This window comes from Mesoplodon mirus, assembly GCF_964341445.2.
Source record: "Mesoplodon mirus genome assembly, chromosome: 1".
In the NCBI taxonomy this organism is placed as follows: domain Eukaryota; kingdom Metazoa; phylum Chordata; class Mammalia; order Artiodactyla; family Ziphiidae; genus Mesoplodon; species Mesoplodon mirus.
Genome location: NC_138976.1, coordinates 20,865,651 through 20,935,642, shown reverse-complemented (window position 1 = coordinate 20,935,642; position 69,992 = coordinate 20,865,651). Strand labels below are relative to the sequence as shown.

Sequence of the window (69,992 nt, the reverse complement as noted above, 5' to 3'; positions counted from 1 at the left end):
TCACTTGCTCTAACCTTATTATTTTAAAATAGGGGAGACTTGATGGAGAAATCAAAAGCTTTACACACAAGCAAAAGCTAAGAGAATTCAGCACCACCAAACCAGCTCTACAACAAATGCTAAAGGAACTTCTCTAAGTGGGAAACAAAAGAGAAGAAAAGGACCTACAAAAACAAACTGAAAACAATTAAGAAAATGGTCATAGGAACATACATATCGATAATTACCTTAAACGTAACGGGATTAAATGCTCCAACCAAAAGACAGGATTGCTGAATGGATACAAAAAAAAGACCCACATATATGCTGTCTACAAGAGACCCACTTCAGACCTAGGGACACATACAGACTGAAAGTGAGGGGACAGAAAAAGATATTCCAGCAAATGGAAATCAAAAGAAAGCTGGAGTAGCAATACTCATATCAGATAAAATAAACTTTAAAATAAAGAATGTTACAAGACACAAGGAAGGACACTACATAATGATCAAGGGATCAATCCAAGAAGAAGATATAACAATTATAAATATATATACACCCAACATAGAAGCACCTCAATACATAAGGAAACTGCTAACAGCTCTAAAAGACGAAATCTACTGTAACACAATAATAATTGGGGACTTTAACACCTCACTAACACCAATGGACAGATCATCCAGACATAAAATTAATAAGGAAACACAAGCTTTAAATGACACACTAGAACAGATAGATTTAATTGATATTTATACGACATTCCATCCAAAAGCAGCAGATTACACTTTCTTCTCAAGTGTTCACGGAACATTCTCCAGGATAGATCACATCTTGGGTCACAAATCAAGCCTCAGTAAATTTAAGAAAAGTGAAATCGTATCAAGCATCTCTTCTGACCACAACGCTATGAGATTAGAAATGAATTACAGGGGGAAAAAACGTAAAAACACAAACACATGGAGGCTAAACAATATGTTACTAAATAACCAAGAGTTCACTGAAGAAATCAAAGAGGAAATCAAAAAATACGTAGAGGGCTTCCCTGGTGGCGCAGTGGTTGAGAGTCCGTCCGCCTGCCGATGCAGGGGATGCAGGTTAGTGCCCCGGTCCGGGAAGATCCCGCATGCCGTGGAGCAGCTGGGCCCGTGAGCCATGGCTGCTGAGCCTGCGCATCCGGAGCCTGTGCTCCACAACGGGAGAGGCCACAGCAGTGAGAGGCTCGCGTACCGAAAAAAAAAAAAAAATCTTCCAACAAACAAAAGTCCCGGACCAGATGGCTTCACAGGTGAATTCTATGAAACATTTACAGAAGAGCTAACACTCATCCTTCTAAAACTCTTCCAAAAAATTGCAGAGGAAGGAACACTCCCAAACTCATTCTATGAGGCCACCATCACCCTGATACCAAAACCAGACAAAGATACTACAAAAAAAGAGAATTACAGACCAATATCACTGATGAATATAGATGCAAAAATCCTCAACAAAATACTAGTAAACGGAATCCAACAACACATTAAAAGGATCATACACCATGATCAAGTGGGGTTTATTCCAAGAATGCAAGGATTCTTCAATATACGCAGATCAATGTGATACACCATATTAACAAACTGAAGAATAAAAACCATATAATCATCCCAATAGATGCAGGAAAAGCTTTTGACAAAATTCAACACCTATTTATGATAAAAACTCTCCAGAAAGTGGGCATACAGGGAACCTACCTCAACATAATAAAGGCCATATACGACAAACCCACAGCACACATCATTCTCAATGGTGAAAAACTGAAAGCATTTCCTCTAAGATCAGGAACAAGACAAGGATGTCCACTCTTGCCACTATTATTCAACGAAGTTTTGGAAGTCCTAGCCATGGCAATCAGAGAAGAAAAAGAAATAAAAGGAATCCAAATTGGAAAAGAAGAAGTTAAACTGTCACTGTTTGCTGATGACATACTACACATAAAGAATCCTAAAGATGCCACCAGAAAACTACTAGAGCTAATCAATGAATTTGGTAAAGTTGCAGGATACAAAATTAATGCACAGAAATCTCGTGCATTCCTATACAATAATAATGAAAAATCTGAAAGAGAAATTAAGGGAACACTCCCATTTACCACTGCAACAAAAAGAATAAAATACCTAGGAATAAACCTACCTAGGGAGACAAAAGACCTGTATGCAGAAAACTATAAGACACTGATGAAAGAAATTAAAGATGATACCAACAGATGGAGAGATATACCATGTTCCTGAATTGGAAGAATCAATATTGTGAAAATGACTATACTACCCAAAGCAATCTATAGATTCAATGCAATCCCTATCAAATTACCAATGGCATTTTTTACAGAACTAGAACAAAAAATCTTAAAATTTGTATGAAGACACAAAAGACCCCGAACAGCCAAAGCAGTCTTGAGGGAAAAAAATGGAGCAGGAGGAATCAGACTCCCAGACTTCAGACTGTACTACAAAGCTACAGTAATCAAGACAATATGGTACTGGCACAAAAACAGAAACATAGGTCAATGGAACAGGATAGAAAGCCCAGAGATAAACCCACACACCTATGGTCAACTAATCTATGACAAAGGAGGAAAGGATATACAATAGAGAAAAGACAGTCTCTTCAATAAGTGGTGCTGGGAAAACTGGACAGCTACATGTGAAAGAATGAAATTAGAACCCTCCCTAACACCATACACAAAAATAAACTCAAAATGGATTCAAGACCTAAATGTAAGACCAGACACTGTAAAATTCTTACAGGAAAACATAGGAAGAACACTCTTTGACATAAATCACAGCAAGATCTTTTTTGATCCACCTCCTAGAGTAATAGAAATAAAAACAAAAATAAACAAATGGCACCTAATGAAACTTAAAAAAATAAAATAAAATAAAATAAAAAAATAAAATAGGGCTGCTCCTGCTTTGAGGATTTCCACTGGACCAACACAGTAGCAAAGCAGCACTGAATCAGAAGCAGGTAAATTTCAAAATGACAGCTCTAAAAATACCCACTCTCCTTTTGTTCTCCTCCTATCCCTTTGCTCTGAACACCTCTGCCCTGAGGCTTTGCCTTTACCCTCCTCTGATTATTGCTCCAAAAGGGTTTTCAAGAGCAGGGAGTATTTATGGTTTCATTTGCTCCCAAGTCCTTGGTGGAAAAGGATGCTTGCTTCCTTGTTCTTACTAATTCCACACTCACATCGTTAACACAAAAATCATTTAAAAAAAAATTTCCTCAGCATCATATTTCTTCTGGACCAACACTGAAAGAATATTTTCAAAGAAACAATATCCTCTCTCCTTTGCTCTTCTGAGTTTCACGTTCTTACCTCCAGTCTCATTTTCAACCCTTATTACGGGATGCATCACAAAAATAGAAGAAAGTTCTTTGTGCTTTCCCTGTACCAGCCAATTATGCTAATTTCTTCTATCTCTAAGGAACAGAATGCGAAATCAACACAAAGCCTGATTATGCGACCTCTTCCAAGGGAAAGGTGTGAGAGTTGTCTATTTACTGATGAAGCTCAGTGTGTATTAAGGGTTGACTGAAGCAATCATCAGGAATTTTCATCCCTTAAATTAGTGTTTTCCACCAGATGCACATCTTTCATTTCGGATAATATAACTTTTAAGCTCAGGATACAACTGGACAAAAGAAAAAAAGGTAACCAACACAACATTTGCAGTAATAACACACTAACAGCTATCTATCATCCTTCCCTGAGGAATTCAGCCTACCTTATGGACACAATTTAGTACAAACTCATAAGAAAGCTAACAAAACCCAATACCACTTCACAATAGCGTAGAGAGGTAAAGGTCAAAACTTATTACTGCCAGGCCCAGCAGACCATGGCACCTACCTGAAAGAGCACAGGACAGGAAAACCTGGAAGCCTGTATTCCAGTTTCGGTTATTCCTGTAAGCATTAGTAGGATCTGAGTGAACTCAGCCTGCCCTGCTTTTTCCTTTTATAAAAGCCTACACCACCCTCTCAGTAGAGTGAAATGCCACATCTGAAAAGTTGCAGATCTCTTTAGGAAAGAAACAAAACTCATGCTTTCCAACCAAAATGGAATAATTCAGTCAATGGAGACTTAATAAAAATCTGCCATAAAGCAACTGTTTACTTGAAATCTATCTTTTGTGGTATAATTTATTGGGGTAAGGAGTGTAAGGAAATCATAATTAGAGTTACCAATTATTCCAGAAATCAAGGTCATTGAGTTCAGATTCCAACTTTGACCTTGACCCAGGCTTACAGAGATGTAACATGTCCCAATACCTCATATCCACCATACATGGGAGAAACAAGGGATGCAGACAGATCCTCTTATGTAGTGGTTTTAATACAGGGCCTCAGATTCATTGCCATTCTTCGCATCCAGATGTGGCCATTTTCCCTTGAATTTAGGCAGGCTTTCCATGGCTTCAAACAATAGAGCAGGGGTCAGTAAATTATGGCTGGTGGGCCAAATCTAGCCCTCTACCAGCTTTTATAAATGAAGCTTTATTGGAACACAGCCATGTTCCTTAGTATGTGTATTGTTTCTGTCTGTTTTCACATCACAGCAGCAGAGCTAAGTAGTTGCAAAAGAGACAGTATGGCTTGTAAAGCCTAAAATATTGAGTGTCTGACACTTTATGGAAAACGGTCCCCAATGCCTGCAATAGTATATAATGAAAGTGATGCTTTGTAACATCTAGGACTAGATCATAAAAGGTCATGCAGCTTTTGCATGATTCTCGTGGAATGCTTTAACTCTGGACACTCATTCTTGGGATACTCTATCTATCTTGAATCCTAACTACCATGTTATGAGAAGTCCAAGCCACATGGGCAGCCATCTATAGGCACTCCAGGCAACAGTCCTTGTTGGGCCCAGTCTTCAAGTCATCCCATCTCAAGAGCCAGACATGGGAATTAAAATTATCTAGATGATTCCAGCCCCAGCCATTTGAATCCTCATGAGCTGAGGTTTCAGATATCAGTCATGGAGTAGAGACAAGCCATCTCCTCTGTGTACTCTTTGAACTGCTGACCCCCAGAATCTGAGCACATGTTAAACTTTTTGTTTGTTTCAACACTGTTTGGACTTCTTTATTATGTAGCAACAGACAACTATAGCACTGTGTCTGTACACAAGGAGATCTACATTTCACAGAGCACATACTTTTAGATGTGAATGTTGACTGCTCAATTTCTAAGAAGAACGTACACACACATATAGGTACACAATGTTTATGTATATGTAAATATTAGGCCTATATAAACTAATCTATATTATCCATAAAATGAGGGGCCCTTGATCATGGCTAACATTTATCTTCGGTATTTATTGTGTTCCAAGAACTGATAAATTCTTGCATTGTATGAATTTTCTCTTTTAACCCTCATAGCAACTCGCTGAGAGAAGTAATGTTATCTCTATTTTATAGATGAGAAAACTGAGGCAAAAACAGATAACATGCTCAAGAGAACTCAACAAGTCAATTGTAGAGTCAAGACTTGAACCCAAGTTCTCAAGTTTTAGATCGCTTACTCATAGTCACCAAGCTATACACTGAGGAAGGGGATGAATGCTGAAGCCATTACCTCATGCTCAAGTAGTTAGACAGAAACTTAGCAGGTATGGTTGAAAGAAGACAGGACTTGGAGTCGTAAGTCCAGAGGCTGAGTGATGAAATGACTTCTCCTCTCCTCTAGATATAGGTTTGTTTTTAGAAAATGAAGATGAGCGCTGCATATTTTGGTGTTAATTTCTGTACTTAATGATTACCAAGGAATGGAATTTTACCAGGGAGCTAGTTTGCAATGACATAAATTATTGATTCAAAATCAAACTTTTATTATAAATTATTGATTCCAAATCAAACCTTTATTAAGTCTCCCTTGCATCAGAAATCTTTCCCACTCTTCATTTCTTTTTAAACCCTTTCCTGTCTACTCTTGGCCAAAGCTTGAAGCCTACCTTAACATTTGGAAATAAAATAATGAAATAGTCATAACACAGCAATTCCAATGCCTATTGAAGCGGAAGCTCTAAATAATTTTTCAGATAATTTAGGAAATTAAAAATATTTACATCATAGATGCAAAGACAGAAGTTATTTGTGTAATAAAATAAATGGTGAGACAAAAAGTTTCTGGTCAAGTAGATTTGTTTAAATATGAACACTAATCTGAGTTCTACCCCTGTGCTAAAACCCAGTGACAGGTTGCATACAGCTTCTAAAAGGATAGTTCACTGCATTGGGTCAAATTCATGCCCTAAAATGTGGTATTATTAATAGTACTAGAAGACAGAGTGTGACTGTCTTCTTTGGGACATAGATGAAGACCCCAAGATAGACAATATCAAGGACAAGTTATGTAGAATAAGGTATTATCTCAGTCCTTGGAACATGTCATCCAGGATAGAATAAGAAGTAGATTTATTATCAAGTACATGAAGACAGAGACAGTAAGCAATGAGTGGTAGTTGGTTAAAATAGACAGGTTTTAGAAGTAGAGGCACAGATGTAGAAAACAAACTTAGGGTTACCAGGGGATTGTGGAGGGGAGGCTAAACTGGGAGATTGGGACTGAAATATACACACTACTCTACATAAAATGGATAACTAATAAGAACCTGCTCTTCTTATTAGCACAGGAAACTCCACTCAATACTCTGTAATGGGCTATTTGGAAACGACTCTAAAAAAAAATAAGAGTGGGGCTTCCCTGGTGACGCAGTGGTTGAGAGTCCGCCTGCCGAGGCAGGGGACACGGGTTTGTGCCACAGTCCGGGAAGATTCCACATGCCTCGGGGCGGCTGGGCCCGTGAGCCAAGGCCGCTGAGCCTGCGCGTCCGAAGAGTGTGCTCCACAACAGGAGAGGCCACAACAGTGAGAGGCCCACGTGCCGCAAAAAAAAAAAAAAAAAAAAAGTGGGTATATGTATATGTATAACTGATTCACTTTGCTGTACACCTGAAACTAACAACACTGTAAATCAACTGTACTCCAATAAAATTTTTCTAAAAAATAGGTTTTAAGAACCATAGTCAGGGAGCAGTGTGGATTGGAAAGACCTGGCAAGAAATATTTCTGCATCCTCAGACAGTGCTCCACAAGCTGGCTATTGCAAGGGTGAGCATTTGAGAGATCTTTGACCTAAGGAGGACATGAGATTAACAATCTATCACAATGTGCATGAATTATTCTCCTCAGTGCTATCAGAAAACAGATGGCATCCTAGAGCAAGGGTCAGCAGATCTTTTCTGTAAAGGGTCAGATAGGAAATATTTTGGATTTTGTGTACCATACATCTCCGTTGCAACTGCCCATCTGCTGCTGTAGCACAGAAACAGCCATGCACAATACGTTAATGAATGGGTGCGGCTGTGTTCAAGCAAAACATTAGGTACAAAACCAGGAGTCAAGCGAGATCTGATCTCTGGGCCAGAGTTTGCGGACCCCAGTTCTGGGTCAGTGTTCACAGCTGAATGAGTCATGAGGCCTTAAGTTCCAGTTCTCATTGTACTACTTTCTACCTGGCTGAACTTGGGTTCATCCTTTTATTTATATGGGCCACTATATTAGTCAAGGTTCTCCAGAAAAACAGAACCAATAGCAGGTGTATACAATGTGCCCATATATATTGATAGATATAGATCTAGATATCGATATTGATATCTAGATCCATATCTATATAAAGATAGAGAAAGAGAGAGAGAGATTTTAAACAACTGGTTCACACAATAATAGAGGCTTGGTAAATTCAAAATCTGCACGTTAGGCTGTCTAGAGACTCTAGGAAGAGTTGCAGTTCAATTTCTGTAAGTCTTCTGGCAGAATTCCTTTCTGCAACAGGGAAGTCAGTCTTTGTTTTATTAAGAGCTTTAACTGATTGGATGAGGCCCACCCATATTATGGAGGATAATCTGCTTTACTCAAAGTCCACCACCAATTTAAATATGAATTTCATCCAAAAACACCATCACAGGGACTACCCTGGTAGAACAGTGGTTAAGGATCCACCTGCCAATGCAGGGGACACGGGTTTGAGCCCTGGTCTGGGAAGATCCCACATGCCGTGGACCAACTAAGCCCATGCACCACAGCTACTGAGCCCATGCACCTAGAGCCTATGCCCTGCAACAAGAGAAGGCACTGCAATGAGAAGCCCGTGCACCACAACGAAGAGTAGCCCTCGCTTGCTACAATACAGAAAGCCCACGTGCAGCAACGAAGACCCAACACAGCCAAAAATATAAATAAATAAATAAATAATAAAAAAAATTTTTAAAACACAAAAACGTCATCACAGAAATATCCAGAATAATATTTGACCAAATAACTGGGCATGGTGGTCCAGACAAATTGACATGGAAAATTTACCACCTAAGCCATAGTTTTGTCATCTTTTACTGAGAAATTTGACTTATCTGAACTATTTTCATACCTAGAAGATACTTTCTACAGTATCTGTAGAAACATGATTTGGCTCCAAAAACCATAAGCTAGAGCATTTCATTCCAGGTCCCTCCTCAAATATCCATGATAGGTAGAAATTTGACATCAGTAGTTCTTGAAATCTCCCCAGGTGATTATAATATGCAACCAGGGCCGAGAATCTGGAGATGTAGAGAGAATTTAAATTGAACTTTAGTTAAACAGTAAAACAAGCTCTGACTCTACTGGCTGGAGCTAGACAAGGGATATGCATCTAGTGGGATGAGAAGATAAACAACACTAGGGAGTTAATCAAATGCTTTACACCTGTGCTTAGCTAACTGTTACTCAGATAATTCAGACAATCTTACAGCACCTGAACCCTGAAATTCCTTAGTTCTGTTTAAAAAAATGTAACTCTTCAAGTAACTGAACTCTGAGAATCATGTAAATCATAAAGAAAAAGAAGAAATCTTATTTTCTGAATTAGTTGATTTCATATATACTGTTTCACTTTCATGATATTAACTAGTTATCTTTCTTTCCATTTTACGTTTGAGGAAAGTAAGGCTTTAAAAATCTCAGTAATTTTCTCAAGGTCACTTGTTAAGTGTGTGGTAGGCAGCATAATGGCTCCTAAAAATGCCCTCACCCTAATCCCTGGAACCTATTAATATGTTACCTTACATGGTGAAGAGGACATTGCAGATATGACTGAAGTTATAGACCTTGAGATAGAAAGATTATCCTGGATTAACTCATGGAACAAATCTAATTCCATGAGTCCTTAAAAGCAGAAAACCATTCCCAACTTTAGAAAGTGAAAGAGAGAGATGTCCTAATAGAAGCAGAATCAGAGCGATGCAACATTTTGGGTTTTGTAGGTGGAGAAAGGGGACTCTGAGTCAAGGACTACAAGTGACCGCTGGAAGCAGATAAAGTCCAGGGAACAGAAACACCCCTAAGAGCCTCCAGAAAAGAATGTAGCTCTGCCAACACTTTTTTTTCTTTTTGAACCATCTATATTGCAGTATAATTGCTTTACAATGGTGTGTTAGTTTCTGCTTCATAACAAAGTGAATCAGCTCTACATATACATATATCCCCACATCCTCTCCCTCTTGCATCTCCCTACCACCCTCCCTTCCCCATCCCACCCCTCTAGGTGGACACAAAGCACAGAGCTGATCTCCCTGCGCTTTGTGGCTGCTTCCCACTAGCTATCTATTTTACATTTGGTAGTGTATATATGTCCATGCCACTCTCTCACTTCATCCCAGATTACCCTTCCCCCTCCCTGTGTCCTCAAGTCCACTCTCTATGGCTGCATCTTTATTCCTGCCCTGCCCCTAGGTTCTTCATAACCATTTTTTTATATTCCATATATATGTGTTAGCATATGGTATTTGTTTTTCCCTTTCTGACTTACTTCACTCTGTATGACACTCTCTAGGTCAACCCACCTCACTACAAATAACTCAATTTCTTTTTATGGCTGAGTAATATTCCATTGTATATATGGGCCACATTTTTTTTTTTTTTTTCAGTACGTGGGCTTCTCACTGTTGCGGCCTCTCCCATTGCAGAGCACAGGCTCCGGACACGCCGGCTCAGCAGCCATGGATTATGGGCCCAGCCACTCTGCAGCATGTGGGATCTTTCTGGAGCGGGGCAGGACCCGTGTCCCCTGCATTAGCAGGCAGACTCCCAACCACTGCGCCACCAGGGAATCCCTGTGCCACATCTTTATCCATTCGTCTGTCGATCCTGCCAACACTTTTACTTTACTCAATTGAGACCAATGTCAGACTTGTAAGGTAATAAATTTACCTGTTTTGAGTCACTAAATTTTGGGTAATTTGTATGAAAGCAATAAAAAACAAATACAGAGGTTCTGCAAGAGCCAGGCTATATATTTATACTTAAGTATTTCTGAAATGAATTTAACCTTGTGATTGACAGAAGCAGCAGCAGCTTCCAAGGGATCCCACCACACACCTGAGGCAAAAGCAGCCTAATACAAAGCCGTGACAGCAGCAGGTCACTGCCCCACACTTGGAGTAGAGGGGGACTTGTTCTACTGTAGCAGCAGCATAGCCTGAATGGGAGCTCATCCTCCTGTGGCACTAGCCCCATCAACATTAGTCTAGTCTGCTAGCATCTGCTGAGCCAACAGGCCCCACATACACAAACCCTCCAACTCAGCAGTATTAAGTGAGCCAGGCTCAGGGTTTCCTGAAACTCATATCCAATGGCACTGGAAAGCCCAGATATCACCTACAGTTATGAAAACATAAGAAAACAAAAACAGAACACTGGGAACTTCAGAAAGAAAAGGGGAACAATGGAATGGGTGAAAACAAATGGGGTAAATATAAGAGACTATCATTAGCCTCGTGAGTTTCTTAAATACTATATGATGGTCGAAGCGAAAATTATGACATCATGTGATGTGGTTCTCAATGTAGAGAAAGGAAATACTACAGAAAATCATACTTTAAAACTGGGGACTATTAAGAGACCTAAATGGAAGTAAAATTTTGAAACTTCACTTGAAGTAATAAAACACTGATTGCAGTAGGCTATGATAAGTTACATATGTATACGGTAATGCCAAAAGCAACCACTAAGAAAACTGTACACACAGTATACACACATGATTATAAATACATTAAATTAAAATGGGCTTATTAAAAAATGTTTAAGTAACCCACAAGAAGGCAAAATAAGAGAAACACAAGATTGAGAAACTAAGGTAAAAGACAAAACAAAAAATAAAATGGTAGACCTAATCTTTAACATAGCAATAATTACATTAACTGTAAATGATCTAAATAGCCAAGTCAAAGACAGAGATTGGAAGAGTAGATTAAAAAATCACAAGCATGATCCAACTATATACTGTCTATAAGAAGCTTACTTTAAATGTCATGATAGAGGTAGTTCAGAGTAAAAGGATGAATATGATATATCATGTGAACGTTAATCAGAAAAAGCAGGAATGGCTAAATTAATATCATATAAAGTAGATTTCAGAGCAAAGGAAATTATTAGGGGCAAAGAGGGTCATTACATAAAGATAACAGGAATAATCCACCTAGATGACCTAGTGATACTAAATGTGTGTGCACCAAACAACAGAACTTCAAAATACATGAAGCAAACACTGAAAAAGGTAGTAAGAGGAGAAAATTTTAAATCCACAATTATTATTTGAGACTTCAACACAGCAATTTATAGAACTACCAGACCGAAAAATCAGCAAGGATATGGAAGAACTGAAAACATCATCAATCAACAGGACATAACTGACATTTAAAGAACACACTCAATAAGAGCGGAATACATATCCAAGTGTCCGTGGAACATTCACTCATATACCATATATTGGGCGATAAAAAAACATTAGCAGATTAAAAAGAATTAAAGTCATACAGAGTATGCTTTCTAGCCATAATGGAATCAGACTAGAAATCAATAACAGAAAGACAACAGGAGAATCTTCAATCACATGAAAACTAAACATCACAATTCCAAATAACTCATGGGTAAAAAAGACAGCGTCAAGGAAAAATTTTTTAATGCATAGAATAAAAGAAAATGGAGATATAACAGATCAAAGTTTGCGGAATGAAGTGAAAGCAATGCTGAAAGGGAAGTTTATAGCACTAAATTGGGAAAGAAAATATTTCAAAGCAATAATCTAATTTTCTATATTACAATAGTAAAAAAGGAATAGGAAAAAACACTAAAGAAGCAGAAAGAAGGAAATAATAAAGATGAAACAGAAGTCCATGAAACTGAAAACAGGAAAATGGGGGGGGGCGGAATCCATGAAACAAAAGGCTGGTTCTTGGAAATAAACAATTTAATCAATAAAGATCTAGCAAGACTGATAAAGGTAAAAAGAGAGATGGCACAAATCACAGCTATCAGAAATGCAACCAGGGATACCATGACATATCCTGCAGGTTAATAAGGGACAAGTTATTATGAACAAGTCTACACTATAAATTCAAAAATGTAGATGAAATGGGCCAATGCTTCTACACCCAAAACTACCAAAACTCAGCCAAGATGAAATAGATAATCTCAATTTTCCTGTAACCATTAGAAACACTGATTTTTCATTTAAAAACTCCCAAAAGAAATATTCAGGCTTAGATGTTTCACTTTTACCCAAGACTTACAGAATTAAAACCAATTTTACATGATTTGATAAGAAATAGAAGTAGAGGGAACAGTTCCTAATTAGTTTTATGAAGCCAGTATTACCTTGATACCAAAACCAGACAGGGATAGTATAGAAAGAAGAAAACTACAGACCAATATGTTTTATGAAATTGCCTGTAAAAATCCTCAGCCAGATATTAGCAAATTAAATCCAGAAATATATAAAAAGAATAATATACCATGATAGGTGGTATTTATTCCAGTTATGCAAAGTTGGTTAAATATTTGAAAATCAAACAATGTAATCTACCATATCCAATAGATTAAGGGGGAAAAGTCATGTGATCCTATCCATTAATGCAGAGAAAGCATTTGACAAAATCCAATCCCATTCATGATTTGGCACATATATACAATGAAATATTACTCAGCCATAAAAAGAAATGAAATTGAGCTATTTGTAATGAGGTGGATAGACCTAGAGTCTGTCACACAGAGTGAAGTAAGTCAGAAAGAGAAAGACAAATACCGTATGCTAACACATATATATGGAATTTAAGAAAAAACAAATGTCATGAAGAACCTAGGGGTAAAACAGGAATAAAGACACAGACCTACTTGTGAATGGACTTGAGGATATGGGGAGGGGAAAGGGTAAGCTGTGACAAAGCGAGAGAGAGGCATGGACATATATACACTACCAAACATAAGGTAGATAGCTAGTGGGAAGCAGCCACATAGCACAGGGAGATCAGATCGGTGCTTTGTGACCGCCTGGAGGGATAGGATAGGGAGGGTGGGAGGGAGGGAGACTCAAGAGGGAAGGGATATGGGAACAGATGTATATGTATAAATGATTCACTTTGTTATAAAGCAGAAACTAACACACCATTGTGAAGCAATTATACTCTAATAAAGTTGTAAAAAAAATAATAATAAAATTAAAAAATTTAAAAAAAGAAGAAAAAAAAAAACTCCAAGCAAACTAGGAATAGAAAAGGAACATATTGAAACTCATAAAGAGGATCTACAAACAACCTATACCGACATTATATTTCACTGTGAAAGACTGAATGCTTTCTCTGTAACATCAGAAACAAGGCACCGATACCTGCTCTCACCACTTTTATTAAATATATTAATGGAGGTTCTACTAAGAAAATAAAGCAAAAATAAATAAATACATAAATTTAAAAGTTAAATTTTTAAAACGTTTATTTAAAAGATAAAAGGACTATTCCTACTACGTTGAATAGGAAGGAATATAGCCTACTGAATGTTGAATAGTAATATATCCTATTATATTGCCTAAGGAAAAGTAAAACTGTCTGTATGTGAAGATGAGATGATAATCTAAATGGAGAAAATACCAAGGAATCCACAAAAAGCTTGAGAAATAATATTAGTTTGTAAATGTTTTAGAGTACAAGATCAACACAATTTTATCAAATTATATATTAATAACAAATGTGTAGAAGCTTAAATAAAAATATGTGATGCCATTTACAACTGACCTAAATAAATACTTACATATAAGCCCAATAAGACATTTATAGGTCCTCTATACTGAAAATTACAAAATGCTGATGAAGAAAAATTTAAAAGTCCCAAAAAACGAGGGAGACATACCTTGTTCATGGATTAGAAAACACAACATAATAAAGATGTCAATTCTCCCCAAGTTAAGAGGCTTAACATAATTACTCTTAAAATACCCTCAAGGTTTTTGTGGATATAGACAAGCTTATTCTAAGATTTATATGGTAAGAAGAGGCTGAAGAATAGCTAAAACAATTTGTAAAGGAAGATTAAAATGGGAGGAATTAATCTACCCAATTTCAAGATTTTGCAGTAATGACGGAGGGTAGATACACAGATCAATGGAATGGAATAGAGAACCCAGAAATAGACTGACATAAATACATTTAACTTGTTTTTGACAGCAGTGCGAAAGCTATCAAGGAAGAATAGACTTTTCAAAAAATGGTACTGAAACAGTTGGACATCCCTCGACAAAAACAAACAAAAAATGAACCTTAACCTAAACCTCCACACCTTACACAAAAATTAAATCAAAGTGGATCATAATCTTAAATGTAAAAGCAGGACATTTTTAGAAAAAAAAATAGGAGAAAATCTTTGGCATCTAGAACTCGGTGAATAATTCTTAGACTTGAGCCGAAAGTATGATCAATAAAAGCAAAAACTGATAAATTGGATCTCATCAAAATGAGTTTAAAATGCTTCATAGAAGATCATTTTAAGTGGATGAAAACTCAAATTACACAGTGGGAAAACATATTTGAAAATCCCATACGAGACAAATGACTTGTATCTATAATATACAAAGAACTCTCCAAACAACTTAAAAAAATCCAACTAGAAAATAGGCAGAAGACAGGAACAGACACTTCATGGAAGAGAATATACACATGGCAAAGAAGCACATGAAAAGATGCTCAACATTATTAGCCATTGGGGAAATGCAAATTACAACCATAATGAGATATCAGAGAATAACTAAAATTAAAGTATAGTGACAACATCAAATGCTGGCGAGTACATAGAAAAGTTATATCACATCACTGGTGGGAAAATAAAATGGTTTAGCCACTCTGAGAAACAGCTTGACAGTCTCTTTTAATCCTAAAATTAGATTCACCCTACAACGCAGTAATTGTACTCTTGAGCATTTATCCAAAAGAAACAAAAATTAATTAAGTTCCCACAGAAACTTACACATAAATGTTCATAGCAGTTTTATTTCTAACAGCCCAAAACTGGCAACTACCCAAATGTCTTTCAATGGGTGAATGTTGAAACAAATTGTGATAAAATCTTATGATAGAATACTACCGAGCAACAAAAAGGAACAAATTATTAATATATGCAAAAATTGAAATGAACTTCAAGGGAACGATGCCAAGGGAAAAATTTTTTAAAGCCAATCTCCGAAGATTAAGTAATTCATGATGATGTTTACATATTATTCTTAAAATAACAATACTGTGGAGATGGAGAACAGATTAGAAGTTGCCAAGGGTTAGAGATGGGGGTAGAAGGTACAGCGGGGGAACTTTGTGAGGTTTTTGTGGTCCCAGTACAAATAATACAGCAATCTTAGTTTTAACCCCTAAAGATGTTTAAAAGCAATTCCTAATAAGAGGTGTCCAGATATTTAGCAATGGCAGCAGATTAGAGGTATAGTTACTCAACATGACAACTTCAAAACAGATGGTACTAATTCAATGCATATGTTAATTTTAAAAAGACCAGTCACAATACTTAAATGGTATATATCTTAACGATATTATTCTAAGGATCCAGCTATACCAGATGGACTAGCAGGATTTTCTGTACATTCAATCTTATTTAAGACAGTAAATCTTATAATAAGACAGTTAAAAAAAAGAAAAAGAAAAAAAACAAACCAACTACAGTTGGATATTCTCATAGGAAGATGAGGTGAAAATATGTAGCAGCGGTTCAAAAGCTTAAGCAGTGGCACCTAAATTTGGCCGCACATTAGAATCATCTGAAGCACTTTTTAAAAACCCTCACACCAACATTTGGGCATCCTAAACCAATAAAATCATTTTAAATCTCCTCAGATGATGCCAATGTCTAGCCAGAACTGAGAACCAGCGGACTAAGCAGAAGGGGATGTTTCTACAAAGATTTCTCAACAATAAGTCCTTTCACCCAATCAGATTTACCGCCCCCCCACCCGCAACTGGGTAAAGAAGGCTAGATGTTGTCCATACTTGCTTAGCTTTAATTAGCACTTGTGACTTGCCCAAAACCTAGATCATGTTTCCCCTAAATTTCATGTTATTCCCTAAGTTTTTCAAATCCAGGGCTAAGGGGTTTGCCAGGATGAGATTTTAAGTGCTCACACAGGGGAAGTCCCTGGCAAACCAGGACAGAGGTCACTCTACACTGAAATGTAAAGCACCCTAAATAACCCTGCCACTGCTCCCAGATACTCGTCTGTGCCAACCAGTGGAGAAAAGGCATTCTCCATTACTACCACGGCAAATGCTGCTGTACTCGCCTTGGCTACTCCCTATCTTTTCCAGGCGCCACTCCCCTTCACCTGCTGGTGGACGCTTTGGCCAGCTGACAATGCAGATATTTTCAAACTTTAAGGTGAATAAAAATCATCTGGAGGGCCTGTTATAACAGAGATCACTGAGCCCCACCAGAGCTGCTGATTCCATAGGGCTGGGACAGGGCCCTAAAACTTGAATATATGACACATTATCAGGGGAAGCTGGTAAAGCTGGTCAGGTTGTTACCGAATGCAGGTTCGTGTGTCTAAAGCACAGTGAGGCCAAACAAACCTAAAGGTTGGAGTCTGGAGCAGAGAAAGGTTTATTGCAGGATCGAGCAAGGAGAGGGGTGGCCCGTGTTCCAAAACACCCTGAAATCTCCAAAGGATTTCAGCAAAGCATTTTTAAAGGCCAGGTGAGGGAGGGACGTCCCAGGGAATGTGATCATCTCATGCACAATCCTCTGATTGGTTGATGTTGAGGCCACAGGACAGGTAACATCATCCATCCTTAGGTGCCAGAAGGTGTGGGGGCTACGTGCTCATGATCATCAAGGAGTTCATTTCTTCCATTGGGTGGTAGTTTTTAGCATCTGAAAACTCAAGAAATATGCCTGAGATACTATTATCTGAGTACTTCAGAGAGGAACTACAGCAGAGGCTATGGGGGATGGGTCTGTCCTAGGAAGGCCCCATAGGGTACTGCTTGGTTACAAGGTGACCATACTTTGAGAACCACTGCTCTAGTGGCTTGGAATGTTAAGAAAGTAATGGAAGAATCCCTTCCCAGATCTAGATTCTAGTATCACCAGCTATTTTGGTGGGGGGAAGGGTAAGTTTTGTCCTTGCTTGGACTTCTTGTTCACTTATATCAAAGCCTATTTGAGGCAGTGCGCTCGGCAGTCCTGCAGATCTGTCTTTTGCTTCAACAGTGTTTGGAATGAGCAGACCCAGGGACGCTCCTTGCTCCAGCCCGCGACAACCGTCCAACCTTTCTTCCTGTCGCAACCTTTGGAATCAGCCACTCAGCTATCCTCAGCCTCCAGGACAGGCCAACACCGTTTTCTGAGCTTAGCTCCTTATCACAGATCAACCACGAGTTCCCAGGTTCGTCAGAATTATTCCATCGAGGTGGAGACCGCCGTCCACCTCCTGTTAACATGCATCTGTGGACACTTACCTCTCTCTGAGCTTCTATTTCGACAGCAACAATGGGACTCTGGACAGTGGGGGCCACATTTTTCGCCAACTGGCTGAGGAGAAGTGTGAGGGCGCCCAACGTCTCTTGAAAATGCAAAACCAGTGCTGCGGCCGCGCCCTCTTCCAGGATGCGCGGAAGCCTTCTCAAGGTGAGCGGGGTAAAACCCAGGAGGCTGTGGAAGCTGCCATTCTTAGGGAGAAGAATCTGAACCAGGCACTATCGGATCTGCGCGCCCTGGGTTCTAGCCGCGCAGACTCCCACCTCTGTGACTTCCCGGAGAGCCGCTTCCTGGAGGAGCAGGTGAAACTCATCAAGAAGATGGGCGACCACCTGACCAACCTCCGCAGGCTGGCTGGTCCGCAGGCTGTGCTGGGCGAGTGTCTCTTCAAAAGGCTCACCCTCGAGCCAAACAGGAGTCTCTGAAGTCCAGCGGCCGCTGAGGAGCCCCTCTGGCGTCAAAGCTTCTGCCTGAAGCCCCGCTATGCAGCCACTAGGCAGCTTTGTAACCGCCCTGGAGCCCTCTCCCAAGCCTTGGACCGAATGGAAACAATAACGCTTTTTGCAGAAGAAAAAAAAAAAAAGCCTATTTGAAACACAAACAGAATAAAGAGAAAAAAAGAAATATTATATATATATATATATATTCATGTTCTTTTAACATATGAATTGCCCCACTTTATCTGTGTGAAATAAGTTTGTTCCCGTTATTGGGCTGGTTCTCAAGCTTTGCTGCTCGTATTAATTACCTAAAGAGCTTTTAAGAAAAACATTGGTGTCTGGGTCCCAGCCCCAGAGATTTTGATTCAGTAGGTCTAGGGAGGAGCCTGGGCACATGGAGGTCTCAGAGTTCCCCAGGTGATTCTAATGTGCAGCAAATTTGTGAATCACCTTTTGGCTTCAATCCAGCTAGTGATCAGATATTAAATCTAAGACACATGGGCTAGTGCGTGAGCCCTGTTGCTAGGTGTATTCCATTTTCTTCCTCCTGGAAGATTCGTGCCAGGGAAAATGATTGATAGTTGTGTTACTTCTCTGAAATGGATTGAAATTTCCAATTAGCGTGAACAGGGGAGTGTGAATGGGTGAATGCAATAAGGTGTATCATTTATGTATTTCCCTATATGTATGGCTAGAAGCTTTTGCAAATGAGGTCTGCCCTACTCTTCATGCTAATGGTAATGCTTGTCCTCCTAATGCAGCTGTAAACTTTATAAGCCCATAGGTAGACAGCATCACAAAATATTTACCCCTCCCCACTGGCCCACTCTCAAGCTTCACTCCCCTTCCCCAATACACAAATGTACATCAATGCGCTTGAGACCAATATCAACATATTGACCTTCAATTCTTCTACTTTGCAGCTTCCCTCTCATCAGGAGGTGTCAGCATTTAGTGCAAGGACAAATGTTTGCCTCTTGGTGAGTAATGTAGACAATGCCTCCAAGAGACAAATAGCCCTTAGGGAGGGGGAAAAAGTCTTTCAAAAAGGTTGATGCCCAGAGGAGGCATTTTCAGTCATCTCAGCTTAGAGGTCCGATATCCAAAATAAAAAAGGTTAAAAAGAAGAAGAAGAAAGCAAGGAAGGAAAGAAGGAAACAATTTTCTTATCTCATAGTAATAAGGCAGTTTTCCTTAAAAAAAAAAAAAAGACTTAAGCCTTAAGTTCTCTTTCCTAATCAAAATGTGCTTTTCCGTCTTTAGACTATTCCTCTTATATCCTGTATTATTCATGATGTTTAATTCTTGAAATAGCACATGGCTGAAAACAGAAGCTAACCTCTTATCCACTATGAATTAAATCTTCTTTTCCTAGGACCCGTCTACAGTGTACAATTTGGCGTTTGCCAACATAATGATTTTCTCTGAAATAAGGTACAGCATTTTGCCTTTTCAATATAGAGTTATACAATACGTTGTTAACACAACATAGTTAATATAGTCAATAGAGTCAGTACAGCTATAACACACATGATATGCTGCCACTTTGGTGGTTTTCTTCATCCATGTCATTCTGAAATTTGACAGTATAGTTTTCATATTCTAATGAGCTGAGTATTACCTTTGCAAGGATAGGAAAAGAAAATAAATTCATAATATTCTTGTGGGGGTTGCCCCTGGGGTGGATTACCATAATGGGGGGATATTTGAGCCTTTCCCCAAGTCATTAAAAATCCTCCAGCAGCAGCCCCTTGTCCTCTCCAGGGAGTGGGAGGAAAGGATCTTTAATCATAATAATCCTGGGGGGAGAAATCTCGGAAATAAGACATCTGCTTCTGTGCCTTGTTGTTTTGCAGAATAGCAGTGATTGCTTTAGCAGCTTCTGTTGCCATATGTGTACAATAAGCAAATGAACATAAAATTGAATGAACGCATAAAAGAAGGATAAACCCACCCAGCTTAACAAATCCACTCTCTCACCTGCTGTGCCCTGAAACATGAAAGAAAGAATCACGGGATCATAAGGATTAATAAAATAACAGTCTCTGTTAACAATATTGACAGGAGGTATAAGGATAATTTGTCTGATGTGGGACCAACAGCTTAACTGCTTAATTCTTTTTTTTTAAGGGCAACTCATTCATTTATTGTTTAAAGTTTGCAAGACAACATCTGAGTTTTTTAGCACAATTTAAATGTTCTACTTTTTTGATAAAGCAGAGAATAACAGAAAAAACAATTAGTTTCCAGTAATATCTGTATCTCTATTCAGAATTAAGTCTTCCACAGACATGTTACCTGGAAACAAAAGCCTGTTACAATAAGCAAATCTTCAACGGAGTGGCTACTTTTCAGGCCAGGGAAAGGTTCATCCCTATAGGAGGATGATGTGCTATGTAAAATGGCTGCAAGGTCACAGCCTTGAGGGCGTTGGAAGTTTATTACCCTATTCCACATTAAGTAGTTTGGTGAGCTTCAAACGTCCGTTCATCTGCAACCAAGCTGGCAACCTTTAACTGATATTTCAAGCAGGTAAGAAATAGATGAAAAGAAATCCCTACACTGATGTTCCTTGATTTACACTGTTAAATGGTTCATTAACATGTAATTCTGGCTAAGAATTACATTTGAGACTCCTTGCTCAGATTTTGGTTAACAGTACAAATCTTTCAGAAATTCAAGTTCTTATTCATCAATAATTTGCCAGCTAGGATACATTCAGGCATCAGCTGCAACTACAGAATAGGTGCACTGCCTCAGCGCTTGGGAGAGACATAATCTAGAACACCACTAGCAGACAAAATACCTGTCACTAGACAGCACGTGTGCAGGACAGCAAGACAGAAACGTCTATTCAGATGTTGGCTTGTTTAAGCCTCAAGCCCTCGATCCTCTGTTGAAATTCAAGAATTTCATTCCTATGGTCTTCAATACCAAAAACTCAACCTCCAGGAGGGATATAGTCTAATGTGTACTCCAAACCAAGTAGCAGTGCAGTTCGCTACTACTGAGGCTGAATCCATAAAGGCTTCAAGACCACGTCCGGAAGACAAGTTATTATACATCATACCCTAGAAGGTCTGAATCATAATTATCTTATACATAGCTGGTCCTTCAGAGCTTTTTACCTATAACATGTTTTTTGATGAAAGTTATTTATGTACTGGAGATAACTGTGACTTACTGATCAAATATTTGAATACTTACCTGGGATTTCATTTCTGCTGAAAGAAAAAGGAAGAACAGGACTCACCTAAAAAAACCCCAAACTTTAGAAATGAAAGTAAAAATCTTATCACACACTATCACTTTTGGAAGCAGCACAGAGGGGCAGTCAACGGTAAAACACTGGTGAAATAGGTCAAAACTCTAGGTCAAAAATCCATTATTATTATCATCAGTGACAGTACCACAACTGTGCCCTTCATAATTAATAAGCACTCCTAAGAATCTGCATTTGGCACCAGATGATGTGTTTAAGAGAAACACTCTGGGAGGTTTTGAATCAGACTTGGTTTTTTGTTAGCCAAGTTACAGGAGAATTTTTAAAGTGGGGGGAAGGGAAGAAGGAAACGGACCAGAAAAAGGATTGAAGCCATCATCTACAAACCAACGAAGCACCGAGAGTTCCAAACGTTATGTCAGACACTAAAATGACCGATGTAGGCTCAAGTGGTTTATAAAACCTATAAAAAGACTACACCAGCAACGTCCCCATTTATCTGTAGAGTTCAGAAACTAAAACAAGGAATATTTTAGCTTAACACCTTATCTCAAGAGAATCATATACACTTCACATGAATAAAAATACCTGAAACCAAACATTTTTAAAGGCTCCAATAGGGCTTCCCTGGTGGTGCAGTGGTTGAGAATCCGCCTGCCGATGCAGGGGAAACGGGTTCGTGCCCCGGTCCGGGAAGATCCCACGTGCCGCAGAGCAAGTAGGCACGTGAGGCATGGCAGCTGAGCCTGCACGTCCGGAGCCTGTGCTCCACAACGGGAGAGGCCACGACAGTGAGAGGCCCGCATACCGCAAAAAAGAAAAAAAAAAGAAAAGCTACAATACCCAAAACATAAAGAAAAAAATTTATTTAGAAGACTCAGTCTATGATAATCACAAAATGGCTGGACAATCTCTGTCTCCCTTCCACACTAACCATCCATCCCATGGAACAGCAAGGAAGGTCAGACATTCCAGCATTCTGCAACACCTGGCTGCTGCAAAATTCTATGGAGACTCCTTGTGGAACAGTAGTTTCCCATCTCTTGTGTCTCTCCCTATCATAATCATGCAGGAAGCAAGTCTGGCTGTGCTATTTCTTATCATTGTCTGTCACCCATCTGCAACATAATATTGAAAAAGTAGTTCCCTTTCCCCCAGAAGGTTGAGGCTCAGCTACAGGGGTAATTCTCCTGGGCACACAGTCATGATTTAGGCCGACTCAGTGACTTCAACAGGCTTAATCATGTGATCAGGTTTGTAGCCAGCTGCATAATGCTCCCACATCTGTAGATAGAGCCGCTCTAGCTCCATCGTGTATTGTTTGGTGTTGAACAGAGGGCTAGATGTTCTCTGCTTCCAGACTTTGCCACGAATTTTCTTCAGGTATTCGAGATCAGTTCCCAGTTTCACAGCTATCTCTTCATATTCTTGTCTATTTTTAGCAATCAGCTCAAGACAGCCTAAACAAGTGAGCTGGGAAGCTGCAACTCGGGAAGCAAGAGTCTCTCCTGGCATAGTCACCATGGGGGTCCCTGCCCAAAGGACATCCATCCCTGTGGTGTGTCCATTACAGAGTGGAGTGTCCAAGCAGACATCAGCCAGCTGGCCTCTCCGAACATGTTCCTCTTTAGGAGCAACAGGTGAGAAAATGATACGGTTCGGGGGAAGGCCCATATTTTGTGCGTACTGTTGAATATTAGCTTCTCCTGCTGCTGGAAAACGCAACAGCCACAGTACACTATTGGGAACACACTTCAGAATATTTGCCCACATCTGCAAAGTAGATGGGTCAATTTTGTATAACTGATTAAAGTTACAGTACACAATGGCATCTTCCGGTAACCCGTACTGAGAACGTGTGGTTACAATAATGGTACGGGGCACCTCCTCTCCAGTGGCAGCCTTATTGTTGATCAGGGTAGTTGCTAGTCCATTGCTAATACTGAATCCATTTATTGTTATCTGAATTTGTCCTCTGTTAATCATTTCAATAACTGCTTCTGAAACAGTATTCATAGGAATGACAGGCATATTAAGAGCTGTATTACTGCTGTCTGCGTTGTCTTCTCCATCAGGACATTTCATCTTGACTATTTGCACATCTGATAGACTATCAAGAAATGCTTGGAGGTCGATGCCATTCAGCACAATCCGATTGTCATAAATGTGCCCATTGGACTTAAAATCGATGATGGCTTTTTTCTTCAGGTGAGGGAACATATTAGCATGATCACCAATAAAGAAAGTATGGGGCATATAAGCCAGCTTCTCAGAATACTGCTCAGCAACTTCAGCAGGTGAAGTTTCCTGATCAGTGATGATATAATCCATGAAAAGTGCGCCACTAGTCCCAGGGTACCCCAGCCACATTGCCTGAATAGGAGCTGGCCTGAGAGCAAAGAGTTCATTTCGAGCACCCTTGGTATAACCATTCATATTTACAAGGATGTGTATACCATCTTGATGGATGCGATCAGCTGCTTTCCCATTGCATGGAATCTGAGAAAGATCAATGAAATGATTGGCTTCTGCCATCACCTTCACTCGGAAGTTTGTGCCATCATGTGGGCTCAGGGCATAACAGAATACCTCAAGTTTATCAGGATTGTGCATGCCTGGAATAGACTGCATAAGATGAGAAGTAGGATGATTCCCAAAGTCAGAACTCACGTATCCTACACGCAGTCGACCATCACTGAGCTTCAAGTCTTTTGGATGTTCATACGGTGGTTTATGAAGGACACTTATATTGTCCAAGCAGAGGTTCCCATGCCTCTCAGCAATAGCCTTCCTGAAGCCATGAGAAAGAGGATAGAGCATACTATGATGAGGCTGCACAGAAGGCAACCTCTCCTTCTCCAACTGGTCAGCCACAATGCTGACCAACTTCTTCATTCGCTCATCATAGTCTGTCCAATCACAGACAACCTGTAGGCAATAAGCCAAATTACAATAAGCGTCAGGAAAATCAGGTTGAAGCTTCAGAGCAGTGCGATAAGAAGCAATTGCTTCTGGAATATTCCCTGAATCCTTGTGAATGGAAGCCAGACTGTTGTGGGCACCCGCAAATGCAGGGTTGATCTGAATGGCACGAGTATAACACTGCAAGGCTCCCTGAACATCCTGCATCTCCGTTAGAGCGTTTCCCATATTACAGTAGGCCTCAGCAAAGGTAGGACTGATTCGAATAGCCTCCTTACAATGCATCAGAGTTTCCTGCAGTTTTCCCTGCTGCTGCAATACACTTGCTAAATTTGAATGGGCAATAGCAAACTCTGGGAAGATTTCTAATGCTTTACGATACAAGCTAACTGCCTCTTCAATGTTTCCCTGTTCTCCTTTGATATTGGCTAGGTTATTCAGAGAGTGTGCATGTGTGGGACACAGCCGGAGAGCTGTATTATAACAATCTTCTGCTTCGGCAACACTGCCCTTCTCTTTGAGAGCATTGGCTAGGTTGCAGTAAGCATCAGGGAAATGTGGTTGCAATTCAATAGCTCGCCTGTAGGTGTCTATTGCCAGATCCATCAGGCCTTGCTCAAAGTATACACAAGCCAGGTTGCCATGTACCACTGCGTGATTTGGACTCAAGCTTAGGGCACGAAGGTAAGCTGCCACAGCTCTGTCAAAAATCCGTGCCTCTTTGAAGACATTTCCTAAATTGATATAAGCATCCAGAAAATTGGGGTCAAGGGTGACAGCCTTTTCCAAGTGATGAATTGCAAGCCAAATCTCCCCCTGTACATTGAAAACACAGCCAAGATTACTCCAAGCTACTGCAAAGTTCGGTTGCATCTCAATTGCTTTCAAATAACATGCCTTGGCTTCTTCCAAGCCACCCAGGGAATTGAGCACGTTCCCCAGGTCACTGCAAACACAGTACAAATCAGGATTGTACTGAAGAGCAGAGACGTAAGCTTGTACTGCTCCTTCCATGTCGCCTGCTGCTACCAAAGTGGCTGCCAGGTTAACATAACCATTGATGAAATCTGGTTTGAGACTCAGTGCATGCCGGTAATGCTCAACTGCTTCCTGCAACTGCCCTCTTTCCTTGTACACATTCCCCAAATTCGAATAGGCTTCTGCCAGGAGAGGGTTCTGTTTAATTGCCAGAGTACTAAAGTGGGCAGATCTGTCCAGCCTTCGACACTGGAAGTGTATAGATGAAAGTAATAAAAGTACACTAGTATTGTCTGGCTCTTGTCTCCAGAGCTGCGTGCAGTGTCTCTCAGCTGCCTCAAAATCTCCTGCCTGATATTCTCGATGTGCCAACTCAGCTAAACCTTGGAAGGAAATCATACGTTTCGTTGGTTCTGTGCTGTCGGCCACGTTGCCCACGGAAGACGCCATCTGGAGCTTCTGGAGAGAGTGAAAAAAGGGGGTAATTGAGTCCCGCTGCCACCACTACTGGTAAGAATGTTTCTAGAGGTAGCAAATACGAGGGCAGCCGCTGTACCACTGCTTCGGCAGGCTTAAGCAGCGGCAACAGTTACAGGCACCGAACCTTAGGAACTATGGTTGGCCATCTACCTCTCACGCTCTTGAAATCTTAATTCTTAGCCCTGCCCTCTTCCACCATTTTTCTCCTAATCAGGGAATAAAAATTACCTATCCATTTGCCTTAGAAGAAATCAAATGTCAGTAGTCCAAACACTTTTTTAAATTTTGTTTTCTGTCCAGTTGGAAATGAAATACATGATTGACTTTCCTTCATCATTCATACAGTCAATGTGGAAAACATTAGGGCCGTGAATTTCAATACAGTAAGATGAGAAAATTTTAAATTGGCCTTCCCAAACCACTAATAAGTAACCGATGTTGTATATAATGCTAAAATCTTAGAGACTGAGTTTGATATTTTAAAAGTTCTGAAAACATTAGCTACTTTCTCCTCATCATATTTCTCATGCCTCAAACCTGAGTATTACTTTTTAAAAATAAATTTATTTATTTTTAGTTTGGCTGTGTTGGGTCTTCAATGCTGCCTGCAGGCTTTCTCTGAGGAGAGCGGAGGCTACTCTTTGTTGCGGTGCCCGGGCTTCTCATCATAGTAGCTTCTATTGTTTTTCCACAACCCTATGGGTTCCTTTTTAGGTCCTACAAAGAACCCTAGAAATTATTTCATGTAATTATAGGTTTTTGCAAAATTGTGAAAATTGAGATATTTTAACTTCCATCAGGTAAGACCAGCGTCTCTTTCTTTGCCAGTTTTCCTTCTACCATATTCCGCTACGTTGGATCATATTGGAATGGCCACAGGCGTTTTTGAAATCTGGCTAAGGAGATTTTTTCTTTTTCTTTTTTTTTTTGCGGTACGCGGGCCTCTCACTGTTGTGACCTCTCTCGTTGTGGAGCACAGGCTCTGGACGTGCAGGCTCAGCTGCCATGGATCACGGGCCTAGCCGCTCCACGGCATGTGGGAACTTCCCGGACCGGGGCATGAACCCGTGTCCCCTGCATCGGCAGGCGGACTCTCAACCACTGTGCCACCAGGGAAGCCCTAAGGAGATGTTTGAAGTGAGGCTATTATGTGATTTCCAGACACCACATGTAATTGACTATGTACTATCCCATTACAGGAATAACTTCCAGTACTCTTACTGACTACTCTACTGACTTAACTAGCACTAGACACAGAAGCGAAAGGACAAAAACCACCTTACAGTATAGCCATGTCTTGCACTTCACAGCTCTCAAAGCATGTGTGTTTGAAGAAGAAAAAAAACTGAAAAGTATAAAACCAGAAGGTATTCTGTGGAAAATTATTTTAATCATCAGGAATGTGAAAGATAAGTCAAAGATTCAGTTCTCATCAATGCCTAGTTAAAACGGAAATTTTCTTCTGTCAAGAATATACTCCAGGGGCTTTCCTGATGGCACAGTGGTTAAGAAGCCACCTGCCAATGCAGGGGACACGGGTTCAAGCCATGGCCTGGGAAGATCCCACATGCCTCGGAGCAACTAAGCCCATGTGCCACAACTACGGAGCCTGCGCTCTAGAGCCCGTGAGCCACATCTACTGAGCCTGCGAACCACAACTACTGAAGCCTGCGTGCCTAGAGCCTGTGCTCTGCAACAAGAGAAGCCACCGCAATGAGAAGCCTGCGCACTGCAACAAAGAGTAGCCCCCACTCGCTGCAACTACAGAAAGCCTGCGCACAGCAACGAAGACCCAGCACAGCCAAAAATAAATAAATAAATAAATAAATAAATAAATAAATAAAAGAATATACTCCATCAATAATGTGTGTAATGGAATTGTGTGAATGAGTATTTTATCAGAATTCCTGTAATGCACAAACCTTTAGCAGTACTGAAATCAGTAATGCATTTATAATAGTAAATATTTATGAGGAAGTAATCCATAGAGGTTTTCTCAAAGTTAACAAGGAAAATAAATGTTACATTATCAATAATAAATTGTGACGCTGAAGTAAACTTTTCTAAACTATTAATAACTAAAAGCAAACTCTAATCAACCATGTTAAAAGAAATCTATGTCTATAAACTACAAAGTTTATTTCTTAAAATTTTATTTCTAAAACACATAAACTGTCATATGAGGAGGCAGTGAAAGAATATACAGCTGCAAGAGTGGGGAAAAAGTTTTATAGAGACACATCTGGCAGTAGTTAATTTTCAAATGTCATTTTTCTAGATTTTGTGACACCTATAGTATTGATATTTGAAAGCATTTAAAAAATTGTAATTTGAAGATTTGCCACTTCCAGGTAGAATAAAATATTTTGAGGCAAAACAACGTTTCCACTGAGAAAGACAAAAAAAGCTAAATAAAATAGCCAGCATTCAGTAAACAGTTCTAGACATACTAAGAGATAGAATCATATGATTAAATTCTAAGAAAAGAACAGACAATACAAAAATATTTATATAAGATCTTGTGTATCTTTATCAGGAAAAGTCTTTATCAAGAAAAGACTTTAAAATCATCAGAATTAATATTATATTTTATTTATTTGTATATTTTATTTATATATAGATATTTATATATTTATGTAAAGAACTTAAAGATAAAGCCCTAGTTAAGGCAGTGACAATAGCAGTAGCAGTGGGAGTGAAAAGAAATGGCTATATTCAAGCATATTTAGTCAGTAAAAGTCCAAGATCAAATGTCTGACTGCATACATGGGATGGATATGCGGAGTGGGAAAAATCAAAGTTAACTATAGAGGTTCTAGTGAAGATGGGGTTGCCATCACCCAACCCAAGGGGTTGCGATCATCCCCAAGGTCTAGGGGACTCAAAGGGAAGGTCATGGTTGAGGAACAGTTAATTGCTGGGAAAATAAGACTCCCAGTCTCTCCATCTCCTTATACTAGTTTTTTTTTTAAACATCTTTATTGGAGTATAATTGCTTTACAGTGGTGTGTTAGTTTCTGCTTTATAACAAAGTAAATCAGTTATCCATATACATATGTCCCCATATCTCTTCCCTCTTGCATCCCCCTCCCTCCCACCCTCCCTATCTCACCCCTCTAGGTGGTCACAAAGCACAGAGCTGATCTCCCTGTGCTATGCGGCTGCTTCCCACTAGCTATCTATTCCTTATACCAGTTTTGTTCTTCTGCTCATATACGTAGCAGCATTTCATTCAAGGGGAAAGTCATTGATCTGACTGGTCAAAGTAAACACCATAGTTCAAGGCACATTTACAGTGGTTAGTTCCTCCACAATTTAGAAAGTAACGTTCACAATTTCCCTCTTCCTACACCGCGGAACACATTGGCAATTCCTCCAAAGTTTCCGCTCCATAGAGTGGACCAGAGATGACGTTAGCCCAGAACTGAGAGCTTGGCCTAGAGCTCTGGCATAAGTTATGACCCAACCCAGCTCTACAGAGAGCTCTGCATGGAATCTTGTCTCAGCCATAATAATGTGATTCTGTTTTTCATTTGGTTTTCTTCTTTGCTTAACTTTCCCTGGCCACTCTGACAAACAAAATTTCAGGCATTCCTGGGCCACTCACTAACTTTATTCCATCTAATGTTATCCAGAGTCCCAAGAAAATTACTAACAATAAAGGGGGAAATTTGGAACATGGTGAGTTTTAGGTGCCTGAAATATATAGGTAACTGAATCCAGTTAAGTAGCAAATTATCTGGATCTCAAATATGCCAGGAGAAGAGCAGACTAAGCTCAATTTAATGTACTCTTACTGGAGACACATGTAAATTCTGGGTCAATTTTGAAAAAGTTAAAAGCACATAGCTGAGATTAAAAGAAAGAAAGGAACACCTGCATGTTTCAGAAAGTAACAGAGAAATTAAATCCAGAGAAATAAGAGCAGACTGATGTGTATGGGTTCCGTTCCTTAGTATAGGCCTTATGTAAATAGGGGCTGGAGCTAGAAATCTAACATTACCTTGAGGCCAGGAATTTAGACTCAGGATGGAACAATATTGAGAAGTTAGTACAGATATCCTACAGAAATTTCATGAGGAACTGCTTAGTCCATTAAGAGGGCCAAGGGAGGTGGTGAGGAAGATTGATATCTCTTGAAAACCTTCAGGTACAGAAAACATCAACACCTCTGAAAAGTAGGCCTGTCCTTCCCAGAGTTGTGATGGCCAGGTTGTCACTAACCTGTAAGGCCTTGTAGGAATCAGAAACTGCAAGGAGAGTAATTCAAAGAAAAACAGATGCAGGATGGGTGTGGCAATAAATCCTAGGACCCTATCAGAAACAAAATTAAAACCACTCTAGAGGGAAATTTTAACAAACCAGGGCAGAGAGTATCCTAACCAGAATAGAATAATAATTCTGAGGCAGTTACTTTACTTATTTAAGTAATATTCAACGCATTTCCATGGCCAGGCCCTTTTGAAGAATTCTAAAACATATACAAACAATTCATTTACATCTTATATATCCCACCATCCAGAGCAAAATTCACTTAAGAACTGCACTGGTGGAAATTGGGCAGCACTATGGAGAAAATAAAAGGTGTTTACCATCAAAAAACATGAAGGTAAGAAAGAGAATGTCTAATTTTTTAATTATCCTGTGGTTTCTTGAAATCTCTTGGAAACCCACAATAGAGAAACCTAGGAGGAAATGAAGATTTAAATATTTAGAGATTTATCAACTCATCTATAAAAGCTTTATTAATCTCTTCTTTTAATAACATTCCTGAGAGGTATAAATGTGTCCAGTGATACTGTTGAATAAGCCTGAGAGAATTTCAATTGTTTACTATTCTTGGTCAGCTCCTAAGACCTTTCAGGAGCGTCTTGATTTTCATGGCCTCATCCAACAAAAAGCAGGATATTTTACAGAAAGTCCTGGTCCACTTTTTGGCTTGCTTTTGTGTTTATGTTTTTGGTTTTTTCACATTGGGCGGTACATTATGCTACCTATTGCATACTCCCTCATTCATGCATGCATTCATTCAAACAATATTTACTGAGTTGAGACATTTAATTAACACTCAATAAATGATGTTTAGATGAATGAATGCGCTTTTTATCAAAGTAGGTGTAAGTACTGAGAAAAATTACAGAATGTATGATCCCAGCCCCACAATAGCTTATAACTGTGTTGAGGATATAACATACGCTGATGAAATAACTAATATATCATATTGGACAGTTTCTAAGTTCAAAAATGAGTTTTTATAAATAATCAGAGCCTAAGGCGGACAAAGAAGGAACAGTTCATTATAGGTTGAATCTATCAATAAATGTACATTTCAGATGAGATTTGAGATTGACCTCAAAGAAGAGGACTTAGATATATGAACAGAGAACAAAAAAGGCATGGTGATAGCATGTGCATAGATAGTGTGGCCAGTATTTATGTTCTTCATTAAAGATAGTCAGAGATAACCCAAATGTAACTGTTTCCATGGGTCCATTCTCAGTATCCAAACAAAACGGCAAATCCTATCTTAGTAAAACTAATGAAAAACACAGTCTGTAACAAAGAGATTGTGAAGGAAAGGGGGAGAGAAAGGCTTGCATCCCACACCACACAACAAAACTTATTGAATTATTTGTTTAATTTTCTCCCTCTGAAAATTTCCTCTCCCGCTCTCTGTACGTCTCTCTTCTCCCACATCTGGCCACACTCTACCAGCCATCTTTCCAGATCTTTCCAGAACTCTCCATCCTAGTTTCTTTAGGCCACAATTTAAACATCTCACAGGTCTCCAGGATGCATCCCCATCACTTATTCCACAAAGACAAACAAAGGACACTTCTCAGGATCACGTTTCTTTGAAGGAAGAGGTCATGAGGAGTGATTACAAATAATATAAGGTGGAGAGCAGTGACTTAAAATACCATTTTTCAGCTTAGAATGTGAATACAGGGAACTTTGGGAAACTAGAAAATCTAGAAAGGATTCATTGATAATTATTTATTTTCAATGAATAAAATAAAATGTAATCATATGGCTAAACTCTGACAGATGCACTTTTTCAAAAGTTGCTTTCACACACCTTCACTATTGGGATGTTTGATAAACACACCTTTCCTTCTTTACTTTCTTCTTTCTTTGCAGATACTGGCACCAAACTTTCAAACAATAAGAACCTTCCCATAAGTCCCTTGCCAGGCAAGATTAAGGTACAACAATCCAAACAAATTTTTGAAGAAGATAACTGGTTGAAAGCACAGGAAAAGAGCTGGGTTTCTCTTATTCAACAGTCACATAATGAGTAATGTGGGAATTGGTTTAAAAAGTCTCTCTGCATCAGGGGCTAAGGTTAAGATTAGAACTTCTGAGGCCAGAAGAGCAAAATGACTACAACAATCCACATATTTTCAAGAGCCGCCCTTTGGATGTGAGGGATTGATTTTTCCCACTATTTTTTCAGCAACCCAACTGGTGTCTTTATTAAACGACATAAGAGAATACAGTGTGGCCAAGAAGGCTTAGATTTCCTTAGCCCCAAGTCAGATATTCTCCAGTGACTGTCCACTCAAATTAAAAAGAGAGATTTACAAGAGGAAACTGGATACAACTGAGTGTACTTTAATTTCAACCCTTTACCTGAATTATTTGTTTTGTTTGCAATTCTCCGCTGAAGTGCCTACATTAATATATTTTTAAGAACATTCCCTTAAGTTGAAGTATTCATTCAGTATATTCATTTCCTATAATTTAGAAAAGCCAAATGATTTAGGCAAATTCATTTCTATATTGCCACAGCAGTGTATTGTGAACTAAATGACACCTGGCAGTTCTTTACTCAGATACTAACTCAATTAGAAGGCAGAACAAGGATACCTACCCATTCAGGGAAGGAAAGGTCACTTAGCCTCTGTAGCTGTCTTAGGTCTCTTATCATCACAGTAACAAACTGAAGACTAAAAACCATATGATCATCTCAGGAGATGCAGAAAAAGCTTTTGAAAAAAATTCAATATCCATTCATGGTAAAAACTCTCCAGAAAGCGGGCATAGAGGGAACATACCTCAACATAATAAAGGCCATATATGACAAGCCCATAGCTAACATACTCAATGGTGAAAAGCTGAAAGCATTTCCCCTAAGGTCAGGAACAAGACAAGGATGCCCACTCTCACCACTTTTATTGAAGGTAGTTTTGCAAGTCCTAGCAACAGCAATCAGACAAGAAAAGTAAATAAATAAAAGGACTCCAAAATAGAAAGGAAAAAGTAAAACTGTCACTGTTTGCAGATGGCATGACACATAGAAAATCTGAAAGACACCATCAAAAAATTATTAGAGCTCAAAAATGAACTTGGTAAATTTGCAGGATACAAAATTTATATAGAGAAATCTACTGTATTTCCATACACTAACAGTGAACTACCAGAAAGAGAAATTAAGGAAACAATCCCATTTACAATCGCGTAAAAAAGAATAAAATACATAAGAATAAATCTGCCTAAGGAGGTAAAAGACCTGTACCCAGGGAACTATACGACCCTGATACAAGAAATTAAAGATGACACAAACAGCTGGAAAGATATACCATGGTCACAGATTGGAAGAATTAATATTGTTAAAATGACCATGATACCCAAGGAAATCTACGGATTCAATGCAGTCTGTATCAACATATCAAGGGCATTTTCCACAGACCTAGAACAAATAATTTTAAAGTTTGTATGGAAACACGAAAGATCCTGAATAGTTAAAACAGTCTTGAGAAAGAAGAACACAACTGGAGGAATCATGCTCCCTGGCTTCAGACTGTGCTACAAACCTACAGTAATCAAAACAGTATGCTACTGGCACAAAAACATTGATCACTGGAACAGAATAGAGAGCCCAGAAAGAAACCCATGCACTTATGGTCAATGAATCTATGACAAAGGAGGCAAGAATATGCAATGGAGAAATGTCTGGGCTTCCTTACGGATGGTTTCATCAATTAATTTGTTTCCTTAAATGGACCATACTTTTCCATGTCTTTGTATACCTTGTGATTTTTTTGGTTGAAAATCTGTCTTTCAAATATTATAATGTGGTATCTATGGAAATCAGATTCTCACACTTTCCCAGGGTTTCCTGGGCTTTTGATTGTTGAAGGCTGTAGTAGTCTGTTTGTTTAGGGACCTTTCCAAACTATTTTTGCAATGACTGTTTTCCTTAGCGTATGTACGCACTGAAGTCTCTGTTCTTTTAGTTCATGTTTAGCTAATGTTTTGACAGAGATTTCCTTGAATTCCTGCACCTAAAACAAACAAAAACAAATATACACAAGCACATCCACATGCACACTCAAAACCACACACCTCTGCCCGTTGTGCAGATTGCTGCATCACTCCTCCAACATTTAGCTGACCTGCATTGAGTTCAGGGCTCAGCCCGTGGTAAAAGCTTAGAGACTCCTCTGGTGTTTTCAGAACATGCATCGTATCTTGAGTATGCATGTGGCTTTCTTAATTTCTCTGGACACGTGTACTTTTTGTAGGTTCTAATTTCCCAAAGAGTCTCCCCCAACTTTGGCTCCTGCATCTTATGTGGTCTATTGTATTTCAATGCACAGTCTTCTGCCCCAGCCATCTGTGCTTTGTTAGTTCACCTTGCACTTTTTTTGAGCAATGACCGCTGCTTTCCCAGACTGTGTTCCAAGTTAGCTAAGACAGAGATAAGCATCTTGTGTCAGTCCTTCAGGTAGCTCCCAGACAGGTTAGAACAGATACATATAATAATCTGAGAGTACGGTCTCTTCTGCTCGCTCCTGAAGCAGGATTGAGGGTCCCATACTAGGAATGGTCTGCTGCTATTTTAAGACTATCACTGCATTAAGACTGCACCACTTAAAGACCATCACTACACTAACAGTGGATGGGGCAACGGCAAGTAAAACTGCCACAAAGCTTTCCTGCCATTTTCAAATTGCCTCTTCCCTGGTTCAGTATGTGTTTGGTTGCTATAAATCTTTGGCTGATTTCAGGACTAAGAGAAACTCAAAGAACCCCACAGCAAAAAAACAGTATAATCAAACTCTCAGAAGCCAAAGGACACAGAAGGAATCTTTTCTCCCAAAGGAGAAAGAAAAAAGAAATTTGTTACAAAGCAGGGATCCTCAAAAAGATTAGAGCTAATTTCCTATATGAAACCACGGAAGCAAGAGGCCAGACATATTTAAAGTGCTGAAAGAAAAAAAACGTCCACCAAGAATTCTATATTTGGCCAAACTGGTTTCAAAACTTAGGGAGAAATTAACGCATTCCCAGATGAACAAAGGCTGAGGGCGTTTATGTTAAAACTTCCTACCACTGCCCTATGAGAAATCCTAACTTGAACCTTCAGGTTGAAATGAAAGGACACTAGACAGCAACTCGAAGCTGTATAAAGAAATAGAAATCTCCAGTAAAGATAAATACATGGGCAAATACTAAAGCCAGTATTGTGTTATTGGCTTGTAACTCTTACTTTTTATTTCTTACATGATTGAAAAAACAAATGCATAAAATAATCATAAATCCATGTTATTGGGCTCACAAAGTATAAAGGTGTAATTTGTGACAACAATAATGTAAAGAGGAGGAATGGAACTGTAGAGGAACAGAGTTTCTGTGTGCTACTGAAGTTGGTTTCAATTGAAATTATATTGTTTTAACTTTAGAATGGTAAATGTAATCTTCTTGATAACCACAAAGGAAATATCAATAGACTATATGCAAAAAGAAATGAAAAGGGAATCAAGAGTTCACCACAAGAAAACCGGCTAAGCACAGAAGTCAGTAATGGAGTAAATGAGGGGCAAAAAATGCATAAGACATACAGAAAACAAGCAGGAAACAGACAGAATTAAGTTCTTCCTCATCAGTAATTTTTGAAAAAGTAAGTGGATTAAGCTCTCCAATAAAAAGATAAACATTGGCAGAATGGACTTTAAAAACAACCACAACCCAAGTATATGCTGTTCGCAAAAACTCACTTGATTTCAAAAGATACAAGTTGCTTGAAAGTTAAAGCATAGAATAAAATATCCCATGCAAGTAGTAACAAAAAAGAAAGAAAGAGAGGAAAAGAAAGGACGGAAGGAAGGAAGGCAGGAAGATAGATCTGGGATGGCTATGTTAATATCACACAAAATATACTTTAAATCAAAAACTATCACAAGAGGAAAAGGAGGCCACTACATGTTGATAACAAGTTCAATCTATCAAGAAGATATAACAACTATAAACATATATGTACCAAACAACCCCCAAATATGTGAAGCAAACATTGACAGAATTGAAGGAAGAAATAGATAGTTCTAAAATAATAGTTGGAGATCAATACCTTGCTTTCAATAATGGAAAACACTTCTAGACAGAAGATCAGTAGAGAGGTAGGGGGACTGAATAACACATTTAACCAACTAAACCTAACAGCCATATATAGATCACTCCACTCAACAACAGCAGAATACACATTTTTCTCAAGTACACATGGAACATTCTCCGGGAAACACCATATGTTAGGCCACAATACAAGTACCAATACATTTTTAAGAAATTGAAATCATACAAAGTATCTTGTTTAGCCACAGTGAAATGTAGAAATCAATAACAGAACCATTGATAGCCATTTCCCATCATGCCTGCCACACATGATATAAAGCAATGAAGGGAAAAACATAATTTACCATTTAGAGAAGTGGGAAAGAGCACATACCATTGACACAGAGTGTGTGCTGTTTCCCGTTGTCAGGGATAGAAATAAATTAGTATCATTTATTCATTAGTGTGTTAATTTCTTGGTCAAGCATGGGGCAGCTAGTGTTTCTGTCTGATGGGAAGATTTCCTATACTCAGTGTTGAGTGGAGCCAACCTTGAAAGGGACATTTTAAAGGATTATACTGTGATGGGCTTCGCAGTACCCTTCCTCCTATGCCAGTATTTAGGCTGGGGTATTTCCATGGCGGGTGTACAATCGTAGGCCCCAGTTCACCAGAATTTAGTTTGACTCGTTTTGTTAATACATTCCCTCAGTACTTTGTCTTTTGTATCCTTTTACATTTTCTTCATTCTTTATTATCACTGCAAAACAACTTTGTTTCCTGTTCAGATGCCAAAAAGTGGATATCAATACCTCCTGAGTTTTACACATCACAGATCAGTTTTGGATATCAGGGACAGAGACAACAGCTATTTCCAATGACTCTGAGACATACTTTGAACATGTGATTAACATGTTGAGTGTTGAAATGTGTGTCGAGCTCATTATACTTGCTCTAAAAGGTTTCAAACTGCAAAGGTTTAAAAATCTTTATCTTTGAATAGTTTTCCTGTGCTGTCCCTTTGTGTCAGACTGTTAATGTGCAGTCTGGCACCTTCAAATAATGTGGCTTTGTAAACATTTACATGTTGTTTTATCCACAATCTTTTTTTAAAAATAAATTTATTTATTATTTATTTTTGGCTGTGTTGGGTCTTTGTTGCTGAACACAGGCTTTCTCTAGTTGGGGCGAGCGGGGGCTACTCTTCGTTGTGGTGTGTGAGCTCCTTATTGCTGTGGCTTCTCTTGTTGCGGAGCACGGGCTCTAGGCACTGGGGCTTCAGTAGTTGTGGCACGTGGGCTTCAGTAGTTGTGGCTCATGGGCCCTAGAGCACAGGCTCAGTAGTTGTGGCACACGGGCTTATTTGCTCTGCGGCATGTAGGATCTTCCCGGACCAGGGCTCGAACCCATGTCCCCTGCACTGGCAGGCGGATTCCCAACCACTGTGCCACCAGGGAAGTCCCCACACAGCGAATCTTAAGGTCAAAACATACAACTCGATTAACTACACTTCCTCCTGTTCACGTTTCCCTCATCTTTTCTTCATCTTCTGTCTATGTATCCTTGGCCCTGTTTATGTTAAGTGCTTTTGCAGTTATATTTGATTGTCTGTATTCCGGTGAGTTACCACAATGCTTTATGAGACACGGTAGGATATAAATGCATTTAAGTAATATATATATATATACATACACATACATACATATATATGTAGTTTTCTTGAGTGCAGTGTTTTTTGTTTTCTGTACTGAATTCATTAGCATGGGTCAGTATAAAATTTAGCATAGGTCGACATGTAATTTGTAAACTAATAAAGTCTTAAAAGTGAGGAAATAAGTGTTTTAAATTTAATTATTTATTGTAAAGAGCAGAATAGCATACATAAACAGGTGCCTAATGAAAACCTGTATTCTAATTTGGAACTCTCATGAACACCTATTTTTTTGTTCTTCTAATGGTATGATAGTAGGCCATTTGATTATTTTTATTTTTATGGCTTTAACTTTAGAACAATGAAATATTCGTAAATTTTAAAAAGTATTTTTCTGTATTTGATGGGAGTGGGATACTGGAGAAATGAAAGGTCAAACACCTATTGAGGAATCCATAATTGTCTATATATTGTGTACTTTTATTTCAATAACTGATTTAAAATTCCTAAAAGGATGCTATAGTAAGTTATTATGCCATTTTACACACTGAATTAAGTGAACTTCAGGGAGGTATGAAACTTGCCTAAGGCTATCCAGCTGCCAAGTGGTAGAAGTGAGAATTAAATCCAGGTATACCTATGGCCAAAGTTTCTGCTCATCTCTTTACATCATCCACTTTTAATAGCCAATGCTTTTCTGCTTACAAATATGACTGAGGTTTCCAGACAGTCAACATTGCTTTTTAATCAGATAGAAAAATTACTGTTGCTTCTCTAAAGACATATTCCTTTTCCATTAAGTGACTTTAGTTGTTCAAATAATACTTCCAGACAGTAGTAATCATACAGTTGGAGACTAAGAACAGAACTCAGGGATGTGTCTAGCAGTCAGTAAAGACCAACTGGGCTCACTGATGATACTTACGGTCATTTCCTGTAGACTAACATAATCTTATTAAGAAGACCCTAATAATTCACAGTACTGCCCTTGCCTGATTGTTTGTTCTTCTCCCTCTATCACTCTCTCTTTCCCCATATTATTATTATTTTTGACAATTTTTGGTGAATTAAATTCAGGGATTAGTATTCAGGAGTGCTAGTCACATAAGCAGAGAATCTTAGCTCACACCAAAGGAAGAAAATAGAGAAAAAGTATAAATTATATGAACACACACATATCACACATGTACCAACTATATGTTGCACTTCTCCAAAATCTATTCGGTATCTGCACATTTATTGTATATTAGCAGTAAGACTAGAAATGAGTGTGATGCTCTGTTTACAAGATACAGAAAACAGACCCAAATATGGAAATTACTAGCAATGAGAATGGGGAAGAAAGACTACAACAAGGAATGTAGATGATATTTTTGTTTCTTAGCTATGATGCCAAATATTGAACTTTCAACTTGAGACAAGGAGGCCATAAAAAGTTGTGTTAGTTTCCTAGAGCTGCCATGACAAAGTACCAGAGACTGAGGAGGTTAAACAACAGAAATTTACTCACTCACGGGTGTAGAGGCTAGAAATCTGAGATAAGGTGTCAACAGGATTGATTTCTTCTGAGGTATCTCTTCTTGGTTTGTAGATGCCATGTTTTCCTTTTATCTTCACATGGTCTTCTCTCTGTTCATGTCTGTGTCCTAATATTTTCTTTTTATAAGGACACCAGTCATATTGAATTAGAGCCCACCCACTGGACCTCATTTGACCTCAGTTACCTATTTAAGGGACTTATCTCCAAATACAGTCGTATTACGAGGTATTGGGGGTTAAGACTTCCACATATTAACTTAAGCAGGACACAGTTCAGGTGATAATAGAAGATAAGAGTAATTTAAGCAAGTAAGTAACTATTGTTTACAGTGAGTTGCTTAAGGATATGAATTTACTCAAGAAAAACAAGAAGAAATTACATAACACTGTGTGTTATACAAAGATATTAAATTAATCATCATAACATCCTGTGAGGTGGGCATTAAATTAGACTAAGCAAGAGTAAGCAACTTATCCAGAATTGTTTAGTTGGTACTTTCCAGAATTTAAGCCAGGTATTTTCCCAGTTCCATTCTACGTTATATATTCATTTCATTATTTGAAATGAATTTTGAGTCTTCATTTTGCTTAGTTTCTGAAGCTATATGGGGATAGAATGGAGTTGGATATTTTCAGTGACATTCACACATGGGGAAGGAAATTGAGTCCAGAAGCTTCAGCAATGTTTCCATGGAGAACGCTAACAACAGAACCAGAAACACCGTTATCCTTTTGGTTCAGTGATCTTTCCTAAAGCACTACAAGAATCAATTTTAAGAAGCCCAATGTTTTCCAAACTTTCAGCAATGGGCTCTGTAGGGTCCTCTAACAATATCTAAGAGACTAACTAGTTTCACATTCCAAGCCACTTAAGACAAGGAGTTCTGATTGTTCTCTGTGAGGAAATCAAGTGACAATCATAGCTGGTAATTTAGGGTAGTTTCTTCAGGGCCCAGGCAAAACCTAATACACAAGTAATAATCATTGTTAAGTGCATCTTTGACAAGGATTCATCAAGTATCAAAGAGGTCTATAAATTGGGAGAAATTATGATCAAAGACAAACATAGACCACAGACATTTAATTAATGCTCAATTATTTATGGGTTTAACTTTGGTTAACCTCATTTTCCTTCTTCTAGACAATTTCCAATTCATCTCCACAAAGAGACCAGAATACTTACCTTCCAAAACAAGATTTATTGTGTTCCTTTAATTCAAAGCATACAGTGACTTCTACATTCACTCCACCAAGTTTTGCTAGGAGAGAAAAGGAGACATTATATTTTGTCTTGAATTACATATGCCACCATACTTGACTTAGCCCATCCTACTGTGGAAGCACTTTGACGCAGATCCTACAGTCTTGTCTTACATCCTCTACGGAATCAAGCCAAGGGAATCACACATAGTTACAGCTGGAAAAACGTTTGTTCTGGGTTGATACTTTTAGCCTTTACCACCAAGACTTTATCACCAAGATCTATCTTTACAGTCTCTAAACAGGAGACCTTCTTGTCTTCCGTTTTCATACTGACAAGGAAGGTAAAGGGAAGAACTGAGAAGTACCCAAAGTCAGCTAGCAGCCAGCACAGATAAATCATCTGTGGAGATATTGCTTCTTTCAAAAGATAGAAACATAAGAGGAAGTCCTAGTGTTTGAAACAATTGTGCATAATAAAATTCCATGAAAACTTAGAAATCCAGATGCACATTCGTAACATATTGGCTAAATAAGCTGTTATGTTCATGCAATGGACAAGTGTACATACATTAAGAAGAACGGGATACTCTTTTCTATGAGATTCTCTTTTCACTGAACTCATCAGTGCTGCAAAAACAATGTTACAAAATACTTTTTCTTTAACATTATATCAGGCATCCTCATCTTGTCCTGCATTTATTGCCAGTGTTTCTAAAGTTTATCATTTACCTCTTTCTCTTTTAGACATACAATTTCTTCTTATTTTGGAAGCATTCATCGATCCTTATTTTACTCTTTCTTTTAAATTACAAATGAATATTGAATTTTATAAACTATATTTTGGGGGATATTTCAAGTGATTGTATAGTTTTGCTCTCCTTGGACCTTGTTATATGGTAAATTATATTTTGTTATTTTATATATGCTATTTATTATATATCGTATTATGTTTACTAATTACATTTATTATATTATAATTACATTACAATTAAGGTAGCATTTTGTTTTAGATAGACAAAACAACCAGTGGAATAGGAAGCATCTTAAACAGATGCAAGAGCATAAGGGAATTGAGATTAAAATAAAATTCACATTTTGGATCAGTAGCAAAAATTATTCAACAAAAGTGGGAAAATATGGCTATCATTACTAAATTCTAGATACAGCAACTAGTTAAAAGTTAAAAAATAATGAAACTGTAAAAGTATCAGAAACCTGGGAGACATGAAATAAAGTATTCATGAGGAATACCTTTCTAAGATACAAAGAAAAAAGGATACATTTAATTATATAAGAATTAAAATTTGCCTCATGGCAAAATGCACTACAAGGTCAGAAAACAAGCAAAAGAAATTGGGAAATATATTAAGAAATGGATATGCTTTCTTTACAACTTTTGAGAGAAGCACATGTTTCTTTTTCCTTTAACCTGTTATGTGGGTATTAATGTATAATGTAAGTGCACAGTTCCTTTCCTTTAACCTGTAATGTGAGATTTAATCTATATGGTAAGTGCATGGTTCCTTTCCTTTCATCTGTAATGCGAGTGTCAGCATGCGGCACTGTTTCCAAGCACAGACTTTGGATCTTCCTGTACTGGTCCCATCACTGACCATCCACAAAATCTTACAAATGTTGCTTCACTTTCCTGGGGGTTAGAGTCTTAGCTAAGAAATGGAAGCAAAATAGAACTTTCCCGCAGGGATGATAGAAGGTTTAAAGGAGTAAATATGTAAGTGACTTAGCACAGTGCCTAGTACAAGAGAGATCAATAGAAGTACTTACCAATTCTTAAAGAGACAGATGAAAGAAATAAAATGTGGTGATTTCAATCTATTGATATATATTCTTGACTTTAAACTACCTTTTCATTCATTGGATGACCTAACTTGCTCATGCTTTTTCTTACTCTAGTGAACTTGGGTAGCTAATATCATAGTTTAAAATTTTTGCCTTTATATTTACAAGTAAATTTGACCTGTAAATTTCTTTTTCCTTACAGTCCTAATCTATTTTCAGTATTAGGATTATATAGACTTCATAAGATGAATAAAGGAGCATTCTCCCTTCACTACTCTCTAGAAGTTTTTCTTTGTTAATATTGATGTTATCTGTTTAATAGAAGTTCGATAGAATTCACCTCCCAAATGATCTGGCTGGGTCTGGTATTTTCCTGGTGAAAGATTGTAAAGTATTGACTTAATTCCTTTACTGGTGAAAGAACTCCAGCTATAAATTTCCTCTTGTGTCAGTTTTGGTAAACTTTAGGAGCTAGGAAATTGTCCACTTTACAGAAATGTTCAAATTTACTGGCATTTTATACACCCTCTGTTTGTACTCTCTGCTATAACATTGTCCTGATTCTTTCTGTATATTATTTACTTATGTTTTTGTTTTGCTTAATCAAAGTGTGTTTTCTAAATCTTTTCAAAGAATATTCTTTTGACTTACTAAATCACCTCAATTTTATACTTTTTTTCTGTTTTATTAAGTTCTACTCATATCTTTATTATCTATTTTTCTATGTTCTCAGGGTTTATTGTTTTACTCTTCTGATGTCAATTAAAACACTTGGTTATTAATTTTAAGAAATCTTTTTAGTTATAAATAGTTGAACTTTTTGAAGATTCCAGCTTAGTTGTAAGTATCTAAGGGTCAGCTCCTCCACATTGCTGCTGGCCTAAGGCTTAGTTCACCCTATTGCAATGTATATATTGACATTTTTTCCCCTCGACTTTCTGTGTTTTGCTACTTCTCACTTTTCTTTGGAGAGAAGCCCTTTGAAATACCCTTAACTTATTTTACAGCCAATAAGTCTTTAAAATAATGTGTATTTTTTAAAGATAAATCTACTTATATAATTAGGCAGAAAATCTGATCTGCCATATTTTTAAAAACAGCATAAATTCACTCTTCTCCATGATTAATCTGCTGTATTACACGACCTTCGAGTTTTTAGCTTTATCAATGACATGTACTTGAAAAATGTTTTAAAGATCCTACCCAGTCTTTTAAAACATCCTTGTTCCTTGTTTCAGTTCTAGTTTTATGTATATTTTCTGCCTTGCACCTGATTATTCCAACATCTGATGGATGGCCTTGGGAATCTAATTCTGGTATTGATTGTTTTTTGCTGATTCTCTCCACTTCTAGCTGATTTCCTCACTATTGTGTAAATTTAGATCATGAGCTCATGTTTAGCTAAACTTTATCTGTGGGAATGCTATAGGCCTGTGTTGAAGGTCTGCCTCTCCAGAAAGGGTTTAGTTTTGTGTTTGGAATACCACCGATTTGGGAGCATTTTAAGTTAATTTCTTAGCTTCTGTTTGCAAGACCGCACATAAATTTGCAACCCAAACACTGTGAACACAGATCTGGGGTTCAGAATTCTCAAGATTTCCTACCTGTTTCCTACCCAGAGCAGAGGCCAAGAGAATTTGGTCTTAGTTTCCCTTTGCCAGCAGATATTTTTTCTCCTGGCACACCCTTTCATTAAAGGTGAAGCTAGGGAGAGATAGGTTTAGTTCTAACTTCCCATCTAGTAGGGATGGAGTCTTACCTCCTGCCTCCCATGTGGTCAGGGCCATTTAAAAACAAGTCTCTATGTCAGGTGTGTCAGTAAACTAGGGCCTGTATTCCAAATCCAGAGAGCTGCCTATTTTGTATGGCCTATGAGCTATGAATAATTTTCACATTTTAACTGGTAACATTTTAAATGGTTACATAAGTACCTAAATAATATCCTCAATTTTGCCTCTTTGGTCTACAAAGCCTAAAATATTTGCCACTTGGCTCCATAAAAACAGGATTTCCAGCTTCTCTTCTAAGCTATCAAGATCTTCAATCCACTCCTAATATAGCTATAACTCTCACACATGTACCACCCTTCTTTCATGGGTCCTGGAAATTTCTACTGCATACTTCAAAAATCAACCACGCACTTAAAAATAAGTTGTGTACATTTAACCTAGCATACCTAACCCTTTTCCTTTAGGAGAGTTTTTCAAGTAACCTTGCCCACCGTATTCTTTAGAGCTTTATTAATAATGGCAAAAAATTAAAACAACTTAACATTCAACAAATGGGAATTGTTCATAACAATTATAGAAGCACATACAGTAGAAAACTATAAACTGTTATTGAAACAGTGAGACATAACTAGTTTTATTCTTAGAGAACTATGTGTATTTAGGTCCCTTTTGTATAAATAAGTATATTTCTGTGTACGTATGTATATAGTCATGTATTTATATACACATACATTATTTGTATGATATAGTTATATAAACATATGAAATACATACCTATACACATACCTTTGATTTATATTTGTATACATATACAGAAATATAATTATATATATTATATAGTTATATACATTGAACTGAAAACTGGTAGTATACATATATATCGTGTATAAATGTGTGTCTATGTGCATGTGTAGAAAAGCAGGTTGAGAGATATGGAAGCATGAGCTAGACAGGGTTCAAGATTGTAAAAGTAGTTATGTGTAGGTAGTGACGTTAAGGCCCATTTGATTGAAAATATTGCATATTTTTACATCAATTGTTATGATGAACAGATTCCTATGTAAATAAAATTATAAATAGCTATACATACTTGTATGTGTAATGTATAATTAAAATATATATAGTTTTATAGATGTATTATACTTATATTACATAATACAATTGTCTTATACTAATACATTATATGTTGTGTTATATAGAATATATTAACTATAGTGTATTATATCAGATAATAATAATTATATATTTATAATATATATATATAAATATATATATATTATGATATAATTGTTTTATAATCAATATTACAGGATATATCATATTAATATTATGAACATATTAACCATATAAATACATTTCATTACTCATGTATTTAGCATATAATATATGCTAGGCAAAAATATATGTTAATATAATACATAATTGTTATACATTAATATAAATATTAGTATATTACATTTATACATCAATATAATATTTAATATTGGTATATTTATATTATATTTAATATATACATAGTTAATGCTCTTTAAAGCCATCTGCTACAAGTAGAATAAGACCAGGAGTATGGCCAAAGCAAATTCTAAAAATATTAGATTACTTATATTCATTTATATCTCATTTTCCGGGAATCTGCATCTGGCTATTAGAGAGGACACACAGCAAAATCAACAAAAGTGCCCAGGAGGACATAGGATCCTTTATTTATCGGAACCTCAAAGGAAACACAGTGCTATCCAGTCCCCCGTCAAAGAGCCAAGAGCAAACCTTGAAGCATCCAGTAAAAGCCCATTCAAACAAAAAAGCTTTTCCACTTAAACTGGAAAAAGTTAAGTTCCCAAGAGACCCCCTACATCAACCACCGAAGCTCATTTGGCAGTAAAAACAGTAATGTTCACCGAACAACAAGAAACCCAAAACAATAGTTGTTTTAGCACAAACAAAATAAAGCAGCTAATTAGTGTCTCTCCTGTTTGAAAGAAGGGGGTGGGAAGTGGGCAGAAGACCTGATAGGAAAGATAAAAAGAAAAGGAAAAGGAAAATAAAAGTTTCCAGTTTGACACTCGAGCTGTCTTCTGCATCCATTTCGTCAAGACCACCAAGTCAATGTGGAGGCTTTTTCCTCCTTCCCTTTTCTTTTCATGAGACTGATCACAACCAGCACTGCAGAGTCCATCGAATTAAGGAATGCTGTTGCCTACATGTGTGAATGAGCTGTGAGTAAAGTACTAAAGTAGAGGACACCTAAAGTGAAACGTCTTCATGAATGTCCATGTGGCTGAGCAGGAAGTTAACCTTTCACAGATGTGCTAAAGAAGAAGAGTTGGCTTTTATTTTATTTACTTTTCCCTGCACTGTGTTGAATGACTATCATCTACAAGTTCAGGCTACTTTTTGCTGAGGATTAATGCACTGGGAGAGCTGAGAGAAAACTGAACAGTAGAGCTGTCTTTTTCTTGCACTTCACCTTACTTTCCCAAACTCTAAGTCTTTCCCTAATGCTTTCTCCTTTTTGTTGTAGTAAAATGAACAGAACACAAAATTCACCATTTTGATCATTTTACAATTCACTGTACCATTCAGTGGAATTTAGTACGGTCACAGTGTTGTGCAACTATCACCACTGTCCAGCTGCAAAACATTTTCATCACCCCAAGAGGAAACCTACACCCATCTTAAGGACTCATTCCCTATTTCCCTCTGTTCCAAACCCCTGGCAACCACTAATGTATAATATTTGCCGTGGGTATGGATCTGCCACTGCTGGACATTTTGCATAAATGGAACCAAACCATATGTAGCCTTTCGTGCCTGATGATAAGTTGTGCAGTGGTAGGAAAAACTAAAATGCGATGTACTGTAGGATGTATGTTTTACTGAAGTGGCTTGGTCAGATTATAATGATTTATAATAAAATCACGTAAAGCAAGCATCACAATTCTCCAGGAATGTTCTGAAGAATGCTAATGTTAATTATGAATATGTGAATCCCAAATCTTTCATTTGTATTGACATTATCTCACTAATTCCTCTCCCAACACTGCTATAACTAGAGTTGAGTTCTAAAATGTACCTTCCTCTTTTCCCATAGAAATTGTCCCACAATTTCAAAAAGTTCTCAAAGGTGAAAAAGTGCACACGACGTTTATCACGTTTGCAAATGCCAATGGAAATGCTAAGCTAACACTGTCCAAAATGCAATATTCTTCTGTGAGAGCACCCAACTTTAAACAAATACACATATTCTAAATACAGCTTAGATCTGTGACATGTTTTGGCCACTGAAGTATGAGCAGACATGATGGCCTTAAATGAGCAGAAGAGGCCTTAAACGGGCTTGTGCGGTTGGGCTCACCTCTTATGTTTCAGTGAACTTTTAGAGAAGACAGGGCCTGGGAGCTGCGGCCTCACAGTTGGGCTCCAGACGAAGAGGTGTGTGACAGACCTCAAACTGACCCAAAACACGGAGCAAAACTAGCCATCTAGAGGTCTAAAAGAGAGCCACTGCAGCTAGCCCATAGGTCCAAGAGAAATAAATTCTTGTTTATGTAACTGACTTTGGTGTGATTTGTTCCAAAGCATTATCACAGCAAGAGCTGACTAACACAACATCCTCCAAATCATTGTTATGTAAATGGATGCCACCATGCCTACATTTAAGGCAACTGTGTACTCAAATTGTGAGAATTCTTGAGCTCTTGGTGCCTCTCCAACACAATGTACATGGCTTAATTTCCACAAATAAGTTCACTAATATACCACAAAGATCTCTCTCTAAACTTATATTAAATGTAATGCAAAGTTCTTTCTTTTCATTTTCTGCTTCTACATAGTTAAAATGATGTTTATCAATGTAAAACGGTTCTTGCCGTTTGGCTTCTGTCGTTAGAGTCTTTTGAACTCTTTGGCTTTTCAGCTCCTAGGCTGTAACATTTGAATCAGCAAATGCCCCAAGGAGAAAAGCTGCACCAAGTGTCATGCTTGCGTCTGTGTTTCCCTTCTCTCCAGAACTTGGCCCACATGTCTTGGTGTCTCTCTAACATTCAGACGCCAGCGAACTGAAGTTTTCCTACTCTATCCAGCTTTTCTAAAATTTCTTTAGACTTCGCCTGATCTTATGTTATTATTCAACTATCATCTCAGTTACCCCTAGGAAGAAAATTTACAAGTTTTAGAGAAAACGGAGCCCTGGTACACTGTTGGTAGGAATGTAAACTGGTGCAGCCACTGTGGACAACAGTATGGAGGGTTCTCAAAAACTAAAAATAGAACTACCATATGACCTCGCAACTCCACTCCTGGGTATAAATCCAAAAAGAACAAAAACATGTGTTTTCAAAGACATGTATTTGAAAAGATACATGCACCCCAATGTTCGGAGCATCAGTATTTACAATTACCAAGATATGGAAGCAACCTAAATGTCATCAACTGGTGAATGGATAAAGAAGATGCGGTACATATAACCAATGGCATACTGCTCAGCCTTAAAAAAGAAAGAAATTTTGCCATTTGCAGCAGCATAGATGGACTTGGAGGACATTGTGGTAAGTGAAATAAGTCAAACAAAAACAAACACTGTAGGATATCACCTATATATGGAATCTAAAAAATACAGCAATCTACAGAATATAACAAAAAGAAGGGGAGTCACAGATATAGAGAACAAACTAATGGTTGCCAGTGCGGAGGGGGAGGAGGGGGCAATACAGGGGTGGGGAAGTGAGAGATGTAAACTACTGGGTGTACGATAGGCTCAAACATGTACGGTACAACACAGGGAATATAGCCAATATTTTGTAATAACTGTAAATGTGAAGTAACCTTTAAAAAGTATATAAAAAATTTTTTAAACAGAAATCATACTGAAAATTGGAAACAATTTAACTGTCCATCAACAGGAAAATGCACATATAAATTATTGTATTTCCCTACACGGGAATCCTACATAGTGAGGAAAGTACATGAACTAGACAGATCTTTACGTGTCAGCATGGATGAACCTAGCAAAGATAACACTAAAAAGAGCAAGTAAGAAGAGAAAACATAGTAGAATACTCTATGAGGTTTAAGAATACTTAAAAATGTAGCCTAAGTAGAAAGACATCCATGCAGTGATGGAGACCAAGTTCAGAAGAGTGGTCACCCAGGGTCAGCTGGGGAGTGGCTGTGTTTGGGAAAGTGGTCACAGCAGGCTCTTCAACAGGAATGGTAATGGCTCAGTTCACACGCTGGCTGGAGGATGGAGGAGTGCCTGCGATGTTATAATGTGAGCACGCTGCATGTGAAAGCCATTGCTGACCACATCTAGGGGATCTGATACGCGGGAGCTGGTAGTGGGTGGAGGCATCCAGAAGGTGGTGGTAGAAGAGGAACGTCGTATGCATAACGCCTAAGGCCTGACCAGAGGACGACCACTGTTCTAGAAACTGGATACAAATCCAACTTCTACGGGCAATGTTAAAAGACAAACTGAGGCATATTTAAAATAAGACTTTACGTGAGCAAAAATAGATTCAATTCAGGCACCGCCAAAGCGGAAGCGGTGAGGAGCACTCCAGCCACAGGAGCTGCAGAGATGTTTATTTTAAAAGGGCAGAAGCAAAGCAAGGAAATGACTGACTTGCTATCGCTTTAAAGCCTAGTTGGTGGTTTGTGACTGGTTGTCCTCAGCGGTGTGCGTCACCCTGAGGCGCTGACAGGCTTAGATTTTGGTTGGTTTACGTAGGCGGCCGCATCACTAGAGCCACCGCAGGCTAACGGCCTCCTTGCAGGGTTCATTTACTAACCCCAATGGCCTGAGTCCTTACTCTGACTCGGTCACTTCACTCTTCCTACGCCTCAGTTTCTCTCCTGTAAAGTGGGTATTCAGTAGTAAATTCTCTGTGGAGTTGTCAGTACAAAACAAAGTGATTATTAGTAACCACGATCATGTCCTGAATGCATGGAACACGTCACCATTTGCCAACTACCGTGTCAAGTTAGCAGAAACTACAGAAATTAAGAGCTCTCCGCATAAATTCACACACCCGTGCACCAGGTAAGGGACCACAGGCAGACGTTCACTCAGCCTTTCGTGTGTCCCTCACGGAGTGCACGCTCTCTCCTGGGCGGGGGGAGCACAGACACTTACGGGAGTTTACTTTTAAAATGCGTTGATACAACCAGGTCTCACTTTTGTTTGGATGAGTCAGCAAACGCTTTTTGGAAACCCCAAAGTCTCCACACCTCGTACGTTTCGCGCTGCCTTAGTCTCAGAGCTCCAGCCCCTACTCTTCAGGCCGCGTCACCATGGGAGACAGACAGGGCTGCGTGCGGACGCACGGCGAGCGTGCTGACGTCCTCGAGCCCCGCCCCCACGGTCCCGCCCGCTGACGTAAACCGCAGCCCCGCGGCGTGGAGGGCGTAGATGCCCGCGCCAACACCAGGCCATGCGGGGTCTCCGGAGCACGGCATGGGGGGGGGGGTTGGCCTAGCTGGGGCCTGTGGCCCTATGTCTTCTGGCTGCGACGCCGGTCCTGCGCACGCTGTGGGGCCGCAGCCGCCGGGCGGTGGGCGCCCGAGGGGCCGGGAGGCGAGCCGGGTCCCCCAGGCGGGTGTGGGCATCGTGTCCGCATCCAGCGTCCCCGAGGCTGCGCTCGGGCCATGATCACTCGGTGAAGCTGCGCCCGGACAGCGCGGCCGACTTGTTCTCGCGCTCTGAGGACCAGTGCGCGCTGCAGGGCTCGGTGCCTCTGCCCGCCTTGCGCACTTCCCTGCGGGAGGGCCTGCTGGACTTAAGGCCGACCGCCTCCGCGGGGTGCACTGGGCGCCGCTCCTGAGCACCCGCTGCCCCTTCTCTGTATCCAGAGCTTCTTCCAGACACGGCTTGTCGAGACAGGTTTGTACTTCCCGCTTCCAGGGCCCCTCGTGTGGGCGCTGAGAAGCGGGGTTTTAAATGGTGCAAGGTGGAGGGTGGGCACTAGAACCAGTGCCCAGTGCCCGGGTGTGCGTGCACTAGACGAGGCGTGCGGCCTAGAACTCCTGCCAGCTCGGTGACCCCGGCCGAGTGCCTTAAGGCTTCAAGGTCTCAGTGTTCCCATCTGTAGCGTGGGCTTAACAGGACCCAGTCTCTGTGGTGGATACAAGGATGCAGTGTTAATGCTTCTAGACTCTACAAAGTAGAACACTTAGCACAGTTTGGAGCATCGTTAATTGTTGCACAGATGTTACCTGGTCTGTTGAATGACTTTGCCTGGTACACACCAAAGCGATTAGGAAATGGATATATCCCAGCTTCATTTCCTTTCCATTAAAACAGGGCTCAGGAAAAAAAATTTTTTTTTCAATAGTCGTATCATATAGTGCAAAGAGCACCGGTGTGAAGGCAACTTAGGGTTTGAATTCCAGGGCTTATGCTCTCTGCGGCCTGGGCAGGTTTCTTTTGCACTACAATCCCCACACTTGTAAAATGACATTAATAACCACTCTTTCTGTGGGTTCTTAGAACTAATTAAGCAGGTTATGTGTGTAAAGTAGCCTGGCACTTGAATGAGTTGTCAGAACCAAGGGCTGCTGGAGAGGATGCTTCTGCCCTAGGTAATCTCCCCTTCTACTGGGCGGCAGGTAGACACAAGCACAGTAGTCAGTGCTGTGGAAGAAGTGAGTTCTGGTGCTACAGAGCACAGAATCTTTTTTTAAATTTAATTATTATTTTATATTGGAGGTTAGTTGGTGTACAATGTTGTGTTAGTTTCAGGTGTACAGCAAAGTGGTTTAGTTATTCATATATCCATTCTTTTTCAGGTTCTTTTCCCGTACAGTGTGTTCCAGGCTATGGAGTAGAGTTCCCTGTGCTGTGCAGTAGGTCCTTGTTGATGATCTATTTTATATAGAGTCGTGTGTCTATGTTAATGCCAAACTCCTAATGTATCCCCCCCCCCACCTTTCCCCTTTGCAGAGCACAGAATCTTGGAAGGGAAAGTTCAGGGTAGGCTTCTTGGAGGAGGTGCCATCCTTTCTAAGGATATGTAGAAGCTCCTGGGGTGGCAGGAGAGAGCAGTGTGTGTTGAAGTTTGAGAAATATAAGAAAATATGGCAAAACTAATGTACAGGACTGGAACTCAGGGTTTGGGAAAGAAATGAGAGTTGATCCTGGAAACTTAGTGGGGCCCAAGAGATGGGGGCCTTGTTTGTCCTGTCAGAAGTTTGGATGTTTATCCTGAAGGCTGTGGGAAACACCAAAGAACAGTGAGATGGACTTGTGGTTTAGAGGCTCACTCGGACCTCCATGTGGAAGGCAGTTGATTTGGTGCAGGGTGAATTGTAATCTGAGGGTCCCACTTAAGTTATAAAAGGTGGGACTGGGTTTTGCAGATCTGAGAGAGAATGGGTGAGGCCTGGTGACCAGTTAGAAAAGGGAGGGCAGCAAGCGTGGGTGACAGTTTACAGCTGCATCTTTTTGAGAGATACAGAGCACAGTAGAAAGGGATTGGGGGTGGCGAGAGGATCTTACTTCATCTTCAGTGCTTTAGAGGGGCCTGGTAGACGGGCCTGGACCCAAGGTACAGATCTGGGCTTTTTGGGAGGACAGGTGTTTGAAGGCATGGTAGAGACTTAGGTTATCCACAAGAAGATCCAAAGAATCATAGGTCTGAGAGATTTTTAAGTGGGTATATTTGAGGATGTTTATAAGCTGTGAGAAAGTAGCCAGCAGAGGAAGGGTGTAAAGATCTAGGACAGGAAATGATTGTTCATTTGTTTTCGAAAAGCTGATACTTACCTTGTGCCTGGCCCTTTTCTAGGATCTGGGGTTCACACCATCTGTTATCTCTTCTGCAAGGACAGTTCAACTCATCCCCTGGTGAAGAGAAGTCAGATTATTCTTTGCATCCCATTCAGGTATAAGAACTGTTCTGTACCTATGAAGGGACTTTACTTAACCCGAGTAATAAGTTAGAAATCAAAAGAAATTAGAGCTGGAAGGGACCTTAAAGGCCACTGTACTTAATTTTGCCTAATATTTTACATTGAATGTAAGAAAAATTTATTGTAGAGCCCATTCTCTTCAGAGTTCCTTCACTGAACTTTCTTTATGTCTTGCATCCAGTGGGTCTAGCTTGTAAATTTTGGCCTCCTTCTAAATTTGCTTCTTCATCCATATTACATTTTGCCCAGACTATGGCAGAAACTCCTGGGTGGTTTCACGGCCCCTGGGTTCAGTTCCTCTAAGTTCATCTGCCTACTCGGGTTAAGTGATCTTCTAACATAAAAAGATGTGCTTAAAATAATGCTGCTAATGGCTTGCCCACACAGAGTTAGTGCATACTAGCCGCCCAGCGTGTGCTCTGCACGGAGGCGTGTAGTCTGAACTGTGTTCGGCCAGGCCTCATAGGGCTCTTTGCCCTGAGGAAGGGGAGCTTTTTGTGATCACTCCCTTGATCTAGTCGGTCCTTCAGCAGTGGGGAGCCTTTTTCTAATCAGCGGAGGCACCCTTACTCAGCCAGTGGTAGGCCCAGGTCTCACCACCTGTGGGATACAAGCCATGCTCTCTCCCAGGCTTGCTTGGGCCAACATCTCTATTTTCATTTCTGTCTCTTCTCACACTTGGACCCCTGGTCTTTAGTCATCCCCACCTGCAGTATTTACAGTGCCCAGCAGGAGTCAGGCTTGAGTGTCTTTCACAGATGTTCCCTCTGCAGTTAATGCACCTCCTACTCCACAACTCGGCATAGCCTCATCTTTCTAGACTGTACTTCAGGGTTATCATGAAGCCGTCACTTAGATATAACTTTTTGCCTTCATAGGAACCTCTGTGCATAAAGGTTACGTTTATTTATCTCATGTGATTGAAATTTTGAGTTTATACATCTTCCTCCTTAATGAAGGCTTTAAGGGCAGGAGTCGTTTCTAATCCTTAGCACAGAGCAGATGCTTTTGTTTTTATTTAGATGCTTTTTAATGAGGATAAAATGCATGGTTTAAATCACTCATTTTACAATAATTTTCCTTTAGGTTGTGACAGACATAAAGTTTACAGAAGTCGTGTTCCTGCGATAAGAAATAAAGATGTGACCTTCCAGTTGTGTAAAGCTCATAAATGCTGTGTAAGTGTGTCGGGTGCGCTAAGGAACGTGGAGCTAAGTGGGCTAGTTGTGAGAGAGAGACTTAACTATGTTAACAAAGGTAAGCCTTCATTGTGTCCTGCCAACATTTGATAGTTGCATTTGGGGCGAACTAAACCAATAAAAGTTTAAACTGTTCCTCCCCATTAAAGGGATTGAATAATTGGCTTCTTTGGTGCACCTGTGTCTTGTGAATTGTCCAGTTGGGGATGGAGGTTTAGAAAGTGAGTTTCAGTCTTATTTAAGTCTCTTCCCATCAGACTGGTCTCGTGATTTCCTACACACCATGTCTGTCTATATTTTCCTGTCTACCTTTTCTTGGTGTTGTTCAGGCCTGGATTGTCTCCTGTACCTGCTCAAACCTTGGTCCATTCTCATTTGTACCATGGAAGTTTGTCATGCTGGATACTGTCAGAATTAATCTTACTTAAGTTTGTGTTAAGCCACAAACCACATGTTTTGTATATTTTCTGTTTTTTCTGTTTGTTTATATTTTTATGGTTTCTCTTCAAGAAATATTATGGGAAGGGAAATAGCAAGATGTAAGAGCAAAAAAGTCATCATTCTCTTTAAATTGTTAGAACATCTATCTGCAATCATAATTATGACGCACTGTGGTATGTGTTAAAATAGGAAATATATGTAACGTCCCGTAGGAGCAGCAAACTCAGTGGTGTTGGTGAGGGTGTGTCATGGAAGTAATCACAAAGCAGGTGACTCTTGATTAGGGTCCTGAAGGATTGGTGTGCCTTCCCTGTGTCCAGTAGTGGTCTGGAGGGGTCAGGAAGCCTGCCTTTCAATGTGAGGGAACAGAGGGTTTGAGGTCCTCTCTCTTCTATTGCTCTAGTACACTGCATAGCAGCTAATAAAATACTGGGTTTATAGTTGACATTTAAATCGCTCATCAAGATCATCAAGATTGGCATGTATCATTGGAAATGAAAATCGGAGGAGTCTTATGCTTTTTAGGTTTTTCTTTTTTCTTCCTTTGTCTCAAAAGTATGTAGTACTTTACTGAGTGGTTGGGAATAATGTTTGCAGTATTCAGTGTATTCAGTTTTAGTACCTAAATAGAATTAAACTGTTGCTGTAAACTGGAATAACACTTTGTTACTGACAAGTTTTAGGATGCATCAGTTCATCAATTACCTGTTTGGGAAGATTGTAATTAATGATTTTAAGAATGTGGCTATAAACCTCCAATTGACTCAAGAAAAGCAACTAAGTCAAGCTTGACAAATGTATAGGCTCTTCATCTTATTGTGTGTGTGTGTGTGTGTGTGTGTGTGTTTCCTTTTAGTTACTTGTCAAGGTATAAAGAACTCTATCACTGTGAAGACAGTAAACTTCACGGGGTATAATCTGACATGGCAGGGAACAGATCACATGGTCAAGATCTTAAAGGTGATTTTTATGTTTAAACTTTCATGAAAACATATGTGATTGAAGCACATTAACATATTGATACAGATGGCAGTTAATTTTTGTCTTTTCATACATGTGAGTGCAGCTTTTGTTTTGTAGAAAGAATATGACCAAATGGTGATGTGAATTGCTGTTGCATAAACTATAGTGTTGAATCCCCAGTGTTTGCACTTGAGTTTAACAACTCTGTGGTTTCCTATCTTCTTCCTGAGACACTTAATCTCAGGTCCATCCTCATTACACAGTGGTCAATTAGAGAACGATTAGTATCACCATTTAAACAAGTGAGACTGAAATCTCAACCATCCTGAACATAGGAACTGAAGGGGCCTCTCAGCCGTTCAGAGAGTTATTACCAAGCCAGTCGGCTTAATGCTGTTCAGTTTTCTCCATAGCAGAGCCTTCCAGGTCCTTCTTTTGAGCTTATTTATTTTTATACACAATTCTGTATGGATACTGTACATAATACTAAATAGTTGTATTAACTGGGTTTAACTGGTGATGTATTTACATGAAGATCTAACTTTGTTTTGTTGATATCTTTTTAGGGGCTTTCCATTCATCAAAGCTCGTGATGTATCTAATCAGTTGCTGGTGTGTAGCTATCATATAGGGCTTGAATTGGGAAAGGTGGATGGTCATTCTTCTTGCTTTTTAAACTGACAGAGCCTTACATGAAGCATTTCCCTCTCTGAAATAAGTCCATGTAAAACATGTTTGGTCGCTCTCCCAATGCAACTGTGTAGTTGTGTGGATTTGGCACACAACTGGCAGCCTTGTGGTTACGTCTGTAAACAAGGAAGCCTGTTTTCCAGTCCGCAAATCAGCTGTTACCCAGTGAAACGAACTTGACTGCCATTTCTGACCCCTCACATGGAGCTGTCGTACTCAAGAATGTTCACATGTTTTCAAGAAACGTTGTTTGCGGGCTATATGTACAAATTCCTGATCTGAAAGCCAATATAAAGCAACATCTCCCAAACCTCTGCTCTCTCACCAAGGCCACACACATTCCCTCGCTTATGGCCTCATGGCAAGCTAATACTGTCAGTATCAGATTCTCCTTCCCAGTGGTCTTGGGAGACTGCATAGTTGCTCTGTGAAAGGCACCACTGCTGAGGTTGAGAGAAGAGCATCTTGGGTGTCAGTCCTGGCCTTGCGTTCCCGGAGAGAGGGCTGTGCACCCCGTTCTCCTGTTAGGGTTTTCCTATGCTGCAGGGTTTGCTGCTGCTTGTCAAAATGATGCCCTAGTGAATTGTTTTCTGTGTGGTTATATAATCCCAGCACACTTGTTTATGATCTGTAGACTTTTATGGGGTTGTGGCCAGGTCAGTTGTTTTGTTTTTTTGGGTTTTTTTTTTTGCGGTACGCGGGCCTCTCACTGTTGTGGCCTCTCCCGTTGCAGAGCACAGGCTCCGGACGCGCAGGCTTAGCGGCCATGGCTCACGGGCCCAGCCGCTCCGCGGCATGTGGGATCTTCCCGGACCGGGGCACGAACCCGTGTCCCCTGCATCGGCAGGCGGACTCTCGACCACTGCGCCACCTGGGAAGCCCAGGTCAGTTTTAAATGTTTGGAAATGTCCTATTGAACAACATTGCAGTGGCAGTGAAGCTTGATGGGAGAATTGTATTACTGTTGCCCTAGTTTTGGCTTAAGGGTGGTGAGAAGATGAAATTTTTGATGGGTCATTTTTAGTTGTGTATGTGTATGTGATTTAGTTTTTAAAATTCTAATGTCTATTATTCACAGCTTAGATATGTTGACTTTCTGATTTTTCATCAGTCCCTTTGCTGATGTATTTTCCTTGGGAAAACTACATTGTCTTCCAGAGTGTTTTTGTCTGATGGTGAAGAATAAATTTTTCATTTGCAGTATAAAGTTGATCTGAGAAAAAAATGTTTACCTTGGATCTTCACTTGGCTTCTGTGAAAGAAACTTAAAAAAATAACATGGGCAATTCCCATTATTAATCCTAAGCACGTACAACAGAGGTCTGTACAGTAACATAGCAAAAATAAGTTCCTGTAATTTTACTTAGTCATTGCCTGTTTTAGACTAATTAATCAATAAATATTTATTGAATGAATGAATGAAAGATAATTTGAGATCAATGGTATTTCCTACCACTGTGGCTCATTCCATACAACATAATTGAGGGGTTTAAAAAATACTTGCTGAGTGGCAGTGAAAGGACAAATGAGGTTGGAGGGGATAAATACATGCACACAGTTAAGTTATTTGCTCTAAGAATGCATCTAAGCCTTTGGTTTTCTGACAAAGAAAAGAGAAGTCTGCACTTACCCAAGAGGAAGGAAACTGGTAAATCACGTGAAAGGGGCTCCGTCTGAGGCAGCTACCGTAGGCCCCGCGGCTTCGCCTTCACCATGGCCTTCACGCCCGCCACGCTAAGCATGCCGCCCTCGCAGGTGCGCCAGAACTACCACGCCGACTGCGAGGCCGCCGTCAACAGCCATTTCACCCTGGAGCTCCACGCCTCTTTCGTGTGCCTGGCTGCGGCCTTTTACCTCGACCGCGACGACGTGGCCTTGAAGCACTTCAGCCGATTCTTCCTGCGCCGCTCACACGAGCACAGCGGGCGGGCCCGGGTCCTGAAGTGCCTGCAGAACCAGCGCGGGGGCCGCCTCAACTTCCAAGACATCAGGAAGCCAGTCAGTGACGAGTGGAAGAGCGGCCTCAAGGCCATGAAGTGCGCCTTGTTCCTGGAGAAGCAAGTGACGCGGAGCCTGCTCCACTGCACCAGCTGGCCACCGACAAGTGTGACCCCCACCTGCGCCACTTCCTGGCAACTCACTACCTCAGCCAGTAGGTGGCGTTCATCAGAGAGCTGGAGGGTCATGTCACCACCCTGAGCATGATGGGGGCCCCGGACGTCGACGTGGCGGGGTACCTCTTTGACAAGCTCACCCTGGGCGACAGCGACAAGAAGAACTGAGCCTGGACTGGACCTCCCCAGAGCCACGGGGAGACCAGAGCCCTGGTCACCGTGCCTGCCATGCAGACAGCAATAGTGCCCTTGCAGAAGAAGTTCACTTAAGTTTTGGTTTTGTTTTTTTTTTTTGCAAAAAGTGCAGGACTCTTTTCCTGGACTTTATCACTTAAGTTTTGTTCTCCCAGTTTTTCCGTTTCTTCCAATAAAGTTATTGGTTCATAAATAAATAAAGGTCTCTGGTTGATTCATGTGGGCAGATCTCTCATTTTTAAGTTTTAAAACAGGTATCCAGGAGTTTCTGAACACAGCCATACCCCAACCATATGCAGCTCAGGATCTCCACAGTGGGAGGGAGAAGGTGTTCCATGGGGCCCTGGAAAACACAAAATCAGTCTTCCCCTTATAAATAATGTAGGTATATGGGGGTAGACTGGGGTGGGCTGGGGTGAGGTAGGGGTACCTGGTGAATGTGGGTGCATGTGCATAGTGAAAGTATAGAACCATAGCCTGAAAATCATGATTGCAGTTGCCTCTGGGGAACAAGTGAAGGGAATGGGATTGGGCAGGGATTAAAATAAAGGGTGTCTTCAGTTTCACCTGAAATGTTTATGTGCATTAATTATGCAAATACTAATGGTTAAGTATGAGTAGCAAGATGGGGGGTGGAGGGGTTTGGAAGTCTGAATGGCGGAGTATCTCTTTGACAAGTTCACTCTGGGCAACAGTGATAATGGAAAAATGAGTGTTAGGCTGTATTGCTCAGAAACATGGGGGTGACTTCCCATGGTCACCCACGCCTGGCATGCATGTTGTAATAACAAAACATCCACTTATATATGTTTTCTTTCTTGTATCATATGTATATAGGCATGCTTGTGTGTGTGTGTGTATATATATATATATATATGTATATACATATATATATATATATATATATTTTTTTTAATTCCAACCAGCAGCAGAGTTCATTTTGAAGTTCATTAGGAAGACGCCCTTTGTTGAAAAGCAGTTTGGCGATCACGTTACTGGAAGTGATATAGCTGCTTCCTAGACCTTTCCTGAGCCTGGCTGTATTTCTGCCCTTGGGTTTCATATATCCAACTTTGATTTAGTTTTTGTTATTTGCTACCAAGAGGACCTAAGCTAATATGTCTTATTATCAACACACTTTTACCAGCCTCCACTGTATTTACAGTAGAGTAAATAGCTCCTCTAGGGTAGTAAATGACATTTTCCCCTTTATCCCTACTACAGAGTCCACTGCACGGAAAAAGGATCAAGGGTGGAAGGGATCAAATAAGAACAATTTCCCGAATGGAAATACAGAATACTGAAGCCTGCTACCATATGCATCTCTTCTCACCTAAAAGTGTTTTCCTCATAATTTACAGAATTTTAATTCCTTAGATCAGCCTTCCCAAGACTGTGTTCAGTATCAGCCAGTGCCTCAGAAACATTCACAAGTGTTCAGTGGAAAACTTGTATTAATCGAATTAGCAGGATTTTTTGTTTTGTTTTTTCAGCTTTTGTTTACTTTAGGAACTTTATGTCTGATGTAAAAAATATACATTTTGAATGTATACCATGGGGATAAAATATTCAGTGTTTCCCAAACATTCTGATCATGGGATTCTTTTTCTACCAAATCTCACAGAACAGTATTCCAAAGAAAATAGCTTTGGAAAAAACGTTAAAAGGTCCCACTGTGGCCTTCACTGGTGGTGCAGCGGTTAAGAATCCGTCTGCCAATGCAGGGGACACAGGTTCGATCCTTGGTCCGGGAAGATCCCACATGCCGCGGAGCAACTAAGCCCATGTGCCACACTACCGAGCCTGTGCTCTAGAGCCCGCAGGCCACAACTACTGAAGCCTGTGCACCTAGAGCCCGTGCTCCGCAACAAGAGAAGCCACCGAAATGAAAAGCCCATGCACCACAATAAATAGCCCCCACTTGCCGCAATTAGAGGAAGCCCGCATGCAGCAACAAAGACCCAACGCAGCCAAAAAATAAAAGTAAAAAAAAAAAAAAAAAAGGTCCCATCGTGTGTTGTTCCAGAAGCACATACCTGGTAGCTAAACTTCATTCACTTTCACTTAGAGATTATGAGAAACTGGAACCTTTGCTGTGAAGGTTTCAGCACAGTAAGCTTTAGACAGTAAGTGTAATGCAGGGCCCTCACCATGACAGTGGGTAGATATCACACACATCCATTTTGTTTCCTGAAAGGTAACTCCCAACACTGTGTTTTTCCATCTACTGTAATTTCCATTTCTAAATGAATGGCTTCTGGGAATGATAACACTGATATTTCTCCAGCACTTATATCAAAGTCAAGAGAAAGTTTAAGGCTGCTAAGTAGTTTACATTTTTCACCTCCCTCTACCTATGTATTCATCTCACCAGCAGCAGAATTCTTCATTTATTTTCCAGACTAGATTGCTGAATTTTGGTCAGTAATACACCTTTTGGTCAAAAACAGTCTGTGCCTGCATCTTTTTGAAAATAAGATGACTGTTCCTCTCACCAAAGCATGCTGAAATTTCTCAGAATTCAGACATTTAACTATAAGAAAAAAATAAGGCATACATACTACAAAACATTGTATTAGTAAAGTCCAAGATTGTTAAATAAATATATAGTAAGTAATGTGTTTAATGTGTAGCATGTTTTTCCTCCAGTAGAGATGATCAACATTATTCACATCATTATTTGATTTTTGAATGAGCACCTTATTGCAATGCATTCCTCTTTAGGTTCAATGCAGGACTTATCAAGTTTCTCTCCAGCCCTAAAATACATGATGCAATTCTATGAATTGAAACTGCATCATTCCCAAACAATAGTGGGCATGAGACAATATCAAAAATCTTGCATATTTTTAAACTTTAAATGTGCTCCCACAACAACTCGTAGGTATCAATTCTCATGACACCTCCAATGAATTTGATAAGCTATTTTATTCCCAGGCAGATTCAGCATAATACAAAACTATTATTTTCTCAATATGAGAAATATTCCATCACTTCAATACCTGATTATATAAGGCTGGAAAATAAGAAGGTGATTAAAGTAAGCTTCTCAACAAGAATAGTGTTTCAGTCTGGCCCATTTTATTAACCACAACTTTAATTTGGCTACTGTTTGGCTGATTAATTCGATTCAACAAGCATTTACTCTTTTTTGTTTTAAATAAAGTCCAATATTCTCAACTGTTTATTCTATTTTATTTTATTTTATTTTATTTATTTATTGGCTGCGTTGGGTCTTCATTGTTGCGCATGGGCTTTCTCTAGTGGTGGGGAGCGGGGGCTACCCTTCGTTGTGGTGTGCAGGCTTCTCATTGTGGTGGCTTCTCGTTGCAGAGCAGGCGCTCTATGCATGTGGGCTTCAGTAGTTGCAGCACGTGGGCCCTAGAGAGCATGGGTTTCAGTAGTTGTGGCATGTGGGCTCAGTAGTTGCGGTGCAGGGGCTCTAAGGTGTGTGAGCTTCAGTAATTGTGACTCACGGGCTCTAGAGCGCAGGCTCAGTAGTGTGGCGGCCAGGCTTAGCTGGTCCGCGGCATGTGGGATCTTGCCAGACCAGGGCTCAAACCCATGTCCCTGCATTGGCAGGTGGATTCTTAACCACAGCACCACCAGGGAAGTCCCAATCATTTATTCGTAATAAATGAGTTTGTGCTGGGGAATCAAAGTTAAATAAGACATGTACTTGGTCCAGTTAAACTAAATATATTAGCACTTTGCCAATTTTCTAAGAGGAAAATACAAGTCCAATATGAGGTTATTTTAATAAACAAGTAAATCAGTAGTATAGCTAGGGAGTGTTTTCATTTATTACTCTCCATTTTATCTTTATAAAGAGGTATGCTACCCAGTCGTTCAACAAACTCACAAATGGGAATGCAGCAATTTTTAATAAGTATGAGAAATAATGTAGGCCACCCATTCTTCCTCTCTGAATGGTGGACTCTAAATGAATCTAAAGCATCATCAAAAAAAAAATAAAATAAATCAAAAAAAATAAAGCATCATCATAATGACCATCATCTGGGTAAATTATGCTGTCGAAATAATATGTTAAGGAACTTCCTCTTCCTAATAAAAAGGAATGTTACCTGATGGGGAGAGAGAATTTGGGGAAGAGCAATAATACAACATGATCAACAGATTAAATTTTACAAACAAGGACACTCATTTGTTTACATATTTTACACTGCTGTTGCCTAGAGACAGAGGAGGCACCTGAAGGTATATTTTACTACTGTGGGTCACACAGGAGTCTTCTAAGGAACTGGTATAAAAACATCTTTCCAAAACTAGTAAAAAAAAAAGTTATTTCCACTGTAGATTGGAACCTGTAAGTAATCTATAGGTAAATGTAACCTAAAAAAAATTAGGGCAGCCTTAATGGCAGTTCTTTATATAAGAAAGAAATACATACTTGCTGAAAACTTTTACAGCATCACTAGCTTGCATCCACTAATAAAAACAGCCTACACTTTTTTTTTTACATCTTTATTGGAGTATAATTGCTTTACAATGCGGTGTTAGTTTCTGCTTTATAACAAAGTGAATCAGTTATACATATACATATGTTCCCATATCTCTTCCCTCTTGCGTCTCCCTCCCTCCCACCCTTCCTATCCCACCCCTCTAGGTGGTCACAGAGCACCGAGCTGATCTCCCTGTGCTATGCGACTGCTTCCCACTAGCTAGCTATTTTACGTTTGGTAGTGTATATATGTACATGCCTCTCTCTCGCTTTGTCACAGCTTACCCTTCCCCCTCCCCATATCGTCAAGTCCATTCTCTAGTAGGTCTGTGTATTTATTCCTGTCTTACCCCTAGGTTCTTCATGACATTTTTTTTTTCTTAGATTCCATATATATGTGTTAGCATATGGTATTTGTCTTTCTCTTTCTGACTTACTTCACTCTGTATGACAGACTCTAGGTCCATCCACCTCACTACAAATAACTCAATTTCATTTCTTTTTATGGCTGAGTAATATTCCATTGTATATACGTGCCACATCTTCTTTATCCATTCATCCGATGATGGACACTTAGCGTGTTTCCATCTGCTGGCTATTGTAAATACAGCTGCAATGAACATTTTGGAACATGACTCTTTTTGAACTTATGTTTTTTGAATTATGGTTTATGGTATATGCCCAGTAGTGGGATTGCTGGGTCATATCATAATTCTATTTGTAATTTTTTAAGGAACCTCCATACTGTTCTCCATAGTGGCTGTACCAATTCACATTCCCACCAGCAGTGCAAGAGTGTTCCCTTTTCTCCACACCCTCTCCAGCATTTATTGTTTCTAGATTTTTTGATGATGGCCATTCTGACTGGTGTGAGATGATATCTCATTGTAGTTTTGATTTGCATTTCTCTAATGATGAGGTTGAGCATTCTTTCATGTGTTTGTTGGCAGTCTGTATATCTTCTTTGGAGAAATGCCTATATAAGTCTTCTGCCCATTTTTGGATTGGGTTGTTTGTTTTTTGCTATTGAGCTGCATGAGCTGTTTATAAATTTTGGAGATTAATCCTTTGTCAGTTGCTTCATTTGCAAATATTTTCTCCCATTCTGAGGGTTGTCTTTTCATCTTGTTTATGGTTTCCTTTGTTGTGCAAAAGCTTTGAAGTTTCATTAGGTCCCATTTGTTTATTTTTGTTTTGATTTCCATTTCTCTAGGAGGTGGGTCAAAAAGGTTCTTGCTGTGATTTATGTCACAGAGTGTTCTGCCTATGTTTTCCTCTAAGAGTTTGATAGTGTCTGGCCTTACATTTAGGTCTTTAATCCATTTTGAGCTTATTTTTGTGTATGGTGTTAGGGAGTGATCTAATCTCATACTTTCACATGCATGTCCCTGTCCAGTTTTCCCAACACCACTTATTGAAGAGGCTGTCCTTTCTCCACTGTACATTCCTGCCTCCTTTATCAAAGATAAGGTGACCATATGTGTATGGGTTTATCTCTGGGCTTTCTATTCTGTTCCATTGATCTATCTTTCTGTTTTTCTGCCAGTACAATACTGTCTTGATTACTGTAGCTTTGTAGTATAGTCTGAAGTCAGGGAGCCTGATTCCTCCAGCTCTGTTTTTCATTCTAGGGATTGACTTGGCTATTCGGGGTCTCTTGTGTTTCCATACAAATTGTGAAATTTTTTGTTCTAGGTCTGTGAAAAATGCCAGTGGTAGTTTGATAGGGATTGCATTGCATCTGTAGATTGCTTTGGGTAGTAGAGTCATTTTCACAATATTGATTCTTCCAATCCAAGAACATGGTATATCTCTCCATCTATTTGTATCATCTTTAATTTTTGACTCTTAATGGACATTTGGTTTGTTTTCAGTTTTGTGCTAATGCAAATCATGGACAGGAATCCTGCTGTACTGGTTATTCTGGTGCATTTACACAGGGCACGGGTGAGGGCTGCTGGCTCACAGGCTATTTATATACCTTCAGTTGATGGAGAGTGCTAAATGCTTTCCAAAGTAATTGTGTTGATTTGTACTCCAGTGTAAGCAGGGTAGAAGATTCCCATAGTACTCCAGGTCTACAATACCTGATACTACCAGATTTTGTGTATTTGTCCAGCTCATTGGCATGTAGTTTCCTTGGTTTTGACTCACTTTTCTCTTATTACTTAATGAAGTCATACGCTTTTCTGTGTTTACTGGCTGTTTGGATTTCCTTTTTTATGAGGTTTACGTCAACTATTGTTATTTCTTATTATTACTTTTTATTATTTTTTTATTTTTGGCTGTGTTGGGTCTTCACTGTTGCGTGCAGGCTTTCTCTAGTTGCGGCGAGCGGCGGCTACTCTTCACTGCGGTGGCTTCTCTTGTTATGGAGCACAGGATCTAGGCACGCGGGCTTCAGTAGTTGTGGCACGTGGACTCAGTAGTTGTGGCTCACAGGCTCTAGAGCGTAGGCTCCATAGTTGTGGCGCGTGGGCTTCACTGCTCCGCGGCATGTGGGATCTTTCCGGACCAGGGCTCGAACCCATGTCCCCTGCCTTGGCAGGCAGTTTTTAACCACTGCGCCACCAGGGAGGTCCAACTGTTGTTATTTTGAATTCTTCTCCATTTCCAAGTAATACTCTTACATGACTATTATCTCACTAAATTGGAGGCATTATCTGTTCACTTTCTAACTTACTAATAAGTAAGGGTTTAGTTCCTTTACACTCTTTCCTATGTCCACACTGCTCAGTAAAGTTAGGTCATCATGAATTATTCCAGTGCTCGTGATCTCTTTGACTTGTAGTGATATACTTAAGAACCTACATTGTTGATCAACTATAAACGCTCTCAACATCACGCTTTGTAAAATGAGGACATTCATACCATCTTCCCTTTTTCCTACCTCCTGTCTACCTTCCAAACCTAGCTTTTACGTTGTCAAAGTTGAAGTTTATATTCTGTTCTATGTGCAGTTAAGTCTTCTGTTATTTGAAAGTCAGTATGGAGTAAGGTTTAAGAGAACAGGTGGAGAGCCTAAACTCAAAGCCTCGATCCAACCTTAAATTAGGTACAGCCTGGGCAAGCTCCTTCCCTGTCTTAGCTTCCTGTTCTCAAAAGTGGGAATGATACTAGCACCAACCTCATAAGGCTATTCAGAGAATTAAATGAGTTAATATATGCAAAAACACTTAGAGCCTAATATATACTAAGTACATACTAGTACACAATACATTTCAGTACATACCAAGTTAATACTAATACATACTAAGTATAGTTTACGTTAGTTATTTGTGATTACATGCAAGTTGACAATAAAAGCTGCAAACCAAGACAGCATTGCCATTATTACAATGAGATTAATATTGCCCACTGCAGATGTACTGTGTCTCTGGTACAGACTACACCTCATTCCATACTGTGCCAGTGTCACTGCCCTTGTGCAGGGTGACCACATACCCCAAACCACCTTGGTCTGTTCCAGTTTATACCTGTTGTCCTGATGTTACAGCATTAGAGTGCCTCCTTACACTATTGAAGTGTAAGGAGTTTGGACAAGTTCTGGTTTGGACAACAAACTAGATAGGTGGTCATTACCCCTGTGTGTCACTGAAAAGGGGCACATCTATAGTGTCAAGTTTAAGTGGATTCTTCCCTTCCTCACCAATAGTAGGTTAAAAATCAACCATAGTTTAGTTGGCTTCAGGTTTATGTCCGTATAGCCCTTTCTCCTCTGGAGTTCAAGTTCCTTCTCCTCTTCCTCTCCCTCCTCCCTTCAAACAGTGCCTAATACCTAGCAAGTACAATATGCCTCAAGGTGTTTCTAAGCTCTCAATCACACAATCAATAGAAGCCTCTCCACTCTAGACTAGCTGCAATCTGCACTGAATCCCCTATTACCTTCCTTCTTGGTTTATTGCCTCATTTTGCTGGATTATTTCTATAAATAGCTTAAGGTGTAGCATAGGAGGTCAATTTTTCAAATTTCTTTGTGTACAAAATATCTTCTTCAGCCTCCACTTATGACTCATAGTTTGGCTGGATACAAACCCCTAGGGTGAAAATTATGTGCCTGAAAAACTTTGGAGGTATCTTTCTAATGCCTTCCAGGATCCATGGTGCTGATGACAAGTATGATAAAGTCAGATTTAAATTTTTTTTTTTTTTTTAGGTGACCAGTAGTTTTCTCTCTGGAATGGATGTATCCTCTCAGTATTTTAATCTATTTTAATTTATTTTTTCAGTATTTTAAAGTTTCACAATGAAGGGTGCCTAGGTATGAGTCTATTCTTGCTCGTCTTGCATAACTATTTTCAATCTGAGGCCTGATGTCTACTTTCAGCTGTGGGGAATTTTGTTGCCCTTTGACAGCTTCCCTCCATTTTTTTTCTGGGTCTGGAGTTTCTAATAGTAACGTGGGATCTCCCAGATGCAGCCTCTCTAACATATTTCTATCACATTTTCCATTGTGTCTTTCTTTTTTATATACTGAGAAATTTTTTAAATTCCTACTGAATTTATTTCAGCAACCATATTTTCATTTCCAGGAGACCTCTCTTGCTTTCTGACCATTCTCTTTTTAATTAACTCCCTAGTCTTATTTTATAGTTGCTAGCTCTTTTTAAACCTCTCTCAAGATATTAATTAAGGTTTTTCCTTAAATTATTTTGGAAATTGAGTTCTGAATGAATATAGTCAGCTGATTTAATGCTCTTGTTTTACAGGTGAGAAAATTGACAGTTCTATTTGAACTCTCTTTTTATAAGAGGAAAATATGGCCTCATTTTAAATAAAAGTAAAGTTGAAAAAAGTTTTGATGTTGATATTCTCCTTTCCTAAAATCAAAAATATTAAGAAGCTACATTCTATTACCAAATAAACCTGACCTCTAATGTCACTCCATACTTTTGTTTGTATGGACAGAAAAGAAAAACTGATTTTTATAAGAAATTTTTGCACCTCAAAAATAATATATTTATTTTATTTCAACTTCAATGCAGAGCTGAACACTTATAGTAAATAAAGGAACACCATTTGGGGGAACCTCGTCTTTGTGCTACAAAGTCCATGTTTAATTTTTAAAAATTATTTAAACTTAATTATTTAAATTTAAAAATTATTTAATGTGATTTTCTTTTCATATGAAACATGAAACTTGACAGGTTTCAGAACTAATTATCCCATTATTGTAGGACTATGGGAATTACTCTTTGATTTTCAAAAGAGAAAGTTAGATTTTTATTTTTTATTATTTTATTATTTTTTTTTTTTTTTGCGGTACGCGGACCTCTCCTTGTTGTGGCCTCTCCCATTGCGGAGCACAGGCTCCAGACACGCAGGCTCAGCAGCCATGGCTCACGGGCCCAGCCGCTCTACCGCATGTGGAATCCTCCCAGACCGGGGCACGAACCCGTGTCCCCTGCATCGGCAGGCGGACTCTCAACCACTGTGCCACCAGGGAAGCCCAATTTTTATTTTTAATGAAAATTAATGATAATATAGAGAAATTTTAAGAAAAGGACTTAGAAAATTATGAGTTAGAGCAGGAGAAATCTTTAGTTCATGTAAAGTTACCTCCTTTCGTTTTATAACTGAGCACCTACAATTTGTAGCACGTCAGTGGTTTATTAGTAAATGGCAGAGTACCTCAAGACCCTAGAGCATCTAACCCACATTCCTTGTCATTTTAGATGTGGTGTATTCATTTCCTTCACGAGTAGACCAGGAGATTGTATTTCTAAAAGCAATGATAGACACTGGGGAAGACCAAGAAGTTTAAACACTGGGACCACGGAATAGCAGATTCAGAATGCACTGAGAACCCTTTTAGCTCTTCTCCATTTTGACAAGACACAAAAATGATGGTATCAAAGTGTTTAAGTATATAAGCCCATGACAATCAAGAGATTTCAACATAGTTTGGAAAGACGGAAGACAGGTGGAAGAGTGTGAAACCGAAGCAGTAGAACAGAGGAAAAGCATCACCTAGAATATGCACAGGGACCACCTGCAACTGAGGAGGATTCTGACCCCACCTGCAGAAGTAGCTCCGTGCTTTGATGCGCATGTAGGAGAGAGGGTGGAGTTAGTTAAAAATGTGACTGAAATAGGGGAGCTCATTGAAGGGTTGTGTTTGCAGGAGTGGACTCCCAGCCCCGCCCTCACGCTCCTGAAATGAGATGATTTCATTTTGAAAACAGTGAAACTGGCGAGATCTAGGGCAGCTAGTATGAGTTTTTACACCCGAGAAAATTGTGTTTGGGGGAGATCCTATTACAGTTACTGCCCGCTTCTTCCTGCATAAGAAGCCAATCAACAATTGACTTCAGGGAGCTTTCTGCACTCACTCTTAAATAGAAAATAACTGTCATTTGCCTGATAGTTGAGTAAAGCTTACAACATGAGAGAGGGGGAAAAAGAGTGAAAACATATCCTAGTAGGACCAGGGACAATTTAGGGAACAAAATAATTTAAGGAAAAACCTTAATTAATATCTTGAGAGAGGTTTAAAAAGAGCTAGCAACTATAAAATAAGACTAGGGAGTTAATTAAAAAGAGAATGGTCAGAAAGCAAGAGAGGTCTCCTGGAAATGAAAATATGGTTGCTGAAATAAATTCAGTAGGAATTTAAAAAATTTCTCAGTATATAAAAAAGAAAGACACAATGGAAAATGTGATAGAAATATGTTAGAGAGGCTGCATCTGGGAGATCCCACGTTACTATTAGAAACTCCAGACCCAGAAAAAAAATGGAGGGAAGCTGTCAAAGGGCAACAAAATTCCCCACAGCTGAAAGTAGACATCAGGCCTCAGATTGAAAATAGTTATGCAAGACGAGCAAGAATAGACTCATACCTAGGCACCCTTCATTGTG

The 69,992-nt window shown here is 39.4% G+C and overlaps 1 protein-coding gene and 1 pseudogene across 2 annotated transcripts; one reads left to right on the top strand and one right to left on the bottom strand.

Moving 5' to 3' along the window:
• Positions 1-22,632: 22,632 nt before the first annotated feature.
• Positions 22,633-25,931, bottom strand: LOC309799787 (UDP-N-acetylglucosamine--peptide N-acetylglucosaminyltransferase 110 kDa subunit-like). Its single transcript, XM_082613323.1, has one exon. The coding sequence runs from the start codon at positions 25,872-25,874 to the stop codon at positions 22,734-22,736; it is 3,141 nt and encodes a 1,046-aa protein (XP_082469449.1). The 5' UTR covers positions 25,875-25,931; the 3' UTR covers positions 22,633-22,733.
• Positions 25,932-57,910: 31,979 nt separating this feature from the next.
• LOC309808153 (ferritin heavy chain-like) lies at positions 57,911-59,011 on the top strand (annotated as a pseudogene). Its single transcript has one exon. The product of its transcript is annotated as a ferritin heavy chain-like (transcript).
• The last annotated feature ends 10,981 nt before the right edge of the window (positions 59,012-69,992 follow it).

Coding starts and splice junctions, on each gene's coding strand:
- LOC309799787 (XM_082613323.1), bottom strand. CDS start 25,874: ATGGCGTCTTCCGTGGGCAACGTGGCCGACAGCACAGAACCAACGAAA.